Raw genomic sequence first — 60,948 nt, 5'->3', positions numbered from 1 at the left:
AGAAGGAGGACTGTTGAGCAAAGGGGTCCATACCAGGCTGGTGAAACCCACAGAAACAGCTGACCTGACAAGGGAGAGCCCTTGGTCCCCAGACTGATAGCTGGGAAACCAGCACGGGACTAATCCAGACCCCCTGAATGTAGGTGTCAGTGAGGAGATCTTGGAAATCTATGGGACCTCTTGTAGTGGATCAATACTTATCCCTAGCATAGGAATGAACTTTGGGAGCCCATCCCACATGGAGGGATACTCCCTGAGCCTAGACACAAGGCGGTTTACCTAGGCCCTATCCCAAAGAATAAGACAGATTTTGAAGACCCCCATGGAAGGCCTTACCTTCGCTGGGGAGCAGAAAGGGTATGGGATAGATAGGGTGTTAGTTGGGGGGGGGCAGGGGAGAAGGGGAGGGAGAAGGACCTGGGGTTGACATGTAAAATTTTTTTTTCTAATTAAAATAAAAAAGAATAAAATGAAAAAAGTTTTGTTTATCTTTTTAGTTAAGGTGGTTAATTTCATACAATAAATTCCATTATGAGATACAGGAATTGCACAAATTACATTACATTAAAATATGACACCTTATTATATTAAGGAATTTTCAGTTAGAGATATATTAGTATCACAAACACTAAAATATGCAACAGAAATGTAAAGTACCTGACCTGCACTATCAATGTAAGGCCAGGGTGGGTAAAATGACAAGTTCATACACAAGCTCTCTTAATCTGGTTTATATGCAATATATAAGTAAGTACTACAGAAAGCAGGTGTGTCTAGTTACTATTTGAGTTGCATTTTAAAATATAAGGTATTTATTATTTTAGAAAACAGTTCATATATCTTAATTTTTTATAAAAATGAACAATGGCAAGTAAAGAATTTTTACAAATAATGTAGTAAAACAATCTTTATCATAAAAAGGTTAGTATAAGTAAAAGTGAAGCACCTGTCATTTATTTCAAAAAGAGCTATCAGCTAAGACTCTTCTCTCAGGATAACCCAACCTAAGAACATTTAATCTTCATTAAATAAGCTCTAAAAGAATACATCCATGAAAGAACACAGTCCACGTGCCAAGATGAGAGACTCACTAATTATTATATTCACACATACACCATCCTTGGTACATACAAGTGCTCAGCTGATCCTCCATAGTGTTCGTTGACAATCTGGGGAGAATTTGAAGGCAACATATTTACTGTGTTTTCCTATTGTTTGTTTGTAAAGAGTTGTTTGACATGGAATGCAGTAAAGCAATGGTAAACAATGATAAGATTTATACATTCAGTTTTTATAAACTGTTTGTCATTATAAACATCCTGGTCATTAGACTGGTTTTGAAAAAGTGTCATGTGAGATACAAAGATACAATACATAATCCTAGACTTCTGGATAAAAATTCAGATCGAAAGTGTCTGTGATGCTAAATGTGCCAAGTAAGTAAATGTCCAAAGTTAGTACTCAAGCACCAAAGCCCTAAGATGTGAAGATCTTATTTGGTTGTGGCTCTGGCCAACTTTCCCTAGTAGCCTCATCCTGCCTTCATGAATAGTTAGCTTCAAATTATGCAGCTGAAGAGATGAAGACATACTTGTGGCAAGTAAAAACTGAAGCATAAAACACACTTTCTTTTGTAATAAAGTCAAATTCCCCACAGAGAACTTCATGAACTTTTATGAATGTTGCAGAACACACTTCTGATACATGCCCACAAGAAGTATTTTCTTTGCTTGTTAAAGCACGTTATTTCTGTGTGCCTTTTGAGTCCTAAAGACGACGATTAATTGTGAAAGTCCTGTCACCTGGAATCAAGTTTGCCCTCTTGACAAAGAAGAGAGGGACAGACAGACACAGAAGATGTGTTACTGCCTGTTAAGTTGAGAACTAAGGGCTTCATTTTTCCATAGCTCATGTGCTGTTTGTTTATTGCTTGCACTGTTTATGTTTACTTGGCTAATAGTGTCCCAAGAATCCAAATACTCGACTGGGACATGTGTCCTGACTGCATCTTTGAACTTATACCAGTGAAAGCAATGTTCAAGCCAGATAAAGATACTTGCAAATAACTGAAGGCTGGCTGTGAGCCCAACGCACATTTCTCTAATTTTGTTTTCAACTGGTTCTTTGCTTGATCCCTCTATCTTGATGAACGCCGTGTAGGAGTCCTTTCAAAGTACATGAAGTCCTGAAATTGGAAAGGGTATTATATTTAGATTGAGAAATGAATGACAGATAGAAATAATTATATTAATGCATATAATATATTTCCTTTGTAATTTATCATGAGAGCATCGTATTCCAGTAAAAAAAAATAAATCTAAAACATTCATGAGCACGACTAATGTATGAGAATGCAAGTGGATCATATGCTTTTCATAGTGAGCATTTTTATCATTAACTGAAGGAGAACCTTAGTAAAACTTAGGATGATGTAACACTAATGAGCATGATTGCAGTTGACTGGAAAGAGGAAAGGGGCAGCTGCTCTGTAGTTATTTTATTACATTAATTATCATGGGACAGCTGTTTTGAAGTAGTGAGAAAATAACTAATAGGAAATGATGATTACTGCGTCCACTGTCTGTATGACACCTTCCAGGTGTGTCCAGCAGCCTTTACCCAGTTAAGATTCGTCACTCTGCAATGCCATTATTTTTCTCCCTGCTACAAATGAGTAAATCTAGGTACCAAGTGCCAACCTGTGCCTAGAGGTGGCACAGACAGAAGCTAGCTAAGTTTCAAAATGAATTTTCTTCTAAAAAATACTGCTCATCAGAAGAAATGGGCCCACAGTGTAAGGCTTACAATGAGGAAGCAAGTGCCGAAAATCATCGCTTTCATCGTCACATCCAGGTCCAAAGGGAAGCGAATCTCAAAGTGGTCAGCATCTCCCATTGTTGATAGAAAGCCATTCCACTTTCTGATAATACTGCCGATGTTAGATGCTCCATCTAGAGAGTTGACCTGCAATGCCAAGAGTGGGACTTTAGGATGGCTGAAAAGCATAAAGGGACATGTGTATGTCTTCTTAGAAGCAGTTTGTGATATGATAATATAGAATACCGGAAAAAACACTAATGACATAATTTCAAATGAGGACCCCTAAGATTAAGTGTCCTGAAACTTTGTGTAACTGAGCTGGGATGTATCTTAAAACCCTCAGTCTTGTGACTTTTCCTCACTCTTAAATACATCTTCTGGGGACTTTGTCAGAAGGTATGGTTTGTATTGATGATTAAATTCATTTACGTAGCAGAGGGTGATAATTTGGGGATGGGAAACCATTTCCAACCAAGGAAACCTCCAAACAAAACTAAGGGGTAATACTATACAGTGAACACCACTCAAGCCCCTGTGGGCCAAATCTACCCTTCTGAGTGTATCTATGTATAAGAATGGGTTCCAACTTCTAAAAGAGGGGCCCTGACATTTGACAGTAGAAATACCTCATACATAGCTTCTAAAGTCCCTCTGTAATGAAATGATCACACACAATCTGCACTGGAAATCTGGTTTGCTGACATTTTCTATACAACTTTTTTTTTTCCAAAGAATTTTTTTTTTAGTTCAAATTAGAAACAAGCCTGTTTCACATGTTAATCCCTTCTCCCTCTCCCTCCCCTCTTCCCCCACCAGCTCCCTACACCATCCCCCCTCTGCTCCCCAGGGGGGTAAGGCCCTCCATGGGGATCCCCAAAGTCTGTCATACCATCTTGGGAGGGCCTAGGCCCTCCCCAATGTGTCCAGGCTGAGAAAGCATCCCTCCACATGGAATGGGCTCCCAAAGTCCTTTCTTCGGCCAGGGATAAATACTGATCTACTACCAGGGGCCCCATAGAGTGCTGAGGCCTCCTCATTGACATCAATGTTCAGGGGTCTGGATCAGTTCTGTGCTAGCCACCCAGACAGCAGTCTGGGGTCCATGGGCTCCCCCTTGTTCAGGTCAGCTGTTTCTGTGGGTTTCACCTGTCCAGTCTTGACTCTTAATAAGTGAGGCATGTTTCATTACATGATGACATAAAATAAAAGCTAGAAAGCTTTTTGTGTCATAGGAAGCAGGAGAGGGAATAAGTTTAGTGTATGTCAAGCCTCATCCTGTTAAAAGGCTTTGAGAAACCCTCCCAAACCTCAAGACTTTTATTTTAACAATTTCTTTGGCAGTCCCTGGGAAAAATGCAAAAGGCAAGAACAAACAAACAAACAAACAAACAAACAAACACAAAACCACTCTTTTTAATTTTTTCACATATTTTTCCTTTTATGAAAAAAATTTTAAATTGAGCTATGCATTTTCTCCATTCCCCTACCCTCCTCCTCTCTGCCCTTCCACCCTATTCCCTGCTCCCCCACATTCCCAGTTTACTCAGGAGATCTGTATTCCCCCCTTCCTAGGCAGATGTCTCTCTCAGGGTCTTCTTTGTTACCTAGGTTCTCTAGGGTTGTATCCTGTAGGCTGGTATCCCTTTTCTTTATTAGACCACTCTGTTTTGAGAAAATATTATAATACAACCCAGTCATTCATTATATCCATGCCCTTATGAATTCCTTAAGTACTGGGGTTTGCTAGATTTTTACATATAAAACCTATATTCCCATTTTAGAAATCATTGGGGAGAAATATATATATATATATATATTCAATTATTGATCCAATCAGGCTGTTTACTCCCAAAAGTTTAATGTTCTAAATTGGAAAAAAAATGTTTTAAAAAGGCAGCGCCACTCACATTGTGGAAAATATCAAGTAACCATGAGAAACCAAGTGAACACTTGCAATTAACTCTTTCTTCATACCATTTGACTCATTCATGTGAAAAACTGGTTAAGACAAGAAGAATGGTTTGAGGTCATAATGGAAAATGTAGAAGCAAAATTTCTATATATATATATATATATATATATATAGAGAGAGAGAGAGAGAGAGAGAGATAGATAGATATCTCTCTCTCTCTCTCTCTCTCTCTATATATATATATATAATATATATATATATATATTATATATATATATATATCTACCTCAAAAACGGAATCTGAACCACAGCCATAGGTTGCACATGGACCACGCACTCTCATCACATTCTCTTTCTTCTGATTTTGGATGCTGTAAGTGGCTCTGCATAAGTTCCAGTGTTCTGCAACAAATCCAATGGTGACACCAGGAGGACACTGCACTTCCAGCTGCATATGAAAAGTAACAGAAGTTATGATGTTGTATTGTACAATGCATAACTATGCCACTCATGTGCACACACCTGAACATGCTCTTGGTCATTCTAGGGCAAGGGGGAATTTATGTTAGGGACAGACTCATGTTTCCCTGGGGCCATTTGCAGGGTTGTATTTCCAAGAGGACTCTAAAGAGACGAGGTCATGTTTTACTGTGGGACAAAGAAAAGGCTTAACGAATAACTGCTCAACTGCTTGATGTAAGATTCCACCAGTGTTCCTAACAGGACATACAGCATTGTCACACAGTCAATCCTGAAGGACCTGAGGCAGAGAGGACCTTACATGAATGTACTGGCATTCATGATGCTGTGCTGTAATAAAGGCCTTTGAGCAGGCAGTAGTGGTGCCCGCCTTTAATCCCAGCTCTTAGGAGGCAAAGGCAGGTGGATCTCTGTGAGTTTGAGGTCAGCTTGGTCTACAGAGAGAGTTCCAGGACATCCAGGGCTACACAGAGAAACCCTGTCTTGAAAAAAAAGAAAACAGAAAAAATGTAATAACAGCCTTTGTTTCATTTAGGAGTTTCATGTATAATAGGAGTAGTTAACTTAATAAATCAGACCCAGCAAAACTAAATCTACATGACAACTACAACAAATAAAAAAAACAAAGGAGAAAGAAGCACTGTGAAATTTGTATGAAAGTATTCCCCATTTGATGGGAATGCATTCCAAGACATTGGTTGATGTCTTAAATAGGGATAGTTCTGAACCCAAAATATAGCATACTTTACAATAAACACATGCCTATAGTCATTAAACTCCACCTACAGCAAAGTTATTTATCATTTGGTTGCAGTACAGTACCAACAAGAACCATTAGCTATAGAATAGCTACAATACTCTGTCCTACAATAGAAATTATATGAATGTAGTCTTTCAACTGCCTCTGTGTGTATGCAGTTATACCTTGGATACTCTGCACAAAACAATAAATCAAGATCCAGAATTCACCACATTATTCAGCGTATGAATTGTTTATTTCTGGAACTTGTTATTAATATTTCAGACTATATTTGTCTATAGTAACCAAACCACAAAAAGTAAAACTGCTGATGGAAGTGGGGGAGCTGCTTGCTATAACAGTTAAAAGCTTGCATGTGGAGGTAGACAATAGCACTTTATTAAAGATTTTTAAAACATTGTACACTGTGCTGTTGTACTTAATTACCCATGCATTAAAATTTTATCAAAGCTGTCAGGACTTGCATTGCCAGAGCCATTGTTCATATATACAAATTTGTAACTATACAAAACATTGAATTTGATAGTTCCCTAGAACCAAAACTTTAAAATTGGTGACACTGTAAGACCATAAAGCAAGGCTCAACAATGACAAGAGAATTGAAACAATTCCTTATAAACAGAATTACATCAATTCCTTATATTCTGTCAGGTCACAAAAGAATAAAACTAGAACCAACAATAAGGAAAATTATAGAAATTATACAAATATTTGCACATTTTCAATGAATACTGAATCAGTGAAGAAATCAAGGGAAAAATTGAAACAGTAATAGATTCAAACTAAAACATCAACAAAGCTTCTCAGACCACCAGGACACAGACAGGGAAGTTCTAAGGGAAATATTACAGCTGGGAGAGCTTGCATTAAAAATCAAATGATCCACTCAAAATTCTAAAAAATCAACAGGAAGTCAAATCCAAAGTGAAGCAAATAGCAAGTAATCATACAGATTAATGTAGAGATTGATGAAATAGGGACTAAAAGGAGACACAGAATCAACTAAAATATTTTCTTTTTTGAAAAGAAAAGCAAGTTTGAAAAATCCCTAACTATATGAACCAAAATAAAAAGAGGTCATAAATTAATAAAATTAGAGACAAGAGAGATGTCCAAAACAAAATCCAATGTAATCCAGAAGTACACTTTGGCAATGATAGGAAAACTTTCCAAGCAGCTAAATACATGGCCTGTCAAAATTAAATCCGGAAGATATACATAATTTATGCAGACAAGCAATGAGATTAAAGCAGTCACTACTCCATCTTCTTACTAAAGAAAAGTCTAGGACTGGACAGATGCAGAGTTAAATTCTACTGAACTTTCAAGGACTAGTTAATGTCTTAAACTATTTTTCAAAATAGAGAGTAAATGAAACCATCAAATTGATTGAGCAATGGTAGTACCCTGGTACCACAACCAAATAAAGGCAGAACATAAAAGGAAACTACAGAGCAACTCTCCTGCTCAACAGACAGAAACCACCAGTAAAATATTGGAAGCTGAATTCAAGAACCTGTAAAGAAGATCATACTTTGTGATCCATTTCAGGGATCTAAATGTCCAAGACCATGAGACTAGATAGGTCATGGGCATAGAGGAAAATCTGCTATTATTGTGCTAAAAGAACATATTACAATAGCAACAGATCAGAGCATGACTTGACCCTCATCATTGAGGCTTCTCGAAGTAGATGAGAATTACCATAGACACACACAACTGGACAATATGCAGCAAGTAAGAGACTTTGGAGCACTCAGTCCTAAATGGAATGTCTTCATCAACACCCGGACCTCAAGCCTTAGGATCTATTCTGAAGAGAAGGTGAAAAACTTCTAAGAACCAGAGGTGACGAAAGACTCTCAGGAAACAGCATCTTCTTAGCACAACAGGACAAATGCACATGAACTCACAGAGTCTATGACATATGCAGTTTTCTTTTCAGTAATTTTTTTTCTGAGCCTGCATATATCAAAGGGGAGACATCAAACCACAATACAGAGCATTTGCACTGTAGGTCTAGCTTTGCTATGGGTAGAGCACTCCAGTCTGGCATTCTGTCTACTTTTAAGTCTTGTTCTGCTTTTTTTTTCTTTTTCTTTTGCACAAAGGTGTAGGCTGTGATGGGTACTACAATCAAAAGCCCTTCCCAATTTGTCATCTGGTGAATATGTTGGTACCATTACATACCATGTGACTACAGTCCATCCCTGTAAGTACCTAATCCATCGGACAGTAGCTATTCACAAGACAGACTCAAGTTGTACTTGACCCCCACCTCTCAGTTGAAGAGATAGAGGAAAACTGAAATTCTGTCCTTTGACAGCTTTCTCCCTCCCCACTGGCCAGTTTCTGTTTTGTTCTTTATTGTAGGGTCAGAAATTTCCATCCCATGTAGTATATGGAAAGGAGAAGACCAACCACACTGTAAAGGGCAGATCAGGCACAAGTGTCTATTCCACTCCTGTTCTCTGACCTCTTGCCTTGCACAGGAGCAGCAGAAGCAACAGCAGGTACATCGGAAAGGCCTCTGCATGGTCATGATCTCTCGGCCCAGGCAGTCAGTGACCCGGAGCACGAAGGGTCGGAGGTTCCGATAGGCATTCCTGGTGTAGTCATCTGTGTCTTCAGTAACAATGTATACCATCTGGTCTATGTTGTTTTTGATATCATATCTATTATTAGTTTCAAACCCTGTTATCACTAAAAGTTAGAATGACAAAAGAATTTTAGATTAGAACAAGTCAAACAGGCCTCAAGAAGCCTTTGCTATAAAAAGAAAGGAAGGAGAGAGAGAAAGAGAGAGAGAAGACGAAGACAAAGAAGAAGAAGAAGACAAAGAAGAAGAAGAAGAAGAAGAAGAAGAAGAAGAAGAAGAAGAAGAAGAAGAAGAAGAAGAAGAAGAAGAAGACCAACAACAACAACAACAACATCAACAACAGAACAACAGTTAGGACTGAAAACCAAATAGTTTTTTCTTTAAACTTTCAGATAAAATACAACCATGTGACCCATGAGGGTTGAGTGTTTTAAAAGTTTAGAACAATTGCTAAGTTTAATATTAAATTATTTTTTAAAATTTTTCCCACATAAAAGTAATAGTTAATATAACATTCCTGGAATAAAAGAATCCAGAAAATTTTCATAATAAGACCATTTTAATGAATCACACATCAGACCATGAATTAATTGGCACATGAAATTGATGAAATGACTAGGGACACACTCCTTGCAGATAAGAAAACAAATCCAGAACAACCAAAGCCCTGAGTAGTGCCCAGAGGGGCATGTCCAGCTCCTACACCAAGAAAGAACGAGTAATTCTGCAGGGAAATGGAGAACAGCAGAGCATCACCTGACTGGGATCATTTATCCAGACTTCCATAGCAACAGCCTGTAGGGGAACCTGTAGCCACGGGCGTGGTCAGGCAAACCTGTAGCCAGCCCCTAAGCAGGCATGGCTACAGGTTCCCCTACAACAGCCACAGACTAGAACTCAGGAGTCTTGGTTTGTTTTCTCTGTGCCAATGACTGTAGTGGAGCAGGGGGCTCTAGCTAGCTCAGTTCACCTCCCACCTTCTTGTTCTCATCTGAATAAGATGAACGCAGAGAAAAAAAACTGGACAAATGATACCAGGGACTAACCAGATTAGATGTCAGTCCTTTCTGGGTTTAAAACCATCAGTCTGTGGAGTACTGGTTAATAAAACTACATAGAAAATTCATTTTATTGCTTTTGTGAAGAAAAGTTAATAGAGGATAGTCTTCTGCCTTTGAATCACTAAAAGCTCATGGACATAAAATAAGGCACTAGGTATAAAATAATACAAATTTCCATCTGATTAAAATACTGGTCATTAAAACACAATGCTAGTCAAAACACAATTATACGTACATTCCAGAGGCTCAAAATGCTGAAGAACATGTATGTTGTCCAACTGTGGGAACAGAACAAAAGCAATTAGAAGAAGACAGAAAGCCAGAATTAATTTTAATTATCAAGACAAAAGAACTTGATGACACAGTATTAAAATGTATCAGTCAGGAGCTGGAGAGTTGGCTCTGCCTTAAGGACACCAGCTGCATTTCCAGAGGATGTGTGAGTGGCTCCCGGAACCACATGGTTGCTCACAACCATCTGTAACTCCAGTTCTAGGGAAACAGACATTCGCTTCTGGGTACCAGGATGGAAGTGGTACACAGATACATATGCAGGCGAAATACCCATGTGCATGAAGTAAAATAAAAATAACTAAAATGTATCAATTGATGCCAAATATCTCTTTGAAAATTGAATGGAATGTAAAAATTTAATCAGTTGAGATTATCTCATCTGCATCCAATTAGATGGATATTAGCAGAGGTGTCTAAATAAAAAAATACACTGCCAGGTAGTTCCACATTAAAGATCAGAGAGCAGACTTCATAACTATAATTTTGCTACTGTTATGAATTGTAATGTAAAAGTCTGATATGCAGGATGTATTTTCGCTGTTGTAAATTGAACACAAAACATCGTGATTAATCATAAAACAATATGTAATTATATATTGTGAAATATTTATTTCTAATTACAGATAAATGAAATTTTCTCTTGAAAAAAAAATAGAGAGATGACTGACATCAGGAAAACATCTGTTTTCTACAGTGATAATACATTGAGGAGCCCAGGTACATGTAAATGATCTTAAGTTATTGCTCTATCAGCTTCTCTGAGATGTTCACATAGAAGCAAGTCAGGATGACTTAACACAGACTAGACACAACATGCAATGCTCTTGTGGTTTAGGGAAGGTAAACAAGCCAAAGCAAGCCTGAATAGGATCTCTGCTTCACATTATTTCCTGAGAACCTCTCAAAGTGGTTAAACACATGGATTTGCATTCACTAACACCAGGTTCTTGCCCAAGTGCATACTTTAGTGTGGATGCATGGGGATAGCACCATGTAAGTAGGATCTGGAGTAAGGGGAGGAAACATTCTAAGACAACAGTTCATGAAAAGGAAGGTTAAAAACAACATTAGAGAACTTCTAATTGAACAGTATTGGAATTACTTTGAACAGTTTGATGGCTTTATTATCTGTTCCCATTCAGAGAATCCCAGAAAATATACACCATCTCCTCTGTGACAGACAGATATGAATCAACATAAATACAAATCCTTTATATCATTAGACCATTCATAATCACGATCATAGAAAGCTACCTAAAATGTTGCAATGTATCAAAATTCATTAAATAATGAAAGCTACATGAATGTAAAAAGATTAAAAACAACTGGCTATGGATGATATTGTGTGATTAGTTACAAAAAGACATAGGAGAATATCCTATATATCCATGTTTAATGTAAAACTTATAAACTAATAAGGGGTCATTTCATATAAGATATCAAAATGACTCCTACAATTGTTTGCAGCTCCTTTTGTAAAATACTAAGAAATTAAAATACAGAAATAAAAATAAAAGCTATTACTATGTGGTAAAAATGTCTACAGAAGGGCAAAATGTTCTGATTACTGCTGATGTGGAAGTTTCCTAGGCGCTGTGCCAGGAGGGACTAGACAAACACGTGGAGTCACAGGCAAATACAGGGCTCTGGAAATATTCTAAAGCTTCAGTGAATGGATAAGGGTTCTTGGAAGTCTTAACTAAGTATCACATGACCTGTACTTGCCGTCTCAAACCACCTGACAGGGAAATGATTCAAGACGGTGTAACTAAGAATGTCCAGAGCCAGCATCTGTAGGACATGCCTCTGTGTGCCAGCAGCATGATGGCCATTACAAGTTTATCCACTAAAGCTTCTCACAATGTGACAGTCTGCCCTTGATTAAACCACTTCATGGATGATGAAGACTACAAGGCTAAAGTAAGTAAAGGGCAGAGAGGAGAAAAACCAGGTTTGTTTGACACCACACTTTACTTTTTCATTTGTTTTAAACTCAAATAATTCCTGAAAGGGAAAATAGAATTCATAAAAAATAATACACACAGACTGGAGAGATAGATCAGCTGTTAAGCTGTTAATTCCCAGCACCACATGGTGGCTCACAACCATCTATAATGAGATCTGGTGCCCTCTTCTGGTGTCCAAGCATGCATACAAGCAGAAAAATGTATACATAATAAATAAATCTTTTTTTAAAAAAATACACTGATTTGCTCTCAAAGTAAAAGCAGAAATTGAGATGGCCTTTGCAAAAAATTTCGTATTTCAAAAGGCGATTTCATTAGAGAAATGGAGATTTCTAGTGTGACTCACTACAGTCACTTCTGAAAGCCTTTTAGAATAGTAAATGCATCTACCACTTCCTGTGAATGGATTTTATATTTCATCAAAAGTTTGCTCAAGAAACTTTATCAAGAAATTTCATTCATGTAAAATTCAAATGTTTTCTTATCTAACCCTGTTGATTTTCATGTATTAGCAATGCAACAGTCTATCTTTGATTTTCAACACATAAGCCTAACAAGTCCCTCCTACACAGACAACTAAAAACTGACATATGTCAACTCCAAGAGTGTTTGGTTTAACTACATCAGAACACATAAAATTGGGATGCCTTGCAAAACAGTGTATTTAAATACTTCCTTTTTCAAAAAGAAAACCAGATTTACAAGTTCAGAAGGCATTTCCACAATTAGCTTTATCTTATTTTGGCCAACAAGTTTTCTTTTGCAGATTTTAGATATCATTCGTACAAAAACTGTCTATCACATTAGCTTTTATTTCAGCTCTGTGATTTATATGTACAAGAAATTGGGGAGTCACTGTGCTGTATGAAGGGGACATGGATTTTGGCTTGAAGCAACATCTTATGCTTACTTAGATTTATGTGTTAGGGGGTTCAGGAATGTTAAAGAGTCTGAGATGTTGCAAAGAAGCCATGGGTTGAACATTTTGTGATCCCCATCTCCCCTTGTTCAGTGCTCTCTTCTTCCTTATTTTTTTTCTTGATCCTTATTCTTTTTTTTTTCTTGACATGAACACTTTACTTGTGACTCTCATTTTTATTTTTCTAATTTTCTTGAGAAAGCCATACTGAATAATTTGAAAGTCAGCTTTATTGCTTCAAAACAAACTTATGTATCTTATGAATGCATTATTGTTCTCACTGTTTACCTGTAAATCCACCATCATGGCTCTCAGCAAGCCAGACTCTCCCATCGGTGAACCATCTCCCTAGTCACCCTTGCCAGAATCTTGCTTTCTGTTTATACCCCATGGTCACTCTTCACAGGAAAATGCTTTAGATATATTAGGGTACCTGAGCTAAATATTCCAGACCAGGAGGGCAGCTGGGCATAGGAGTTGGCCCTGGCATCCACATTACCGGAGCAGGCTGATTCGTCATAGGATATTTGCCAGGCTGGTACTGGATAGGATGGGCACCACCAGTGGGATGGTACAAGGGGATAGCACCGGGATGCTGTGGAATATTGTATCCCATCGGCAAGCCTGCAGGTGTAGGGGCAGCTGGTCCACCAGGTCCTGTGTTCTCAAACAGATGAAAGTATTATGTATTATCACTTTAGTGTATTGGAAGTTGTATGATTTTTACATTAGAAAATAAAGATGCAAAATGTTCTTAAAGAAAACATGTCCTTTCATCTCCTAGTGTCTCCCATATATTAACACTGTACTAGGGGGAATATTCACATATTAGTTCTTCTGATCATCTTAAAACTTGTGACATAATTATGCCCTTTGGCACACTGAGAAACAAGGTGGCCTTTTATTGTATGAAGCTTCTCCTTTACTGAGCATAAACACTCTTGAAACCATTCTCTGTGGTTTATCTAGGATGGGTATATCACACACACAAAAGTGTACAACATATAACCTGTGTGCTAGGTTTCTCTCCATCTGTATGTTTTCATCTTCTATCCACATTATTGTACATTCATAGTGTTTTCAGTACTTTATTCTTTTATATGACTGAGCAATATCCTACAATATGGTAGATATCACACTGTATGTTTTCTTTAATTCAAGGATGCTTGGATTATATTCCTGTTGGTGATTATAGTAACACTGTTATCATTACATCCATGTATACATTTGGTATGAACATTTTTTTAAAAAGACACAGGCTTACTTTGTAATCCCAGATGGTCTAAAACTGTAGATGAGGTTGGTTTTACACTTATAGAGATCCACCTGCCTCTGTTTTCCTCCTGAGTGCTGGAATTAAAGGTAGATGCACTAGCAATTTTTCTTGGGCCAGAGATTGAATAATTTACTGAAAGAAACTAGCTGGTATGTGGCAAAAGGAGAATTCAAACATTCTGACTACTTTGGTACTCTTTTTATACCATTCTTTTAAGTTCGCATACAATGTGGTTTCATTAGGGCATTTTCACACACATGCCATTCCATTTTGTTCTTAGTCATCTTTTCCCTTCTCTATGATTCTCTGTAGATGGAGTTTCTTTCCAGCTTGATCCCACAGCTGATTAGCCACAAATAAACACATTTAAGACTGATATTAATTTATAAACTGTTAGATGATGTCTAGGCTTCTTATTGGCTAACTCTGTCTTAATTATTAACTGATTTCTCTTAATCTATATATTGCCATGAGGATGTGGCTTACCCATAATCCAGCATGTTACTCCTTGGGCAGCATGGCATCCCATCACAGCCCTCTCTGTCCTCCACCCCCAGCCTTCTCCTGGTCTGGTAGCCCTGCCTATCCTTCCTGTCTGGCCACTGGCCAATCAGTGTTTTATTCAGCAATCAATAAGAGAAACATATATACAGAAGAACATCCCCCATAACTCCCCCATCCCTTCTTCTTCCCTTACAGTAAACCCCCTCTCCAAATCATCTGCTTTTCTGTTTTTTGCATCTTATATGCATTCGATTATACTACATCAGTCCTCCTCTCCATTCATCTGTTGATGGATATCTAGGTTAGTTTCAATGTTGATGGATATCTAGGCAAGTGCCTCTGTGGCATTGTTTCTTAGAGTTCTTCAGGTACATAACCAGGAATGACATGGCAGTTCTGTTCACCTTTCTTAGAAAGTTCCATGGTGATTTCTATCATGGCTGCCTGAATTTACATGTTCGGACGACCAGCAGTAAATGAAGACTTCTCTACATTCTCTCCAACATTTGCTCTTCTCTTCTCTTCTCTTCTCTTCTCTTCTCTTCTCTTCTCTTCTCTTCTCTTCTCTTCTCTCTCACTCTCTCTCTCTGTCTCTGTCTGTCTCTCTCTCTCTCTCTCTCTCTCTCTCTCTCTCTCTTTCTCTCTCTAAAAAGTTAATGGCCATTTTGACTGGAGTAAAACAGAATACCAATGAAGTCTACATTGCATATCCCTGAACCTAAGGATGTTGAACACCTTTTGAAATATTTTTAGGGGCTACTCAGATGCCTAAGTGCATAAAACAACTTGCTGTACAAGTCTGACTCGAGTTCAATCCCAAGAACCCAGTGAAAAGAGAAACAACTTCCAAAGTTGGTCTTTGACCTCCACACTCACTCTGACCCTTGTACCCACTGCCCCCCATAAAGAAATTTTAAAAGTGTTTTGGATTGTTTGCATTTACTCTTCTGAACTGTCCACTCATGTCATTAGCTCATGCACTCACTAGGCTTTTGTTCCTTTTTAATTACTCTAGATATTAGCTCTCTGTTGGATGTGCGTATTCTGCTCTTTGTGGCCTCTGTTGTGCAGAAACTTTTCAATTTCATGTGATCCCTCCTGTCAATTCTTGGGAGTGTTTCCTGTGATAGTGAAGTCCTTCCCAGGAATGTGTTGCCCATGCCTTTTATCTTAAGTGTTTTTCTTCAGCAGTTTCACAGACAACTCTGACCCATGTGTGTGTTTGTGTGTGTGTTTGTGTGTGTGTGTGTGTGTGTGTGTGTGTGTGTGTGTGTGTGTGTGTGTGTAGGGTGAGAGATACAGATCTAATTGCATTTGTTTTCCTATCTTCATTTGTTGAAAGAGGTTGTCTCCACTCCTTCCAAACACAATGAATGATTGTGACTTTGCTATTTTAGTGGCTGTATCTTTGGATTTATCGCTAGATTCTCTTCTACTGGCTTATGTGGTGGCTAATCATTGGTTGTCTACTTGACACACTTGGTAAGAGGAAACTTTTCCTGAAGAATTGCCTCCATGAGACTGGCTTGTGGGTATCTGTGGTCCATTTTCTTGGTTGTGATGTGGAATGGCCCAGGCCATTGTGAACAGTGCCATCCTTGGGATGGTAGACCTGGGTCCTATTGGGCTTTATACATGGAAGGTAGCTTTGCGATCCAGAGGAAAAAAGTAGTATTCCCTTAATGTCTCTGTTTTAATTTCTGCCTTGAGCTCCTTCCCTGCCTTCCCATCTATAATGGAATAATGGACTGTGACCTATAAAGTGAAATAAGCCCTTTCTCTGTCCATGTTAGTTTTGGTCAGTGTTTTATCTCAGCAATACACAGAAAATAGAACCATCTGCATGACTTGTTTTTGCTATTAAAATCCAATTTTGTGACTGCAGGTCTTTAATACAATTTAAGATTATGCATTGTGATATTTCCATCATTGTTTTTTTCTGTCTTGGAAAATTTAGGCTGCTTTGAAAGTTTTGCTTCTGTGGACATTTTAGGATTATGTGTTCTAGTTTTATGAAAAATACATTGAGGTTTTGCTGGGAATTGTGTTCAATCTGAAAATCATTTTCAACAATTTAACCATATTTACAATTTCAGCTGCCAATTCATGGTCACCAGAAGTCTTGTGCCTTCTTCTGCTTCTTTCTTTAGTGTTTTCACTGTTTGTAACCTTCAAGGTCAAGGGTTTTATTCTTATGTGTTTTATTATATTGAAGCCACTGTGAATGGAATTCTCCTGGAAAGCTGTAATTGTTCTATAGTAAAGCAACTGTTTTTATGCTGTTTTTACATCCTTCTACTTTGCTGAAAATGTTTATTAGGTCTGAGTGCTTCCTGATGAAGGTCTTAGGATCTTTTAAGTATGTAATCATGTTATCTGCAAATAAGAGTAAGTAGATTTAGCCAATTTGTTTTTGTAGTCCTTGTATTTCTTTCTCTTATTTTACTACTCTAGATAAGAGTTCAAGTGCTATGCTAAGTAAGATGGAGAGAGTAGGCACCTTTGTTTCACATGAGAAAACACACTCGTTTTTTTCCTGTTTAGATTAATGTACATTTTAGAAGGGATCTATATATCCATTGTTGTATTGAGGTGTTTCTTCTATTTGTAGTTTCTTTAGGGATTTTATCAAGAAGGGATGTTGGACTGTCAAAGCCCTTTTCTGCATCTATATTTCATTATTTAACATTTGCTGTACTCTTAGCTACGTTACATCACGATCCCTACTGCATAATAAGCAACTATGGAATCATAAGCAAAATGGGAACACTCACTAGGGGATCCTGTTGAGGGCCTTGGGTCTAGCAACTCTAGTGCTAACAGCTATTTCAGTCCTTAAGTTACACCCACACACATCCTTAGTCATAGAAGCAATGTAGTCTAGGATTAACCACTGCTAAGAAAAATCAGTCAGTACAAGAAAGACACAATCTCAGAGCCTGAATAATTTTCTTTAAACAAAAAATAAAGAAAAGCTAGTATTTTTTTTTGCATAACCAGTTCTGTAGAGGCTGAAAGCCCTTGTGGTATAGACACTAAGGGAGAGTAGCTTTTTAAGCCAAAGGAATCTGTGACATTCCAATCTGTAATAAAAAGCTTATTAATAAAGTCATAAATTACAAAATCAATTCTCTAGTATTATCTCAAAAACACAGCTATGAGGTAAACATTATTTAGGAAACTTTCATCATATGAGCTTCAAAGACCAGCAGCTATGACTGAGGCTAAAAACAAATAGAGCTACACACACATTACCATCTTTGGTATTTTGGGGGCATATTCATGCTAGTAAGAAAAGCAAAGGTTATTATAAAAAAGTAAATGATGAAATCACAGAAAGATGAACAGTGTGCTAAGGTATGAGAATTGTGGCCATAAATACATGCAGACAAATGAACTATGATGTAAGTTCTGACTCATTCAACCTGATCCTGCCTGGGGAGGAAAGGTTTTATGAGAACATAGACCAGAAGAACTGTACAAAGGGAAAAAAAGAACTGTACAAAGGGGGCTTAGCTCGGCAGAAGTAAGGACTGTTTGCGGAGTGTTGGCAGACTAGGCTGGGAATAAGGTAGGTAAGAATATGGGCAAAACTTATGCTTTTCCATCTAGAGCCTGAAGTTTGTGCCAACAGAATGGAGAGTGGATGTTTCCATTTGTAAGCCTTACCATACAAGATTTCTTAAGGCAGGAGGTGCTTGCCAGAGGACAGATGTAAGGCAAGGAAGCTGAATTGTGACAAAGAGAGAATAAAACCAAGAAATCATTAAAGCTGACGTTTAAAAAGTGTGTTGACTTGGTAGTGGACTGGTTATTAAGGAAAGATTCTAAAGGTTCAGCTTTGTGCTCCCACATGCTTCCAACATGTGGAAAACAGAGTACAATTTTGAGAGTAAGGTGTCAAAGTTGGTTTGATGATTATGTTTGAGAACCTGTAGTTATGCAGAGAACATGGTCTACAGGAAGTCGCAGTTGTAAATCTAAATTATAACATGATGGCATGGATCAGAATGGGATTTACAAGTACTTTAAAGAACAAAATACTAAGCTGGAGGGAAGCAGAGGCAGGTGGATCTCTCTGAGTTCCAGGTCATTGTGGTCTACAGAGCTAGGGATGTTACACAGAGAAATCCTGTCTCAAAATAAAACAAAAAAAAAATAGAATACAAAATTAGTGGGATTGTCCAGATCACTTTATGAGTGACAGTGGAAGGCAATGAGGGGAGCCAGGAGGGACAAAAGAGAATGCCAAAGAACTCTTGGAAAAGTAACTTTTAAGGATAAAGATAAGCTCTTGGTAGACTGATAGTATAATGCTGGAGAGTGGTATTTAAAAAATGCTTTTAAATCAGAACTAAATGAGAGTAAAAGTGAGTAGCTAGAGAAGAAGAATGAGGGCCACTTTGATTCTATTATGAAGAATGAACTTTAATTCCCAAATGAACTATTGTAAGAGAACCCACCTGAACTAGAAGTCAGTGATCCTTCCTCAGATTCTCAAAACCCCCATTTAAAGAATACCGAACATTATATTATGAAAATGAGCTAACAGCCATATCTTGTACTTTTAATATAAAAGCATCTGAAGTAGTAAAATTTCAGGATCAATAGCCAGAAGAAAAGTAGAATTTATGTTAAGGACTTATTTAATATTATGATTAAATTTTATAACTGTACATTAATTTATATAAATGAGTGATTTTTATTATAAGGATATAATACTCCATGTTAAAAGTGAAGAAGAAAAAATGGTAAAATTATGTGTAAGAAACTATCATACTATGCTTCCATCCCAGTTGGAAATTGCCCTCAAGGGTTTTGACTTTTTCTGCAGGAAAACAAACTGAAACAAAACAATCTATGTTTAACTTTGTGTAACCACAAGGCCTCACATGAATTTACAGAGAACTCTAGTATGAAGCCGCCTACCAATTGCAGTGTGAGAAACTGCCTATGGCATTTTTATTCTTAATAACCCTTAATATTGCTATTGTTTTTTATTTCAAGAAATCATCCCATTTTTCTTCTCAAATGGGTGCCATATAACAATGTTTTTCTTTTCTTGGCTATTCTTTCAATAAACAATACTGAACAACATTGTTTTGGGTTGGAGAAAGCATTTGGAACTGTAATGGGAATTATAATTAAATTTGAATTTAAATAATTTCATTAAACCAAATTTTTGCAAGTATATTATTTCTGTGAGTTATAAGAACACAATTCATGTCATAAAAATGGACACTTCCCTAATTTGTTGGTCATGCGGTACCAGAGGCACCCAAAACAAGATAGGTTATTGCCATTGCTCTTGGTTCCACAACTGAACTTGATGGTGCAATCTTATTGCTCAAAATACAAACCATACACTTTGGATATAGACATAGACACAGAAATCTAGCTGGAGCTGAACTGGAAGCATCTTCCTTGATGGTTGGTGTTCATACTGCTGGTTTTCATGCTTCCCTGCTGAGACAGGGAGGCCAGCAATTGTATTACCCAGCAATGCACCCTGGAAGTGACAATACTGATTTTTCCAGGAAAAATGTGCCCACTGGTAAAACAGAGGCATGGTTATGATGAGGGATAAGGAGGCATGATGCAAAAAGGCATCTTGTTGACAGTACAGCTGTTGCATTCATGAACCAACTGCACCTGTAGCTACCTGCTCATGAGACTGCACCCTTCCCCGAGGAATTATTAGCAGCTAATGTTTGCTGGGAAAGAAGGTATCATGTTTTTTTTGTGCACACACACCATAGACAAGAGAGACAGAGACAGTGAGACAGAGACAGATGAGAGAGAGAGAGAGAAAGAGAGAGAGAGAGAGAGAGAGAGAGAGAGAGAGAGAGAGAGAGAGGAGAAAAAAGATCTAAGTAGGAGGGTACTTCCAGGGAAGAAAAAGTTTCAACAGAAGAGGAAGGGGTAAAAGAGTAACAAGGATGAAAACAAACGAGATTCACCATGTTCACCAGATTCACAGGTGTGAAATTATCAACCGGTTTTAAAGGATATGGTCTAGCCACTAGACTGCGATCCCAGTGACTCTTCAAAGGTAGTGACAATTCATTAGCAGTGTTTTTGGCAATGGATACATTTTAAACACACCTGTTTAATTTAAAGGCTGTCTCCTGGGACTGAACAGGGCCTTCATGTGCTAGACAAGACTCTATCAATGAGCTAAATTCCCAACCCCACCTATTTTTGAAATAGAGAAAAACAAGTACTTTCCATAGTGAACAGAACCCAATTTTAACAATGTTTACTTCCTGGAAATGGTGTAGTTACTTCCTAAAACGACTGAACTATCTAAAATTTACTCCACTACTGTGTGAGAACCCTTCCTCCTGAGTCTCCACCAACAGTCTTAAGACACAAACTATATATGCCACAGTGCCTTAGTCAGTGTCCACAGCTATGCCCTTCTAACTCTCTGTCACCTCCTGCCATTTACCAGAGCTTAGTAAACACTTGTGTAAGACATAGGGAATTTTTCTGCTATACCTATTTCCATTTCTCTTTAATGATCAAATTTTTATATAGCAAAGCCCGCTTTAACCAATCACAGCTCCCCTCCAACACCTAGTAGGACCAGACAGTAGCATCTTCTGTGTTCCCACAAGGTTCTCGTCATCTGTCCACTAGGAACATACAGAGTGTTATCCCCACTTTTACAACTTCCATCCTCAGTGCCCTCCAAAGCACAGCCTTGCTATGGTGTTCTGGAGGAGGATTGTTCTTGAAAGTTTACCTTACCTGGCACAAAATGAGAATTGTAGTCAGGTGGGACATCAGATACTGCAGTTGGTGATATTGTCTGATTTTCCATTTCTCCTGTAGGCTGCTCGGGGGCTGTGGGGACCACACCTTCAGAAAGAGAGGAACACGGTAAGTGATAACATGATTGCAAAATCTACTTGTCCCTCTTGTAAGCACCAGAAAATATACTCATATTTCTTATGAAGCTGCCTGTTAATAAATTTTGTGAATTTTAGATTGAACATAGTTTTGAAAATGAGACGAAGCAACATACTGTGCTTGTGCCTGCAGTAGAAGCTTTGATGGTCCTGTTTCAGCTGGCCACCTGCTGACTCTCACCTACAGAGTTAATCCCTCTTTCTTTCTCTGTTATGTGATTCTTTCTCTATTATGTGAGAAACACTGGAAATACAAAGCTGATTCTTCATAGTCTTTTGGAAGTGTGTCTAAATTCAAAACATGAAATAAATAAATTCTCACTAGCTAAAAAACTAATATAGTCAGGAACACATCTGTCTACGTTTGTAGTGACTCGAATTTTTACTGCATCTTACCTAAAAGCCGCTTGGTCACAGTGTCACGGTTGTTGCCGCAAGGGCAGTACAGAAACCACTTCATGGTGTTATACTTTATCTTGGTGACATTAAAGAGAAATTCTTACTTAACTCACTATAAGGAAGGCTCTCAATTTCTTAAACAAATGGTTGAATTGTATATCAGAGAAAACAAAAGACTATAACTATGATGTTTCCCTTCTTATTCCATTTTCTAAAAAGGCAGAGTCAACATTTCACTCTATGGCATCCAGGCCAAAGGCCACAGCTCTTTCTGTATTTGCTCTCCCATCTTCCTTTTGCTTAGGTTCTTCTCAACATTTAGAGACCTTTTAGGCCTATGTGCAAACATGAGCTGCTTTTACTCCTTTTCTTGTAGAGGGTTAATATGTACAAATGAACACACACACACACACACACACACACACACACACACACACACACACACATATATATATGCTAACTAGTCAAATATTTCAGAATAAAAATTCATCCCTCCAAAGAAAGCAATCATGTAATTCACATGTGAAGTCAAAGCATTAAAAAATAACAAATAATGGGGCTGGAGTGAGTTCTCAGCAACTAAGAGTGGCTATTTCTTTTTTCAGAGGTCCCAGGTTCAGATCCCAGCACCCCCATGAGGTTGCTCACAACTTCTTGTGCCACCGACTTCATGGGGATCAGACACATATGGCCTCCATGAGCATTAGAACCCACATGGGCAAAACAAAACACACACACACACACACACACACACACACACACACACACACACACACACTTAAAATAATAAGATAAATCTTAGGAAATTATTAAAATTGTACCTGACATTTTTATGAATTCCTGTTATACCTGAAAAAGAAAATATGTTAATGCATTTATGTAGACAAATATAATCTATGTATATAACAACAGAGATATTAGAAAGTTAACAAATTCATAGAAACCAAACAACTCACTACTGAGTAAAAAATCAAGACAAGAATCAAGGAAAAAATTTAACCCCTTTTAGAATTGAATGAAAATGAAAACACAACATATGTAAACCTATGGGACACAACAAGCAAGATTATAGTACTAAGTGGTTACATTTTTAAAAAGCCAGAAACCCTGGAAAAGTTTAATATTAATATCTTAGTGACACACCTACATGCTCTAGAAAAAAACAATAAGAAGTAGTACCCCAAAAGAGTAGAAAGCAAGAAATAATCAAACCCAGGGCTGAAATCAATGACTAGAAATAAAGAAAAAATATACAAAGAATTGATTAAGTGAAGATTTGGATTTTGGGGAAAATCAACAAGATTCACAAATCAATAGCCAAATTAATTAAAAGAAAAAGAGAGAAGTTACAAACAATCAGAGAGGAAGAGGGTTGATACAACAGAAACAGGAAATTCAGAGAATCACAAAAGACATATTTTAAAAATCCGTATTCCTTCAAACTGGAATACATCAAACTGGAATTTCTTGATATATACAACCTACCAAAGTTAAATCAAGATGAAATAAATTATTTAAACGGATCTATAACCCCTAGTGAAATAGAAGTAGCAATTAAAAATCTTCCAGATAATCCAAAACCAGCAAAAGAAGAAAAACAAAGCCAGACTGATTCAGTGCAAAATACAACCAAACTCTCAAAAAACACACTATTACAAAAAATACAAACTGATGGAAGACTTCCTAATTATTTTTATGAAGCTACTACTATCTTGATATTAAAACACAACAAGAGCTGGAAAAATAAATAAATTATAGACACAGATGTAAAAATTCCTTATAAACATAGATGTAAAAATTCTCATAAAATACTTGCATATAGAATTGAAGAAAACACCAGCAAGATTATCCACCATGACCAAATTGGCTTCAGCCCAGAGATTCAGGGAGCCTCAATAAATATAAATGAGTAAATGTAATCCACCATAATATAAAAAAATGCATGTGATAATCTCATTAGATGCAGAAAAGGTCTTTGACAAAATTCAATAATCTTTTATGATTAAATTTCTGAAAACACTGATAGGTTGGTTTCCATAAACCTCTACTCTGATTGGTTGGTTTTTATAAGTCCTTACTCTGATTGGTTGGCCATACTGATATTGATGGCCACCTAGAATAATATCAATTCAGAGCCAGTGGATAGCAATTTCTGAATGGCATGTTTATTTCCTTTTCTTTTACATATAGCTATCCTGAAATAAAAGTCACTTTAAAAGATCCTTTGCAGAAAGGGGGATGAAAAATTAATAGTGCAAATTTTAGTATTGTTCTTATAATGTGTTTCCTCAAGAAGAATTGGCTTCTTCTTCAATCAAAGAATTCTGGCTCTACAAGCTGACTACTGTACTGGCTAGTTTTATACCAAACTGACACAAGCTGGAGTTATTTGGGAAGAGGGAACCTCAAATGAGAAAATCGCCTCCACCAGGGTGGCCTATGGTGCATCTTAATTGATGATTGATGTGGAAGACCCCAGATCACTGTAGGTGGTGCCACCCCAGGCAAGAAAATTTTAGACTGAGCAAACCTTGGGAGCAAGCAAGTAAGTAACACTCTCTGTGGTCTCTACATTGGTGCTTGCCTCCAGGTCCAAGCCATGACTTCTCTCAGCCATGGACTGTGATCTGAAAATATAAGCTGATATAAACCCCTCCCAACACCATAAAACTTTAGAAATAAACTAAGATAATGAGATAAAGCAAAGTGTGCACACACATCATCTCACAGGATGTAGGTGCCCTTTCTTTTCCCTTCCCTAGCAACTAAGGCCTTTTCTCATCAACCTAGAGTCTCTTTTTTTTTCTTACAAAATTTTGCAATACTTTTTAGCCAAAATATTATGTAAGCAGATAATTTCCAGTTGGTACAAGCAAGAATTATGTCATCATAATCTTCCCTTAATAGTCAGTAAATTGTTTCAGATGTTCTGTCTGTCGGTAGCAGCGAAGCACACCATACATGGAGACTGACTTCTCTCTTCATTTTCTCTGGAAACTAGTCCTGGAAGCTGAACCACATCTCCACAGTTTAGTGCCCTAAGGTCCAGAAAATCCTTCTGAAGCCTTGGCATGTGGGAGCATATGATTCACACAGGGTATCTAGGGCTGACTGGAGCATAACAGAGAAAGAAAGGAGTCATGACACAAAGCCTGGTAGGGCAAGGATTCCCTTCCTTGCAAGGCAGCTTCTACTTCAAATAGCATCTGGCAGTAACAGAATGCCTATTAAATATCACACATTCTAACCTACCTATGCTGTCTTTCTATTCTTTTTATATAATTTATTTATTTTTATTTTATGTACATTGGTGTTTTGCCTGAATGTATGTCTGTATGTGGTGTCAGATCCCTGGAACTGGAGTTACAGTTTTGAACTACCATGTCAGCGCTGGGAGTTGAATCTGGGCCCTTTGGAGGAGCAGCCAGTGTTCTTAACCACTGAGCCATCTCTCCAGCCTCTTTCTTTCCTTATACATAAGTTTTGTGAAACTATAATGTAAGCAAGGTGAGTTTCTGTTGTAGGATATTTATACAGTATGAAATTGCATTGTTGTGACTGGTATAATAAAAAGCTAAATGACCGATAGCTAGACAGGAAGTATAGATGGGATTTCCAGGGAAAGAGAGTAAGAGTAAGAGATGATTGAGGCACAGGGAGACACCAATGAAAAATGAAGGGAGTTGGACATATAGAATGAAAGACAGGTAAAAGCCACATGGTAAAACATAGATTAATAAAAGCAGATTAAAGTCATTTAAGTTACAAGAGCTAGTGGGAAAAGCCTAAGCTAAGGCCGAGCTTTCATAATTAATAGGAAGTCTCTGTTTTATTATTTGTGAGCTAGCAGCCCAAATAAAAGTCAGATTACAATTTTCAGTTGGCACAAGCAAGAATTCTGTCTTAATCCTGGAATAGTCAGTGAATTAATAGACATATTCCTGCCACTCAGCAGCAGCTAAGCAGCCTGAGACACTGACACTGTAGCCTGCTCTTAAGTTTCACTTCTAAAAAATCTGACATAATGTGGTATCCCACAAAACCAGAAGTTCTAGCACATACATGGAGATTAGAAACTTCAGCCACAAGACCCAAGATGGTCAGAAATTCACAGTGAAGCACTGACTGGAATCTGTGCTGATCTCTGGGATGGAGGTGTTTGCTCCATAAGAATCTCCAGGCAGAGGCAGAGGCAGAGGCAGAGAGGCAGAGAGGCAGAGAGGCAGAGAGAGAGGCAGAGAGAGAGGCAGAGAGAGAGGCAGAGAGGCAGAGAGGCAGAGAGGCAGAGAGGCGGGCAGAGAGGGGGGCAGAGAGGGGCAGAGAGGGGCAGAGAGGGGCAGAGAGAGAGAGCAGAGAGGGGCAGAGAGAGGGGCAGAGAGAGAGAAGAGCAGAGAGAGCAAGAGAGAGCAGAGAGAGAGGCAGAGAGGCAGAGAGAGAGGCAGAGAGGCAGAGAGAGGCAGAGAGGCAGAGAGAGAGGCAGAGAGGCAGAGAGAGAGAGAGAGAGAGCAGAGAGAGAGAGCAGAGAGAGAGAGAGCAGAGAGAGAGAGCAGAGAGAGAGAGAGAGCAGAGAGAGAGAGGCAGAGAGAGCAGAGAGAGAGCAGAGAGGAGAGAGAGAGAGCAGAGAGGCAGAGAGAGAGGCAGAGAGAGCAGAGGCAGAGAGAGAGCAGAGAGGCAGAGAGGCAGAGAGAGGCAGAGAGGCAGAGAGGCAGAGGCAGAGGCAGAGGCTTAGAGACCGGAATATGCACTCTAAAATCCTGGCATTTGCCTGTCTCTGGAGCCTTCATTCCCAACGGGACAAAAAAGAATGAAGTAAGTCATGTGTAGACAAACAGTTCTTCCTGCTTCTCAGCAGGCCAAGAGAATAGTTAAGTTAGGAAAGAGCTGTGCCAAATACCCATGTCTCCCGTCTTTTGGTGAATCTAATGTGGAATCCCTGAGCCATGATAATGTATATCCTTTTATATCTTACTTAAAGACACCTGGAGGTGAAAAGAAGACTGGGCAGCCCCCCCCCCAGGAGTATATGCCAGCATACAACTGACAGTACACACCCAGGTCTATTTATGATGGAGGTGACCATGACCAGCTTCTTTTTCAGGTTGCCCTGTGTATCACACAAAGAGTGGAAGCTGGATCAACCTTAAAGAACTGCTGTAAAAATGGGTATTTCCATGAAGACAGAGAAACCAGAGAAAATCACCAGTAAATCTGCATTATTATCGATTCACTGGTAAATTGAGCATGGGTAGCAACACTGTTTAAAATGCTCTGTCACTCAATCACTCAGCATTTACTGCTAAACAACTGCCAGACTATGCTCGTGTTCTGGGCAGAGACTTAACCTCTCCCAGAAGCTGAAGTTCTAGCAGACAGAATTGTAAGCATACAAAGGAACGAGTTTCCTAGCCGCAGGCAAACAAGTAACAAATGTTGGCTAACAGAATTTGTTTACCAAACAGTGTATTTTACAAAGAACAAAAAGTTAGCTACAAATCAAAACAACTCTGAGATTCCATCTTGCATCTGTCAGAATGGCTAATATCAAAAACCATAAGCTGCAGCTCATGCTGGTGAGGATGTGGAGCAAGGGGAACACTCCTCCATTGTTGGTGGGAGTGCAAAGTTGTACAGCTACTCTAGAAGTCAGTGTGGCAGTTTCTCAGAAAACTGGGACTCAATCTACTCCAAGATCCTGTTATACCACTCTTGGGCATATACTAGAAGGATGCCCAATCATACCACAAGGACACTTGCTCAACTTTGTTCATCACAACTTTGTAATAGCCAGAACCCTGAAATAATCTAGATGCTCTTCAACCAAAGAGTGGATAAAGAAAATGTGGTACATTTACACAATGGAGTATTACTCAGCAGTTAGAAGCAAGGACACCAAGAAATTTGAAGGAAAATAGGAACTAGAAAAAAATCATCCTGAGTGAGGTAATTCAGACTGAGAAAGATGAACACGATATGCTTATATAATAGCTGTAAAATAAAGGACAACCATGCTGCATTCCACAGCCTTAGAGAGGCTAGGTAACAAGGAGGGTTCACAGGGGACATCCAGTCCTCCCTGGGAAGGGAAACAGAAGAGATTTTGTGAGTTGACTGAAGGTGGGCTGGGATGTGAATGTGAGCGATAAGGTTGGGGAAGTGGGGAGTACTGGAAGATACTACTGAAAAAGGGGGTGCATTTCTGGGTCAGATAAAACTTGACACAAGGCAATTTCCCTGGACTCTACAAAGACCCCAGCTTAGACTCCTAGCAATAGCAGATACCAGAATGGTACCAAGCCAAATCATCATCCAAGAGGTGTCATCCAGCAACTGATGGAAACAGACTCACAGCCCGACGTATTCAGAGTTTGGGGGAATTCTCCAGAAGGGAAGGAGAAAGGATTATAGAAGCCAGAGGGGTCAAGGACACCACAGGAAAACTCATAGAAGCAACTAACCTGGGTTCATAGGGGCTCACAGAGACTGAACCGACAACCAGGGAGTCTGCATGGGATGGACCTAGGCACTCTGCATATGTTACCATTGTGTAGCTTGGTCCTTTTGTGGGACTGCTAACATTGGGAACAGGGAATGCCTCCAACCCCGTTTACAGGCCTTTGAAACCCTACTCTTTCTGGACCACTTGCCCTTAACACATGGGAAGGTGCTTAGTCTTACTACAACTTGATATGCCATGTTTTGTTGATACTCATGGGAGACCTGCTCTTTTAAAAACAGAAATGGAGGAGGAATAGATTGTGGGTGGGAAAAGAGGGGGGTTGGCGGGGAGGGACAGGGAGGAGTGGAGGGAGGAGTAACTGTGGCCAGAACGTAAAATAAATAAATAAATAAATAAATAATTTTTTTTTGAAAAAAACGTTCCGTACATTAAAGATGTTTTTTGAGATAAGGTCTCACTAGGTAGCCTAGGCTAGCCTAGAATTCACAGTGTATCCCAAGTTGTCCTTGAACTCTCAGAGACCTCTTGTCTTTGTTTCCCAAATTCTGGTATTACAGTCCTGAGTCACCATATCAAGATCATTATATTTTCTTTTCTTTTTTCTTTTTTTATAATTGCAATTAGACCAATTTTAAATTAGAAACAAGCCTCTTTCACATGTCAATCCCAGTTCCCTCTCCTTCCCCTCCTCTCCTGCCCCCCACCACCTATCCCAACCCTTTTCTGCTCACCAGGGATGATAAGGCCTTCCATGGGGGAATCTTCAAATTCTGTCATATCATTTGGAGCAGGGCCTAGACCCTCCCCTGTGTGTTTAGGCTGAGAGAGTATCTGTCTCAACATCAATGTTCTTAGACTACAGAATTCACTATGTAACTTAGCATAGTCCTCATAGTTGAAAACTTAAGTGTTGTAGGCAACTAAGTGATACTGTATTTGTTTGGGATTCATATTAGATTTGGTAAATGTGAAAAGCTCAAATAAAATATTGTGTTCTTTTCAAATGTTCACATTTAGCCTCATATGTCACAAGGATCCAAGTCAGGTGGATATGCTTGTTTGAATAGTTCTCAGGAAGTGCACAGGCCTTGTTTAATGAAGGAAACTCTACTAGGCTTTAACTCAAGAGTATTTACTAGGTCTTTAAAAATATGTACCTACTAGGCCTTAAAAAGGGGAAGTCTGCTAGGTCTTACTACTGTCTGAATCATTATTTTCTTCCACCTCCATTGAAAGTTAGCTATTAAATATTTGTTTAGATAGATAGATGATTGATAGATAGATGATAGAAAGATAGATCATTTATTGCTAGGTAATAACAAAACAGCATTGCTGGTCTTGTCTCAGTGACAGGATTATTCTTTTTCTGCATGGTGACTCCTCAGATCACCATGGAGGTTATATAGAGAACATGACTCAAGATATAGACTGATCATGCCATAAAGACACATCACGTGTTTAGAGGGTTAGAATGTTCTTATCTGCCTGACTTCTAGGGAGGTGGGGGACTAGAGACATTCCAATCTCATAACCAAGGATTTTAGCAGCCATGTCTAAGTACTGAAACCCGAATATAAACTGAACACTGAGGCTCAAGTCAGCTTTGGAGCTAGTAAACCCCAAAGTGTCAGGAAAGCAATCATTGCAACCCACCAGGGTGAAGGGATGGATGGACAACTCAAGCATTATAGATACCCCATGTGTGCAGTTGAAGGCCATGCAAGAGGCATGGAGGGTGTGTGGACATCAGAGAACAACCTTCCAAAGTCAGTGTCTTCTGCAGTGTTGGTTCTGGGGATTGAACTCAGGTCCTCAGCATCCCAACATACTGAACCATTTGCCAGCCCCTCCCCCATGTATGTTTTTATTTGTCTAATTTTTAAAAGATTTTATTTATTTATTATATATACATTCTTCTGCCTTCATGCCAGCAGAGGGCACCAGATTGCATTCCAGGTGGTTGTGAGCCACCATGTGGTTGCCGGGAATTGAACTCAGGACCTCTGGAAGAGCAGTCAGTGCTCTTAACCACTGAGCCATCTCTCCAGCCCTTATTTGTCTAATTTTGATTCGTATTTCTTATAATAAAGTTTTACTCACCTGTAGAGCCCTGTCATGAGTCCTGTGAGTTGTTGCAGAAAATGATCACACCTGAAGGGGTGAGGGAACTCATTAGACTGTCAGGGTGTATGTGATCTGGAAACTTCAAACTTGTGTCAAATGCCTGATGTGAGGAAAGTCTTGTTGGAAGCAGTATTGACTCTAGGTACTTAATGTCAGAACTAAATTGAAATATGTACCCAGATAACTGAAAAAGTTACTAACCCATTTTGATTATAGAAATATAGTCAGGTACTCTTGGTCTCATACCATTTCAGAATAGCCTGAAATACAGGGGGAGGCCCTTGGTAACATCAGGACTTGCATGCCTTGTGGTTCTGGCTTGGGCAGGCAAGGGCTACTCTAAAGAGTTCCCAGTAACGTCTCCCAGAACCTAACAAAGATCTAGAGAATTAAACAAGGTAGAACAGTGCCCAGTGTGAGACTGAGTGCTGGGTTATGTCTACTTAAGAGCTACTTGAATGTCACAGAAAATAAAGCTGGCATTGAAGTCACACACTCAGAAACTGGCCAGGGAGGGAGGCCTCAAACCAAGTGCATGAAATACCTGACAAAACAGTGAGACGGTCAGCCTTCTCCATGGAGTTTAGTAAGACTCTGGTTCCACTAATTAATACTGAAAATGTCCAGGAAACAATACAAAATTATAACACACAAAGAGACTTAAAAAGGTCAACTTCTGGAAAATAATATCCAAATATGTTAATGCTAGGGTGATAGCAATGTAGACTTACCTGACAAATAATACAGGTAGTTAAAAGTGCTCCAGGGCCTAGAGAAGGCTCACTGGGTAGAGCAGCTTGCCACACAGCATGGTGGCCTGAGTTAGAGCTCCAGAACCCACACAGAGGTAGAAGAAGAAACTGACTCCACAAAGTTGTCCTTTGATCTCCACATGTGTGCCCTGGACACAGAAACACTCACACAACACACACACACACACACACACACACACACACACACACACACACACACACACATATACATAGATAATAAAACACATGTGTGCCCTGGGCACAGGAACCTCCCCCCCACACACACACATCATATGGTAGATAATAAAACACATGTGTGCTCTGGACACAGGAAATCCCCATCACCACACACACACATTATATACATAGATAATAAAACACATGTGTGCCATGTACACAAGAACCCACCCACACACATCATATACATAGATAAAACACATGTGTGCCCTGCACACAGGAACCCCCCCCAACACACACATCATACACCCAGATACCAAAACAAAATAAAACATTACAAAATGTTCCACAAAGTCTGGAAAGACTGAAAGTCTCGGCAAAGAAATAGAAGATATAAAAGAACAGATATAAGTTTTAGAACTGAGATAATACATAAAAACGAAGAAATCTAAACATCACTGGATGAAATCAATAATTAAATGGAGACTATGCACAAAAGCTACTAACTTAATAGCAGATAAGTGAAAATTATCCAGCCAGACAGAGAAATTATAAAAAATAAAAATAGAAACAATTATAGAAAAATGAAAGAACATGACACAAGTGAAAATTATGCAGCCAGACATAGAAATTATAAAAAAAAAAACAAGGATTTTTTTTTGGGGGGGGGTTCGAGACAGGGTTTCTCTGTGTAGCTTTGGAGCCTATATTGGCACTCGCTCTGGAGACCAGGCTGGCCTCGAACTCACAGAGATCTGCCTGCCTCTGCCTCCCAAGTGCTGGAATTAAAGGTGTGCGCCACCAACGCCCGGCAACAAAACAAGAGACGAATTATAGAAAAATGAAAGAACATGACCAAGGATGCAACTCAATGGTAGAATGAATGAATTCTCAAGATGGATGAGGTTCTGAGTTTGAGCACTGCATGTATCATGTCAAGTTTTGCTTCTGTTTGTTGGTTTTTAAAGGTGACTTTATAATATACTTACTTCAGAGAACACACACACACACACACACACACACACACACACACAGTTTAGCTCAACTAAATGACACAGGCCTTCCTAGAAAGACACACACTAATGGTGACTTGGTAAGAAACAGAAAACCTAAACAGAATCACGGGAAGACATTGAGTCAGTATTGAAGAATCATCCCATACAGGGAAACTAAGAACACAGGACTTCTCTGACAAACTACAAAGTTCCTTAAAAAGAATGAATGCCAAGCGTTAATAAATCTCCCAGAAGAGTGAATGCATCCCAATTAATTTTGTCAGCTCAAAGTGACCCTGATATGGCCAGACTCAGAAACTATGAAAAGAGAGATATAGTAACACTGCTTAAGAACTTAGAGCCCCAATTTCAACAAAACATTACAGAACAAACTCTAGCCACATCACTCTATGTACAGTATAACAACATGGGATTTATCTCACTAACAATACAGTGTGTTTATTTACTTGAGTGTATTTCTTACATTTTCATAAAGATTTTAGTAACGTGTTATTTTTATAACCAGCAATAGAATTTTATTATAAAAATCAACCAATATAACATACTACCAAAATGGAAAGCAAAACTTCACTTAATCACAATACACCCCAGAAAAACCTCTAAGGAATCCAATTTCCTTTATTGGATAAAAATATAAAGTCAAGCATTCACTAGCCTAGAAACAGAATGGAACTTCTGTAATCTGGTCAAGAGTTCATGAAGCATTTCCTAACCAGTTACAAAAGAACCAAGAAAGTCTGATTCCTCTAAGCCCCAAACCATAAGGGTGTTCAGTCCCCTCTCAATTTAGTGGTACACTGGGGAGTCCAGCTAGACCATTTATATTAGAAAAAAGAAACGAGGAAAGCAGATTAAAAATAAAAATGTATTACCTTGATCAGAATGGTTTCTTCTAGTTCCATCCATTTTCCTGCAAATTTCAAGATTCCATTGTTTTGTTTTGTTTTGTTTTGTTTTTTCTGCTGAGTAGTACTCCATTGTGTAAATGTACCACATTTTCTCTATCCATTCTTTGGTTGAGGGGCATCTAGGCTGCTTCCAGTTTCTGGCTACTACAAATAATGCTGCAATGAGCATACTTGAACAGATGTCCTTGTTGTATGAATGTGCTTCTTTTGGGTGTATGCCTAAGAGTGGAATTGCTGGATCTTGTGGTAGACAGATTCCCATTTTCTTGAGGAGTTGCCATACTGATTTCCAAAGTGGCTGTACAAGTTGGCACTCCCACCAGCAGTGGAGGAGTGTTCCCCTTTCTCCACATCCTCTCCAGCATAAACTGTCATTGTTGTTTTTTATTTTGGCCATTCTGATAGAAGTAAGATGGTATCTCATTGATTTGCATTTCCCTAAGAAACCATTCTGAGCAAGGTAACCCAGTCACAAAAAGACAAACATGAAATGTACTCACTCATATGTGGATTTTAGACATAGAGTAAAGGATTACCAGCCTACAATCCACACTGCCAGAGAAGCTAGCAAACAAGGAGGACCCTAAGAAAGACATACATGGTCCCTTGGAGAAGGGGAAAGGATCAAGATCCCCTGAGCAAATTGAGAGCACGGGAAGAGTGGGGAGGGAGCTAGGAGAATGAGAAGGGGAGAAGAGGAGGGATGCAGAGGACATGAGGGAGTACAAAGGTTTGAATCAGGGGAAGAAAATAAGATAACAAGAATGGAGATACCATAATAGAGGGAGACATTTTAGGTTTACAAAGAAATCAGGAACTAGAGAAATGTCTGGAAATCTACAAAGATGACACCAGCTAACAATCTAAGCAACAGAGGAGAGGCTACCTCAAATGCCCTCCCCTGATAATGAGATTGTTGACTGACTTATACACCATCCTATAGCCTTCATCCAGCAGCTGGTGGAAGTAGAAGCAGACTCCCACAACTAATCACTGAACTGAACTGGAATCCAGATGCAGAGGACTAATGAAGAGAAATGGGGTCTAGGCCAGGCTGGTGAAACCCACAGAAACAACTGACCTGAACATAGGGGGACTCTTGCTCCCCAGACTGATAGCTGGGATACTAGCATGGGACTGATCCAGACCCCAGGAACATGGGTTTCATTGAGGAAACCTCTGAAATCTACAGGACCTCCTGTAGTAGTTCAGTCCTTATCCCTAGCATAGGTGTGGACCTTGGGAGCCCATTCCACAGAGAGGAATACTCCCTGAGCCCAGACACACGGGGATGGGCCTAGGCCCTATCCCAAAGTATGATAGACTCTGATGACACACTATGGAAGGCCTCACCATCCAGGGGAGCAGAAAGGATATGTGATAAGTAGGGTTTTAGTTTGGGGGTGGTAGGGGAGGGTGGGAGGGAGAAGGGAACTGGGATTGTCATGTAAAACAATCTTGTTTCTAATTCAAATTTAAAAAGATGAAAAAAAATGTGTAGCCGAGTGGTGGTGGTGGTTCACACCTTTAATCCCAGTACTTGGGAGGCAGAGGCAGGTGGATCTCTGGGTTTGAAACAAGCCTGCTCTCCATAGAGCCAAGACAGCCAGGGCTACACAGAGAAATCCTGTTTCAAACACACAAATTAAATAAGTAAAAATGTGAAATTTCTACATTTCTTCTGTATAGAGGTTTCTGGGGAAGTCACTAAGAACCGTTCAGAAAATGGAAAATCTGTGTAATGTGATCAGACAGAGAAGCAACAAGCAATAGAAAGAGAAAGGGAGGGAGAGGAAGAGAGAGGGAAAAAAGGAAAGAGGGAGGAGACAAACGGGGAGGGAAGAGAGCAGCTATCAAGACAGTAACGATGTCATGTTCTCTACAATCACCTTTTTAAACATAAGCACTTTTCCTCTATTTAAAATCTCAGAGATTCTCTAATGGTTTTGCTTTAAGTGGCATCCTTATTTTCCAACAAAGCATCCAGACTGGAAACAAGCAGCGGCAGCTATAAACTGAGTGACAACATAGCATGCTGACTAGGAAAATACCTCACAAGGAAACATCATAAACTAATAATCCAGAAATATAGACACAAATGGTTTTGCAAGGACAGTGAAATATTCACAGGGCAATCTGTGATGTTTAAATGTAGTTTGTCAAAATCCCAAAGAGAGAAAATATGTTTAAAATAAACCCTATTTCTTCTTTACACATTCTATAATAGGTATGTTATATTCTGAACTTTTAAAAAAAAGTCAAATGGAAAACAAAGCTGGCAATGCATTCCTTCAGTGAGTCCACAATGAAACTGTCCTTAGAGTTTACCAGACATGCAAGCTGAATGCACACCTCATCATATAACTCTCCTAATAGATCTTAAGCAGCTTCGTGGCATCTTCGTGACATGAAGTGTTAGACGTTTTATGGGGTTCTTTGTGAAGAGAGAGCTAGCAGTGGAGGGGCTAAATATTGAGTATATTAAGGGTCACTAAAGGACTCAGTCAGTCATATTCCACAGTTCTGCAATGGAAGAGGTGCTGCTGTGTGGGCAGGAGTTGAGAAAGTGCCAAATGCAGGAAGTGTAGATAGGGTTTTTTATTGTTAAGATAAAGGTGACAGTAAAGAAAAAAAATGCCATGCATATAAACCCATCGGAAATATGTGCATAACAGATATACATAAAACTTCACTGCATCAACTCAACCCTACAAGGAACTGGAGAAGCCACTTTTTCAATGAACGAATGAAAACGTTGAAAAAAAATACCAATCAAACTTTGGTGTTACATTTATAACTTAAAATATTCCTTATTGACTCAGATTAAAGTAAGTGTAACTTAAATATATCAAAACATGCAGAGATAGTCTCTTTCCTTTTATTCTCAAATTATATATACTGTATAACAAGAAAAATGTTGAATATTTATTGTATTTGTAGGATTCTAACTCATATTAATAAAATATGCTGAGGCTGTTAAAAATATTCCTTATTTTACTCACAGCATGAACCCTCCCAAAGAAAAAGTGCATAGGTGACTATTTCCCTCTCTTTACCAAATGTTAAGGATCTTGTGGGCTGTATGGGGGGAATGTATTCCAGAATAAAGGCTGTATTAAAATGGAAGCACAATAAGTGCAAATTCTTTGAAACGTTGATTTGTTCTTTTCATTTTAGCTTTCAAAAAGGAAATGTTTTCATTATAGAGTATACAAAAACATTCTCACTACATTTATACAGAGCATTATATTTGAACTATCTATATAAGGATCATTACCAAGCCTAGTTTACTACCAGGAATGTTTCCAAGTCAAGACTGTATTATCTTTTGGTTATATACACAGAAAGGCATGTATGGCTTACTTTAGATAACCTTGAACAGTTATGCACATTAAAGAGATTTCTTAACGTACACATGATCTGAAAGCAGTCACTCAAGCAGTTAAGTAGTTGCATAAAACGAACTCATTCCCCATTTCTCATCTATATATTGTACTTTCTGTGTTCCAACTATACATTATCTGTGTAGTTTTGTGTATGTAATATGTATATTGGGTGTGTGTGTTATCTTTTCATAGAGACAGGCATCTTCCATATTTTATCTTATTAAAATGTCTATTCTCATTTAATAGAACTATTCTTATTTAATGACTGGATATATTTGACTGCTTAACAGTGGAATTTTAAATTATTCCATAATTTATGCTATCAAAAACAATTGTGAAACAAACATGTAGAAAACTCTGTATATCAATATCTTAAATTCCAGAAGAAGAGTAAGTGGGTAAAATATTTGTGTACTTTAAACACTGTTGAATTGATATCCAAAGACTTTAAACCAATTCACATACTGGACAAAAGAATGAATGGCATCGTGGTTTTTTACAGTTTTTGTTATTGTCGATCTTTCAGGAAAAGAAAATTTGGCTTGATTTCCCAGATACCTTGTAATGGAGGGGGGTTAGTAGCTTTAATTGCATCTGGAAGTCATTTCCATCTCCACTGCAGGAAATGTCTCATTTGTCATTTGCTCATTTTCTGTTTATTAGTTTTCATTTCTTTGACATTTATAGGAAGAGCATTAAAATTTTATGTTAAGACTTTTTCCAAATGTTTTCATTTTTCTCATTCAGTGCTTTGATTTTTTGTTTTTCAGGATAGCTGTTTTCTTCTTAAATAATACTAAATACTATGTATTTAGTGTAGAAAACTATGTACTGTTAAGGTTTAGCACGATGCTAGTGAAATATAGAATAAATATGACCTCACCTTTATTTTTCTATTTTTGACAGCGTTAATGATTATATTATGATGCTTAGTACACAAAAATTTTGTTCTTTTTCTCTATAATAAACATCATAACCATTAATATTCTTGAAAAAGAAAATGGGGTTTCCCAAGGAAGTATCTCAAAGGGATCTTTGAAAAAAATAAAGTGAAGTGCTAGACAGATAGCTCATCTGTTAAAGGCTAGGCTCACAATCAAAAAAAAAAAAAATCCTCAGGAAAGATAACACAGTTTTTCTCTATAGAAAATGATAGCTACTCAATCCAGAAAGGAAATATATACATGAATTACATACCACAGGTATTCTCTGAAACTTTATTACTTTTCTTATTATAACATCGGTTTTATAAACACCTGTACATAAATATATAAGAGGATATGAACATGCAAAGTGACAACAATTCATTCTGTATTCCAAGTGTTCTCAAAGGCTAAGTCATACACACAGGCTGTAAGTGTGTATTCATTGACTCACATTCTTTTGCTTATGTTTATATTTTAACTAGTACTTTGCCATACTTCTATGTTAGAACATTTAGCCTTCCCAAAGTCTCGTGCTTTAGACTATATATCTTCTGTCTCCTGGTGCACCATAAAATAAGATTTTAAAAGATTAAGAAGTTTTGTTTTGTTTTGTTTTGTTTTGTTTTGAATTTTGTACTATTCTATACTAAGTTATTCTGTTTTGGTTGTGCTTCCCCGGGTACCTGTAGTTGAGCCTCAAATGACTGAATAAAAAGTGATGGAACTAAACTTTCTAGCTGTTTCTAAATCAGCTGCTTCTTGTGGACATTCAAAGAATGTACTTACATTATGCATAAAGTGACAGCTTTGTGTCCCCTGTTCTGGTGAAGTCATTAGCCCATACAAATGTCACAGTGTGGCTAATTTAATGGCAACGCCGTTGCTTCCTTATTTCCCATGACAAGGGGCAGAAAGGTGGATGTTGTGTGCTTACTTCTGCAGTATCATCTGGTTCCCTGAACTAACGACCATGGAAATCAACCTAACTGCACAATGTCTTCATTTGTACATACGTTGTTGCTGGCTCCACATAAAATATTCCACACAAAATAAAAACACAGCAAACTGAGGATCTTAAGAGTATATACATTCACACAATAAATACAATATTGTACTCTGATAACAGGAGAAAACAGGCTCTATCTTGCCACACCGTTGGATGGTCTGCCCATCCAACACCGTTATCTAAACCTATCTGAGGCCTAAGGAGCAGCAAGGAGGGGGACTGGCTGCCACAGGAGCCAGAGGGAAACGCCTAGAGAGCATTGCCTGAGTAGGGCCTGCACCCTCAGGAGTTCATGTCACCAGAGCCCAATGACTCTCCCATAGAGCCTTCACCTGGCCCCCCATTGCTGTGTCAGAACCAGGGTGCAGATAGGACCCCAAGGCAGGAAATCCCGCCCCACACCACCAGGCCAAAGTTGCGCAAGCACCTGCGGCTGAGCTCCAGCCTGGGGCGCTGCCCCGCCTCCATCTCTGCCAGGGACCCCGCGGCCTCCCGCATCCCGCAAACTTCCCGGGACCCCCGCTCCCCGACGGCCCCGCTCACCGCCCGCATCTGCAGGCGCCTCCGGCCGCGCTCCACTATCCTGCCCGGGGAGGGCGGGAGGCGCAGAGGAGGTGGGGCCATCGACGGCGGGCAGCTGGGCAAGGCTCCTAGGGAGGGCTTCCTGCAGGGTGGGGCGCCGGCGTCCTGAACCCCAGCCAAGACAGTGGAAAACAAGTTGCGGGCGCCAGCGGAGCCCGCGGGGCAGCGCTTGGATTTGGCTCCTCTGCTTTCGGGCGGGCCTAGCTTCTCAGACTCACCGCTCTGATCTGGGTGGGAGAGGGACAGCTAGGCAAAATGGGGTGCTGGTGGGGACAAGAGCAGGCCTGCTCTTGGTTTCTCATTCCAGTAAGAGGACATTGGTTAATTAACGCTCTGGAGCACAAATACTGTACCACACTAAAGCGGTTCAACCCTGCCCAGGAAGATGGAAGGAAGAGGGCAAAATGTCCATTGACCTCACACAAAATCACAACTGGACACAAACAGATCTGAGAACTTGGCTTTGCTGTGCTCTGGGAGGAGTTTACATGGGGCAGGCACTTGGGAGTGAAGTTCTGGGATTTTCCATTTTGCTTCGCACGTGATTCCTCAGAATAGATTTATGTTCTTGTCAGCAATAACTGCAAAAAAAAAAAAAGAAAAAAAGAAACACTTCTGAAATGAAGAAATAGTGTATTGAAAACATAAAACAGAGACCCTGACATCAAAGTTAGCAAAATTTAATGTTTAGCTTTGTTTTCAACTTGTTGAAGGGACCAAGAAATTGAGCTTGTGAATGTAAATATCTACAGTGGCCACATGAGAGATACCAAAAATTCAAGATCAAAACGTGTTTGTGAAACATTGTTGGAGAGACAAAATATGTGAGAGCAACCACACACCCCTCTCAAAGGCTGTGAGCCATGCCAAAATGACCAGAAATCTGCATTTTCAGAGCAGGGACCCTCCAACATGAACCCTTCAGTGGGGGGTGGGGTTGACTGATGCCTTCTGTCTGCCGCCTTCTTCTGCTTCCTACTCATGTCCCTTTGAAATTCGTTCCTTGGGTTGTTTTTGTGTCAGATTTACAACAGTCTAAATAAATGTGATACTTTTTATGAATTGGTCCCCATAAGCTCATCGGGAGTGGCACTATTAGGAGGTGTGTGGCTTTGATGGAGCAAGTGTACCACTGTGGGGGGTGGGCTTGGAGGTCTCCTCTGCCTAAGTTTTGCTCAGTGCAACACTCAGACAACTTCCTGCTGCCTGAGATGAAGATGTAGAACTCATAGCTACATCTCCAGCACCATGTGTGCTGCAGGATGCCTTTTCTCACCATGATGATAATAGACTAAGTCTCTGAACTGCAAGCCAATTGAATGTTTTCCTTTATAAGAGTTTTCATGATCATGGTGTCTCTTCACAGCAATAGATACCCTAAGCAAGACAGTTGCTATTGGAGTAGTCCAGTAAAATTAAAGTTTTCATAATGGCGCTTTACATTTTCTCAATCCTATGTTTCTGCTGTATGTTTACATACGCACATGTTATAAACTGTGACGAGGTTTTCTTCAGCAATCACTTATCTTTTGCCAAAACTTAAGAGAAAAAAAATAAGATTGCATATGTAACTGTCAGCGCCAGCTGACCAGTCAACCTGGATATTTAAATAGGGGTGCGAGGATTATACAAAACAAAGACAGAACAGAATCAGGATAACTGTCAGTCAATACTGAAGCCCTGAGTTTATTTCTCAGCCTGCTTATATACAAACTAAAAGACAGAAGGAGAACAATGCTGACACAGTATAGGCAAATATACTGTCTTAAGAAAATCATATCCCAATCCTGTCATTGAGTCAAGGAGCAAGCAAATCTCCCACAATGTACCTCCTGAAAGCTGTACAAGATCAACCTGCCTCTGCCTCTGCTTCCCAAGTACTGGTGCCACCACCTGGTGACAAGTAGGAACTTTAAAGCAGCTTTAATTTGCATCTCCCTAATAACTAAGGTTGTCAAACATTCATTCAAATATTCATTGACCATTTATATTTCTTCCATTCATTAGACCATTTACTGATTAGATTTTTTGTTTGGCAATTATTTATTGTAGTATTGTAGTATTATAAATACTAACCCCTTTTCTGATAAAGAGTTGGCAAATATTTTTTCTCATTTTGTAGACTGTCTCAGATTGTTTCTTTGGCTCTACATAATCTTTTAGCATCTCATAGTCCCATTTGTCAAATCTGAGGATTATTTCCTGTGATACTCATTTTCTCATCAGAAAGTCCTTTCTTGTACCTGTATCTGGAAGTCACAACCTACCTATATGTTAGTCTATCTACTTTGAAGTCCAGTCTTATATTAAAGTCTTGGATTAATTTTGAATTGATATTTGTATTGGTGAGATATATGGATCTTATTATCTGAGCCCACCCTCTCTCCCAGTGTTAGTTTTTGGCATTTTTTTGGGGGGGGTTCAAGACAGAGTTTTTCTGTGTAGCTTTGGAGCCTATCCTAGTACTCACCCTGTAGACCAGGCTGGCCTCCAACTCACAAAGATCTGCCTGCCTCTGCCTCCCAAGTGCTGGGATTAAAGGCACCACCAATGCCTGGCTAGTTTTTGGCAATTTTGCAAACAGAAAAAAATATTAAGTGACCATAGCTCTGTGGACTTATTTTTGGGTTGTCTCTATGCTGTGTCTGTTTGGGAACAGTGCCATGTTATTTTTATTACTGTGGTTCTTATATAATTTGAGATCAGACACTGTGTGTGATATTCCAGCCTTGATTTTTCTGATCAGAATTGCTTTGGCCATTTGAGTCTTTTTGTGCTTCCAATATAAACTTAAATTTTTTGTTGTTGTTGTTCTTTGGAAAATGCCATTGAAATTTGGTGGAGAATGTGTTGAGTCTGTAGTTTTACTTCTGTTCCATAGTTGTTTTCACAGTATTCATTTCATCAATCTATGCTCATGGAATATCACTCCATCTTCTAGGGTATTCTTCAACTTCTTTCTCTTGTGCTTTAACATTTTATTACCAAGTTTTTAACCTCCTTCTTTCTTGTATTTAAAATATTTTAAGCTACTATGAATAAGACTCCCCCTTATGTTTTTATAGAAAGAGAAGTGACTTTTGTAGATTGATTTTATAATTTACTTCTCTGCTGAAAGAGTTTATCAAGCCTAAAACTGTCCTAGTTTAATTTCTGCTGCTATGATAAAACAGCCCAGTGAAAAACAAGTTAAGGAAGGAAGGGATTATTTGACTTACAGTTCTAGGTTATATAGTCAGCATAGTAGGGAAGCCAAGGCAGGAACTTAAAACATCACACAGTCAAGGACAGAAAAAGATTAAAAGCATAGATCTTGGTTGCTTGTTCTCAGTTAGCCTTCTCTTCTCTTATATTATTCAGGACCCCTTCCTCGGGAATGGTACCATTCACAAAGGGCGTGGTCTTCTCAGATCAATTAAGAATTCAACAGATATAGATACTCCCAAGAGCCTACTTAACCTGGAAATTTCCCTATTAAGGTTCCCAGACCCCAAGTGATTCTAGATTGTCTTGATAGTTAAAACTAACCAGCACAAAGTGCTCAGAAGTGTTCCTGTCTTTTAAGTAGCATATCACTAGATCCACCAAAGGGATACTTAGACTTCTTCCTTTCCTATTTTTGCTCATTTATTTCTTCCTCTGGTCTTATTGCTGAATAAAACTAACAGCACTGTTCTGAGTAAGAATGATAATAAGATTATGTTTTAGCTTTTCCTATTTAGTATAATGTTGACCCTTGGTTTGTCACATCTTAGCCTTTGTTATATTGAGATGCATTTCTATGGTTTTTTTTTTTTTTTCTGGGGCTTCATCATGAATGGATGCTGAAATTTGTCCAAGAGCTTATCTGCATCTATTGAGATTATCATGTCATTTCTGTCCTCAAGTCTTTTTATGTGTTAAATATGGGAATTGAGTTGTGTATGTTTCACTAACCCTGCCATGGGATGAAGAAATCTTAGTCATGGCATATGATAGTCTAATAATATGTTCTTGAATTTGGTTTGCATGTATGCATTTAAAAACACTTGTGTCCATGTTCATAAGGGCAGTCAATCATAATTTGTTTTGTTATTTTTTTCTTGTATTCTCAGCCAGTTTTGTTGCAAGGGTTGTTGTTCTTTTGTTTAAGCTGCAGCTGCTAATAAGGAAAGGAACAACGAATAATCAACCCACGTGGAGTTTATTTATCAGAGAGGGGGGAAAGAGGGGATGGACAGTCAGCCAACCCTAGGGAAGTCGAGAGAAAGAGAAAGAGGGGTGTGGGGCAGGACCTTTTAAAGGGAAGATTGCATATGCACAGTAGGGCAAAGGTCGAAAGGCATGGCGGGTGAGTGAGTACCCGCTTGTTAGGGGGCGGGGTTAGGGTCATCCAGGTGTTTTGTTCTTACAAGGGTAATGGTGCCTTCTTAAAATGAATTTAGTAGTGTTCCTTCCATTTCCATTTCATGGAACAAACAAAAAAATATAGGTATTGTCTTTTCCTTAAAGGTTTGGTAAAATTTGACAGTAAGTTTTTCTAATCATTGGCTCTTCTTTTCAGGAGGATTTTTTTTATTAGTGTTTCAAAGTCATTACTTGTTATGAATCTATTTTGTTTCTAATGTCATTGATTTAATTGTGGAAAGTCATGTGTGTGTTGAAATTTTTCCATTTCTTCTAGGTTTTTTAATTTCTTAAATTATAAATATTCAAATATTCTTTAATGGATCTTCTGTTGTAACACATCTCTTTCATCTCTAATTTTATTAATTCATCTCTTCTCTCTGTTTTTGTTAGTGTGGGTAGAGGTTTTGTAATCACACTTATTTTTTCCAAAGAACAAACTTTTCATTGACTTATCCTATGTGTTTTTCTTTTCATACCCATTTCTTTAGTTTCTGCCCTTATCTTTATTATTTCTTGCCATCTATTATTTAGGAGTTTGGCTTGCTTTTGTTTGCCTGAGACCTTGAAGTACACCATTAGACCATTTATTTGCCGTCCTTCTTATGCTTTATACTTTTTTTGTATTCATTGTGTAGGTAGGGGTGGGACATGGGCTTGCCTTGGCTTGTGTGTAGAAGTCAGAGGATGACTTTTGGGGCTTGGTAAGTTACCTTCCTGTTAGGGACCAAAAAAGTTTCATTATGGAATGTCTTAAGGTCCAGCCTCCAGTTTCAGTAAACAGGAGCACCCAGGAGCTCTGGCCTACAATTGTATTGCTAATGCAAGCAAGTCTGCTGTTGTCTAGCAAAGCCTCAGTGTAGAATGCCTCCTAGTTTGCATCTCTACAGGACTAAGCATTTGAGGCCTGCACCTGGGCAGGAGGTGAGGTGTGTGAGTAACAAGTAAGGAGAGAGTGAGGAGCTATAGAGCAGAGAGGAGTCACCTGAAGGAGACAGAAATGGCCTTGTGGCCTTGGAAGCATGGTTAGAAAACAGCCAGGAAGATACTCAATTTTGCAGCATGGAACTGAGAGCTCTCTAAAGATGACAAGATGCCTGTGTTTGGTCTTTATCGCTGTTGGGTTGCTAGGAGTTTCCAAGTCACCCTCCCCCACTCAGGCTGAACCTCATGGCTTTCATGGCTTAGGGCTGAGACATGCCAGGCCATGACACCTTCGTTTTGAAAGACCCTCGGACCGAGGAGTCTCTACAAATTGGACGATCCCCCCAAAAACACTCAATGTCCAGTCCAGCTGATGCAAAAAACAAGAGGTAAGTTTATTATGGGACGTTTGCGCAAACGGGCTTCCCAGTCCGACAGACAAAGAAGAAGCCCTGTTCCTCTAAAGCAGGCTCCTTTTATAAGAGAAAAAACCATAGGATTTTAGGGGTTTGGGTACGTGACCAGAGTCACAGATCCTTTGGAGATCTCTTATCTTTGGGGCCGGATGGTCTCCTGGCTCAGTGGGATAGTCTGTTTCTATCTTCATGACCCTAGGGCAGGGTGGCCCTCTAGGAATTCTTGGTATTCAGTTAGGTTGTCTTGTGGCCTTGTAAGGGAGTTATATCTGCCAGCTAAGAAATTCCAGGGGCTTGGGTCATTGTGACCTTGGTTAGGTTTTAAGTCAGGTCTCCCTGTTCTTAGGGTGAGAGGATTGTTTTTCTTCTTAGTTATTTCTTTGTTAATTCTAAAGTCCTTCATTTCCCCCTTTTTTTTTTTTTAGGTAACCCATTCTTGGGTTATTAGTGGACAATTTTATATAGCATTTTGACCAGGTAAATGGGCGGCGTCTGTCTCATACTACTTCCTGCTGACTTTGGGGCGTCGTTAGGGGTCTAAAAAATGAAATGTTAGTCAAAAGAAAAGGGGATTTAGGCAGTGGAGAGGCAGCTGGTTGAAGAGTCGGGAGTGTCCGCAGCAGCACGACTGGTTTATAGTCTGGGCCTCATGGTCCTTAGGAGCAGGCTGTAGTCAGTGGCTGATACTTAAATGCGTTCTTGAGTCCTAAAAAAAACTCACAGATTTAGGTTAGAAGAAACATCAGGGACCTCAGCGCTTGGCACAGCGTGGTACTGTTGAGTTAGGACGAGGGCTTGAGTGATGGATAACCTTTCACGTATAAACTGTAGGAGCCTAGTGAGGAGACAAGGGCCAAGTGTCAGGAGTAAGAGGAGAATGAACAGGGGTCCTACCAGGGTGGAAATTAGGGTAGTCAACCATGGGGTCTTATTGAACCATCCTTCGAACCATCCTTGTTGAGCTTCGGCCTCCCTCTGTCTTTTAGCTAATCTCTCTCTGAGTTTTGTCATGGAGTCCCTAATTACTCCTGAGTGGTTTACATAGAAGCAGCATTCCTCTCTGAGGGCAACGCAGAGTCCTCCTTCTTTTAGAAACAATAGGTCTAGTCCTCTCCGGTTTTGGAGGGCTACCTCTGCCAGGGAGGCCAGTGATTCCTCCAGCCTGGTTATTGACTTTTCTAATTCCTTTAAATCTGCCGTCATGGCATTTTTGAGCTCGCTGTACTGTTGCGGTCCTTGGACCAGGGCCGTGGTCCCTGTACCAATCCCTGCGGTGACCCCAATCCCTAACAGAACAGCTAGGGTTATGGATACTGGCTCCCTTCGATATCGGGTCCGATGAGAACCATACATGTCCTCCAGATAGCCCGCTGGATGGTACAATACACGGGGCATCAGTTGGACCAGCACACAGAAGTCTTTGGTTTGGTTGAGGGCTCCTGTATGTATGCAAGGGGTGAGCCCAGTATTGCAGGCCCACCATAGGCCTGGACTAGGTATCAGGTAGGTGGGTTTCACAGGCTGTGGGAGGGTATGGTTACAAAGGTCTTGGTGAGACTGGGGAACAGGCCCTAGGCAGGTACCCATTCCTGAGACTTGAGTAAGAGTTAGTCTATGGTGTGCTCCCCAATCACACTGAGATGAATCAGTGGTGCTATTAAACGTCCCTAGGGTGGCTATGCCTTCATAGTAGGGGGGTGTAGAAGCAAGGCATAGCCAGCAAGGGTTAGTCATCTCTGGCCTGGTTTGGTTAAGGGCAGAGAAGGCTCCCCTGACCAGATTAAAAATTCGCTGTCTAGTAGATGGAATATTTTCTACTTGGGAGGCAGTGGCGAGGGAATGGCTGGTGGCGGTTGGAACCGGGGTAATGGCCCGAGCCAGAGCTCTAGGTTGGGGGAGCTTTGGGGTTCCTAGGTTTCTAAGGACTGGATTAGGCCCTATCGTCCGTGGAGTAGGGCTCTGTATCAGCAACCGGACCTTGAATATGACTCCTCTATCTGTTCCTGTCATGTGCCATCTTAAACCCCAAGTTTTCCCGGTTAGCCAGGCCGTATAGGTTGCCTTCCCTCGGTTAGTGAAGTTAATTCTTAAAGGGAGGCAAAGAGTTCCTTTGCAAGTTTGCTCCCAGTCCCCAAAACTATGGGGACTACATTGGAGGGGTTGCGAGTAGTTCCGCTTGACAGTTATCAGATCCCAGGAGGAGCTGGGTTTCCAATAAGCATCCCCGGTAGTTTCGCAACCCCACTTAGCACAGAAATACTCAGTATATCCCCCGCACCCAGAGCCCCGGGGCTGCCCCTCCCGGGGACATACATAGAAATCAAGTCTGGCTAGCTCACACTGGGTTATCTTATTACTACAGCCAAATCGGCGGTTTCCTCTACCCCTGTAGGTTGTCATCTCATCTGCTCCTATAGTCAGGATATCCCAGGTTTCTAGACCTGCGGCTAAATGGCAAAAATCAGGGGTGAGTGTAGGCCACCAGGTACCGGGTGGCTGAAGGCTAGTGACTGACCAGACGACCTCCTCTGTCTGGGATATCACCTGCCAAGTTAGCTGCTGGGGGGCATGTGGGGCTCCTTTAACTAGGGCTGAGAAATGGAAAAGCATCGAGCATAGTGAAATGATTAAACATCGCGTAAAAGTCTTATCTTGAGTGGGTTTTGAGTGCGCTGTAGTTTCCATTTTGGGGTCTCGTTCGTCACCCAATTCTCGCTGGTGTTGGCCTTCTTGGCATGTGAGGCGTGGACCCATGCTGTGATCCCGTCCACCTTTAGTGCCGTGGGGGTGGTCAGAAGCACGGTGTAGGGGCCTTTCCAGCGAGGCTCAAGAGTCTTAGACTGGTGGCGTCTGATGTATACGGAGTCCCCAATCTGGAAGGGGTGAGGTACAGCAGGGTTTCTGGCCTGGTACACTGCAGCCAATGGTTTCCAGATCTGGTTTTGAATAATCTGGAGTGCTCGTAGTCGGGCCTGAAGGGATGGGGGGTTAACGGAGTGGTTAGGATCAGCAGGGAACACATCCATAATAGGTGGGGGTCCTCCGAACAAAATCTCAAAAGGTGTGAGCCCATGTACCGAGGGGGTATTCCGAACCCTAAATAGGGCCATGGGCAGGAGCTGTACCCAGTCCTTAGCGCCAGTCTCTAAGGCTAATTTGGTCAGGGTCTCTTTAATTGTTCGGTTTGCCCGTTCTACCTGACCTGAACTTTGGGGGCGATATGCACAATGTAATTTCCAATTGATCCCCAATGTTTTGGCCACCATCTGACTTACCTGGGAGACAAAGGCAGGTCCGTTGTCGGACCCTATTACCTTAGGCAGTCCGAACCTCGGAAAGATCTCTTCAAGAATCTTCTTGACCACCACCTGGGCGGTCTCATGCTTAGTAGGAAAAGCCTCAGTCCATCCTGAAAAGGTGTCTATAAAAACCAGGAGGTACCTATTCCCAAAGCTACCGGGTCTGATTTCGGTGAAATCCACTTCCCAGTTGGTCCCTGGACGTTCTCCTCTTACCCTGGTTCCCTCAGGCAACTTGAACCGTCCTGTATTCACCTTTGCACAGGGGGTACAGGTGCTAGTGATCTGTTGGATGAGAGCATTGAGGTTGTGGATATAGTAGGTTTGTTCTTCTCGTTGTAGAAGGGCTTTTAGCTTTTTGTGCCCGAGGTGGGTCCATCGATGTAGTTGTGACAAAAGTTCCTTAGCAGCCCCCTGTGGCAACAGAATTTTTCCTTGGTAGCGCCAGACGTTTGCCTCCTGATCATAGTTGGCCCCCAGATTTTGAACTGTTTCTAAGTCGCTGTCCGTGTATTCGAATCCTTGGCATGAGGTTGGATCAGAGGTCTTTAGGGAGAGGACTTGTGGCCCCAAGGCTGCTTTTCTGGCCTCTTCATCGGCCATTCGGTTCCCTCTAGCCACTGGGTCATTTCCCTTCTGGTGTCCGGGGCAGTGTATAATGCTCAATCTTCGTGGCAGAAAAAGAGCCTGCAAGAGCTCTAGGATCTCAGTCTTATTTTTAATGTCTTTTCCTGCTGAAGTTAAAAGTCCCCGTCTCCGATAAATTTCTCCATGTACATGGGCTGTAGCGAAGGCATAGCGGCTGTCTGTATAGATATTGACTCTACGACCTTCAGCCATTTTGAGTGCTTGGGTCAGGGCAATCAGCTCTGCTCTCTGGGCTGAGGTTCCTGGCGGCAAGGCACTGGCCCATATTGTAGTCTGCCCGTCCACCACCGCCGCCCCTGCCTTTCGTATACCGTCTTGCAGAAAACTGCTCCCGTCTGTGAACCAGGTATGCTCGGCTCCTTGTAGTGGTTGATCCATCAGGTCTTCTCGGGCTCCGCAGGTCTCGGCCAGGATTAGGCGGCAGTCATGGGGCAGAGCAGTTTCGGCATCCGCATCCGGAAGGAGGGTGGCTGGGTTTAAGGATGTTGCTGCCCCGAATCGCAGTCTGTCTGGGTTGAGGAGCAGAGCCTGGTAATGTGTCATTCGTGCATTCGAAAGCCATCGATCGGGGGGTTGTCGGATCACTGCCTCAATCGCATGTGGGGCTATCACTGTGAGTTGCTGACCCAGAGTCAATCTGTCCGCGTCCTTGGTCAGAACCGCCACAGCAGCCACCATCCGGAGGCAGGGGGGCCAGCCCATGGCCACATTGTCCAATTTCTTAGAGAAGTATGCTACAGGTCTTTTCCAGGGTCCGAGCTGTTGTGTTAAGACCCCTTTTGCCATCCCAGCCTTTTCGTCCACATAAAGGGTGAAAGGCTTGTTTATGTTGGGGAGGCTTAGTGCAGGGGCAGACAGTAAGGCCTTTTTGATGCCATCAAAGGCCTTCTGATGCTCCTCTGTCCATGAAAAAGGGGTGTTAGCCTTAGTCAGAGGATACAGTGGGGCTGCCAGCTCCGCGAAACCTGGGATCCAGAGACGGCAGAACCCTGCGCTGCCCAGGAATTCCCGAACTTCCCGGGAGCTCTTGGGTGCTGGAATCAGGGCTACAGCTTGCTTACGGCTCTCTGTTAGCCATCTCTGGCCACCCTGGAGCCGGTATCCTAAGTAGGTGACCTGTTCCCTGCAAAGTTGAGCTTTCTTTGCTGAAGCTCTGTACCCCAATTCCCCCAGCTTTTGCAGTAAGGCCCCGGTACCTTGGAGGCAGTCTTTTTCAGATTCCGCTGCCAGGAGGAGGTCATCTACGTATTGAAGCAGGATCAGGTTAGGGTTATGGATCCGGAAGTCTGCTAGGTCTTGGTGTAAGGCCTCATCGAAGAGAGTTGGAGAGTTTTTGAACCCCTGGGGGAGCCGTGTCCAAGTGAGCTGGCCAGAAAACCCAGTCTCCGGGTCCTTCCATTCAAACGCGAACATGGGCTGGCTCTGGGGACTCAGTCTGAGGCAAAAGAATGCATCCTTAAGATCTAGCACCGTGTACCAGATGTGGCTCGGAGGCAACATGCTCAGCAAGTTATAAGGATTGGGCACTGTCGGATGGATGTCCTCAGTTCTCCGGTTGACCTCCCGAAGGTCTTGAACGGGCCTGTACTCTCCCGTACCTGGTTTCTTTATGGGGAGAAGGGGGGTATTCCAAGGGCTGTGACAGGGCCTAAGGATGCCTTGTTGTAATAGTCTATTAATGTGTGGCCTGATTCCTTCCCGGGCCTCTTGGCTCAAAGGATATTGTTTAATGGCCGCTGGAGTGGCTGAGGGCTTGAGGTTGATAATTAAAGGAGGCTGTTTTTTTGCCAACCCCATGCCTGCTGTTTCTGCCCAGGCTTGGGGATATTTTTCTAACCAGCTAGACTCCATGGTTGGCGAGGGGGGTAAGGGATCCTCTAGAAGTCTATATTCATCCTCGAGCCTTAAGGTCAGTACCTGGAGGGGTTGTCCCCCCTCTCCTGTGATGGTGGCACCCTTCTGATGGAAGTGAATGTGGGCTCCCACTTTAGAGAGGAGGTCTCTCCCTAATAAGGGGTAAGGACATTCGGGCACCAGCAAGAAGGAGTGAGTCACGTGTCCAGTGCTCAGGTGGACCTTACGTTCAGTTGTCCATCGATGTAGCTTTCCTCCGGTGGCACCCTGGACCCAGGCTGTCCGGGTGCTCAGGGGTCCCTGGGTCTGAGTCAGGACTGAGTGCTGAGCTCCCGTGTCTACCAAGAAAGTTACTGGTTGCCCCCCGACGTTAAGAGTTACCCGGGGCTCAGGGGGAGGCACCTGGCCCTGACTGTCCTAATCTCCCTTTTCCAGAGGGAGAATGGGGGTGGGCTTCCGCCTTGGATTCTTCGGGCAATGTTTGACCCAATGTCCTTTTTCCTTGCAATAAGCACACTGGTTTCTCTCCACTCTTGTTCTCCTTTTGTCTCCCAGGTTCCCTGTCTGACCTGGTCTATGTTCTGATCCTTGAACTACAGTGGCCAAAATTTTAGCTAGCTCTTGGTTTTGCTTTTTGTCTCTTACATTCTCCCTGTCCTCCTGTAACTTTCGTAATCTTTCTTCCTTTTCTTCGGGAGTCTCTCTCTTATTGAAAATCTTTTCTGCTTCCTTTACTAAGTCTCGAAGGGTGTACCCCTGTAGCCCCTCAAGGCGCTGTAGCTTTGTGCGTATGTCAGGCGCCGATTGTCCAATGAATGACATGATTATATCTGCTTCCCTATCCTGAGCCTGGGGGTCAAAGGGTGTATACATTCTGTAGGCTTCCATCAAACGCTCTAGAAACCCTGCGGGGGTCTCTTCCAAGCCCTGAACTACCGCACGTACCTTGGCCAAATTTGTGGGGCGCCTTCCTGCCCCTTTGAGACCCGCCAACAGAGTCTGGCGATAAAGACGGTGACGCTCCCTACCGGCTGCTGTGTTGATGTCCCAGTCTGTCGGTCTGATCAAGGGAAAGACTTCATCTATTTCATTTGGGAGCTGGGTGGGTCTGCCATCTGGCCCCGGGACGTTCTTCCGGGCTTCTAGGAGTACCCGTTGTCTCTCCTCGGTTGTGAGGAGAATTCCTAATAACTGTTGACAATCATCCCAGGTGGGCTGGTGGGTGATGAGGATAGATTCAATAAGACCTGTCAAGGCCTGGGGGTCCTGTGAAAAGGGGGGGTTATGTGCCTTCCAATTATAAAGGTCCGCAGAGGAGAAAGGCCAGTATTGGTAACGCCCCTCCCCCATCGACCGGAGGGGAAAAGCCTGGGAGATTCCAGAGCTGTCAGGCCCCTCCAGTGTTTTGTCTCTTCGAGATCGAAGTCGGGTGGACGGTGGCGACGGGTCCCCAGGGTCTCCGGTAGTAGAGCTCGGTGGTGGGGGGCTCTGGTCAGCTGCTGGGAGCTGGGATGCTGCCTGCTCAGCATTAGGGTAAGGAGGAGGGGAGTCCAGGAGGAGGAGATCCTCCTGTGTATTGGGCAAGACGGCAGGGGCTTTGGGCCTAGGGTTGGGAGATCGGGGCTCTGTCAAGGGGAGCAGGGAAGAAGTCGAAGGGGGTGCAGAAGGAGTAGGAATAAGTGGAGCAGGCAAAGGCAGAGGTGTCGGGCAGGGGCCCGAAAGACGGGGTGGGAGGAAGGGCCTGACCCAGGGAGGAGGATCACGGCTCAGGCTCTCCCAGGTGACAATATAGGGTACCTGGTCGGGGTAGCCCCAAGGTCCTGGCTGGAAAACACGAGTTTTGACCTGTAAGATAGTAGTGAGGTCAAAGGTACCGTCTCTCGGCCAGCCTGTATTGAGAGCAGGCCATTCCGAGAAACAGAGAGTCCGCCACTTTTTCTTCCGGATCTCTACTGATTCCTTGCGTGCTCGGCTCAAAACATCCTGCCAGTGACCTAAAGTCAAACTTAAGGGGGTAGTTAGTTGCTGACCCATGGGGAGAAGCAGAGATTGACACGAATAACAAGCACAGTGGAACGAAATACAACAGACAGGACGGACCGCGGTAGACAGTTGGCGCCAAACAAGTTACAAAGCGGGAGGGAGGCCAAGTCCGGGGCGGCCGCTTCCCCAGAGAAATGAGACTTCGTCTCTTCTCCCTCCTCCAAATGGCCCTCAGACTCTCGTCTGGGCCGAACCAAAAGCTTACAAAGCGGGAGGGAAGCAAAGTCCGGGGCGGCCGCTTCCCCAGAGAAATGAGACTTCGTCTCTTCTCCCTCCTCCAAATGGCCCTCAGACTCTCGTCTGGGCCGAACCAAAAGCTAATCAACCAAAAAACAAGTTACAAAGCGGGAGGGAAGCAAAGTCTGGGGCGGCCGCTTCCCCAGAGAAATGAGACTTCGTCTCTTCTCCCTCCTCCAAATGGCCCTCAGACTCTCGTCTGGGCCGAACCAAAACTCCTTACAAGACACAAAGACACAGAGACACAGAGACACATACACACAAATACATAGACTGTCTTACCTCCAACTGGCTGTGAAATTGAGTCTGGGGGGTGTCCTGATCTCGGTGGGACCTCCAAATGAAAGACCCTCGGACCGAGGAGTCTCTACAAATTGGACGATCCCCCCAAAAACACTCAATGTCCAGTCCAGCTGATGCAAAAAACAAGAGGTAAGTTTATTATGGGACGTTTGCGCAAACGGGCTTCCCAGTCCGACAGACAAAGAAGAAGCCCTGTTCCTCTAAAGCAGGCTCCTTTTATAAGAGAAAAAACCATAGGATTTTAGGGGTTTGGGTACGTGACCAGAGTCACAGATCCTTTGGAGATCTCTTATCTTTGGGGCCGGATGGTCTCCTGGCTCAGTGGGATAGTCTGTTTCTATCTTCATGACCCTAGGGCAGGGTGGCCCTCTAGGAATTCTTGGTATTCAGTTAGGTTGTCTTGTGGCCTTGTAAGGGAGTTATATCTGCCAGCTAAGAAATTCCAGGGGCTTGGGTCATTGTGACCTTGGTTAGGTTTTAAGTCAGGTCTCCCTGTTCTTAGGGTGAGAGGATTGTTTTTCTTCTTAGTTATTTCTTTGTTAATTCTAAAGTCCTTCAGTTTGGACTTATGTTTCCCATTTCTATTTAGGAGGAAAGCTCCTGAAGTAATGGAGACAACAATCCTGGTATGTCTATAGAGTGAAGGCTCTTGTGAACTTCACATAAATTCCTGATAATGTTCAGAGGCAGAGTTACCTCTGTTCTGTGGCAGGGAGTGAGAGGAGAAAATAAGGCTTAATTAATAGTCCTACCCAGATGTAAGGTCTAGGAATGATTAATTTGAAGGCAAGCAAGAGATGTTTGGATCTAAGGTCCATTCAATATGAGGTAATTCATGCCTAAGACTGTGTACCTAGCTAACTACCCATGGCTGATTAGGCCATGTTCTCCAGAGGATAACCTACAACTACCACTTTTCCAAATGACTATAATTCCTGACTGCATTCTAAATACTGACCCTTATACACAGAGACAAGTGAGGCTCAAAGAAGCTCATTTTTTAAGGCAGATGGAGACCGCCACAGAAAACCACAATGATCAAAAAGTAGAGAACAACTGTTCGATTGTGAGGTACCTATCTCTAGTTGGCACATCTACAATAAAACCCTGTACACCTAAGGCTGGGGGACAATCAGGAAATAGAAGCAATGCACATGTAAGAGTCAGAGTATCCAGGGATCTGTTGTGAGGCATGACACAGAAATTACAACCATGAAATCTCAACGTTATGGTCACAAACAAGACCTTCACAATGACAGCATTGTGAATTGGCATGTCCATGTGGACAGAGGAAATCCTACAAGGCCCTGCATCTAGATGAAGATCTACAGCCAATTAATGACTTCTGAGGGGAGAATTGATCTTTCCCAGGGATGAGTCCTCAATAATTTATCTAATCCCATAGGTCAGCCTTAAATGCATACATATGTAAACAACACTAAACAAACTGAAGGAACCGGCTTCCCTTTTGGCAACCATAATGGTCGAACATGTGCTTCTATGACCTTGTCCTAGAAACCAGAAAGTCAGATGCCTGTCTCGTGACAAGGAACCAATCAGAAGTTAGCTGGTGGCGCTATGCTTTATGGCTCTGGGTGTGCTTTACGGACAAGCGCACAGCAATGACGTAGAGAGCATAGCAACCACCCTGGGAGGGCCTATGAGCCATAACAACCAGTTGACCAATCAACACAGGGCAAGCCCTCCAAGCCTGGAGGCACACCAATCGTAAGCCTGTGCGTACCCCTAGACACTCCCCTTACGCTGCCCTATAAGATCTTTGGGGAGACCTTAGGAGCCGTCTTTTCTAGCCGTCAGCCATGGCGGGTGGATGAAAGACCCGAGCTAACATGGGGTTAGTTCGTTAAATTACAATAAAGCCTCGTGCAGTTTGCAGCAAGCTCTCGAATCCGCCTGGTGATTGGGGTGACCGCGAACCTGGCCTGAGACCCCGGATACTTGAGTTTTCGGGGGTCTAACATTTTGGGGGCTCGTCCGCGATTTGCGACCACCCTTCACCTGAGTGGATTCGATCTTGGAGGTAAGATGATTCGAGCTCGAAACTTATATATGTTCAATGTTCTATGTTTCTTGTTTTGTCTCTTGCTGTTTTGTTTGGTGCCATGATTTGTATTTGATCTGCGCAGAATTTGTATTTGTAATTCGGACTTCTGGGGAAGACCCTGAAGTCCTGCCCTGGATGAAAGTCCGAGGGTTGCTTGATTTGATCTGCGCAGAATTTGTAATTTGTATTTGATCTGCGCAGAATTTGTAATTGAACCATAGGGTAAGCAGACTTGCGAGAACCTTGGTTCCACCCTGGATGAAAGTCCAAGGTTTGGTTGTAATTTTGGTTTGGGGCACCATTTCTTTGCCGCGGTTTGTCCTGTCTAATGTTTGTGCTGTCTAATGTGCTGTCATTTGTGTTATGTGTTTCTTAAGCATCTCTTTCTGTCCCACATTGCCCATGCACGTGGCATGCATGGGTCAGGGGGTCAGGGGTCTTTTCTTCTCTGAGCACATGGCGCCACCTCAACTGTTATCGGCAGATGCGCCGGAGGACAGACTGCCACTCTGAGGACACCCAGGACCCAAGAGGTATGGACGCGGGCCAAGGACACTTGGACCCGCCTCAGTTAGCCGCCAGGTTCTGCCGCCTGGCTTCCCGCGCCATTGCCTTATGAGCAGCGTGGGCGGATTGGGTTGGCGTCTATTCTTTCCTGTCTATTCAGGATCCACCACAACACCCCCTTTCTATTCCCACCTGAGGGTCTATGAGGCATGCCCAGTAGGGCTGTTTCTGCCCCAGCGGCTGTCTCGGGTGTTTCCCTGCTCTGAGGGAACATAGCTACAAGGCCACCATCTGCTACCCGTCTTTCTGTGCTCCACACACATGGTATGCAGGGGGGGCCGCAGGAGTCTTTCCCACCCCTGGATTGGCCAAGGGTCTGGGGTTACCAGCAGCACCCCCACCCCAGGTCTCTCTGCCTTGAGCACATGGAGCTTGAGCGTATGAACTTATCTGGCCTGATCCGGACATCTAAATGGCCTTAAAGTTATTAAGGACTATAAAAGGGACTTTGACAAAATTTTTATGTTAACTAAAAAATAAAAAAAAATGTAAAAGACAAGTAATAAAAAGAAAAAAAAATTATCTAAGAATGTCTAAGAAAGTCAAAGAAATAAAATAAAAGATTATAGAGAGTTAAAACAAATGGTAAAAGTTATAGAGGGTTAAAGCAAGTTGTTGGAGGTCAGAGAAAAAGATTGTTACAAAAAGTTATAGAGGGTTAAAGTAAGTTATAAAAGGTCAGAGGAAAGTTGTCAAAGGTCAGGGAAAAGGTTGTTACAAATGAAAAAAAAAATGTAAACTGTGCTATGGTTTCTCATGTCTACAAACAGTAAATTTTAAAAATAATAATATAAGTTAAAATTTCAATCATATTAAGCTGATTTTGTTTTTTAAAAAAGTCCTGTTTATTTCTCAAGTAATTTATATATATTTGTTTTAAAATGTTCTGTTTCCTGGTTTAGCCAGCACATGGCCAACTGGTCACATGACTTGACTGGTCGCCATTTTGCTAAAGTTAAAAAAAAAATACTTAAGCCGCCATCTTGACTAAAGGTGACCCCATGGAAATTAGAGGTACCATCTTAGAAACAAGTTTTTCAGTTAAGATTTAAAATGTTAATGCTTCTATATATATTACAAAAAGACCTTAAGGGAATTTAAATTTCTTTTTAAAACCAGTTTTTCAAATGTTTGTTTTTATTAAAGTTTGTACTTAAAGAGCTTCAATTTAGAATTATTTTTAAGCAAAACCTGACAATGTAAAGTTCTTGTTTTATGATGTTTTTAGAAGTTAAGTTTAAGATGTTGGTAACACACACCTTTAAGCTTAGGATGTTGATGGCACACGACTTTAAGTTGAGGGCGTTGGTGGCATACGCCTTTAATCCCACCACTCGGGAATAAGAGGCAGATGGATCTTTATAAGTTCAAGGCCTGCCTGATCCGGCAGATCGAATTCCAGGACAGGCTCCAAAGTCACAGAAAAACCCTGCCTCAAAAAAAAGTTAAGCTACTGTTTAAGGAATATAAGGTAGCTCTATACAGTTTTAAGTTCAGCTGTGCTGTTTCAAACATTTTACTAAGTTAAAACCAGTTACAGTCAGACTAAATCATTTACAGAAATAAGACCTTACCTAGCCACCTGTATGCTTAATGTGTGCTTAAGAAAAGTAACTAAAACAGACAAACAGACCTCTAATGCTTCAGAGATCTTCAGAATATGGCATTTAAATTGTTATCTTTAAAGTTTATAATGTCAGACAGACTGCCAGATCCGGACAGTGACCCAAAGTCTCCAAAGATTATGAGGCAACCCAGTTCCTGCACCTGGACCAGTGAGCAAGATGCTCAGATGTGAAACCTGCCGCCTGCCAGAACCTGGCCGAGACTGTGGACAAAGCTACTGGACACTGGAAAATTGATTGCACCCCTTTGCCTAGACAAAACAAGGTCAGTCTTTTCCATGTCCCTCTTCCACAGAGAGGAAAAAAACTCTCACAGTATAGGCCTGGCGAAGATTGCTGGTCTTTGAGACACCTGCCTCCAGCGGTAATGGAGAAACTTGGGTTTGGCTAACTGTATATAGACTGGCTTCTGTCACTTTTTAGTAGATTCGGATAAAATATACCCTTCTCAGATCTCTGAAATATTACTGGTTGTCAGCTTGACAGCATCAGGCAGTCAGATCCACTATAGACTAGTCAGTATGTTAGCTGATAAAATAGTAACTATCTACTGTTCAGGCACAAGCTCAAGATTTTTAAGTTTATTTTGGTTGTCATCTAAGTACAAACTTAAAGGGCTTTTCATCAGGCCAAAGGCACCTCTGTCCAATCCATACCTGGCTCTCTGGACAGAAGAAAAATGTACATGCTTATAGCCCAAATCTGTAGTTTTTGCTAAATATGTTCCTGCTGTTTAAACAGATATCCAGATATCTGCTTTTTCTACACTGTGGGCTTCAGTAAATAAGTTTTAACCTCTGTTCCTAGTTTAAACATGTCTTAAACAGGTTTCTGCTTCTGGCAGACATCTGAATATCAGTTGCTGACTACAGACTGTTCTAAGACTGCGAGCCCTAGACTTGCTGTGAATGTGAACCAGTTCAGCTGATGTGGACACCCCCTGTCTCTGCAACAGTGTCTGCTAACCAGAAGCCCCTGATGGATTCCCCATTGCCTAAATTCCTTTTTGCTTTTGACTAGCATTTCAACCTTCTGGGGTCCCTAACTTCGTCCCAAAGTCAGCAGGAAGCAGTTTGGAAAAGAATTTCGCCGTCCATTTTCCCTGGTTAAAATGCTAAGTCAAAGGGAACTCCCTTGCATGGGGATGCCAGTATCTATCACTCCCTGATGGGGATGCTAGAGAGACAGCAATTCCATGATTGGAATTTACAAAAAAGAAAATGGGGGAATGAAGGAACCGGCTTCCCTTTTGGCAACCATAATGGTCGAACATGTGCTTCTATGACCTTGTCCTAGAAACCAGAAAGTCAGATGCCTGTCTCGTGACAAGGAACCAATCAGAAGTTAGCTGGTGGCGCTATGCTTTATGGCTCTGGGTGTGCTTTACGGACAAGCGCACAGCAATGACGTAGAGAGCATAGCAACCACCCTGGGAGGGCCTATGAGCCATAACAACCAGTTGACCAATCAACACAGGGCAAGCCCTCCAAGCCTGGAGGCACACCAATCGTAAGCCTGTGCGTACCCCTAGACACTCCCCTTACGCTGCCCTATAAGATCTTTGGGGAGACCTTAGGAGCCGTCTTTTCTAGCCGTCAGCCATGGCGGGTGGATGAAAGACCCGAGCTAACATGGGGTTAGTTCGTTAAATTACAATAAAGCCTCGTGCAGTTTGCAGCAAGCTCTCGAATCCGCCTGGTGATTGGGGTGACCGCGAACCTGGCCTGAGACCCCGGATACTTGAGTTTTCGGGGGTCTAACAAAACTTATCAGACTGTATTTCTATACACATATGTATATGTGAGTATGTGTGTTTTGTATAGCACACATACACATCACAAAAAGTGAAGAATAAGTTATAATCATGAGTTTGAGAGAAAAGGAGGGGTAGACACAGGAGGAGGTGAGGGGAGAAGGAGTTGAAATAATGTAAATATAGTATTCCTATATAAAATTCTCAAAACATTGCTAAATGAAAAACATATAGTCTTTTGGACCTTTTGGATCTCAACGTCTTAATGAATAAGGCCTAAAAAGAGAAGAGAATGGGAACAAATGAAAAGAGCAAGTAAAATTGGAATAAAGGGGGAAACGTTTGTATGAAAAATAATAGATAAAAAATTACAGAATGAGTTCAGAAAAAAAAGAGTCATAAAAACCTAGCTGAGGAAGATACAAACAAAAACAAAGCAAATGAAAGACTTAAATACAAAAGCATACTTTAAAAATGGTAAGTTAAATTAAATATAACAATATTGTCATACCAGTCAATGTTTTTCCTAGCTAGAAGTAATGTGGTTCTCTCCAACTCCTTTGGTTTTGACTTTTCTGCAAGTGGCAAGGGGACCTTCTAGTCTCGGTAATTCAAGGTTGATGGACAGTCCTACCTAGTTACTGAAATTTCCACGTTAGGCTCAGCCTTCTGTAAGAGAGTCCCAGTCTATGACTTGCTTGCCAGCCAGACTGTCTTTCTGATGTTCATGGCATCTTACTTTCCAGGGAGCTTTTCTGTGTTCCAGACTCTGGAACATCTGTTTAACCTTTGTCCCTGGGTTTTCCTTTCCTGCTGGGATCCTGGCTATTTTATTAACCAATGTCCCACAGGTTTTCCCAGAGATACTTGTGTTGGTACACATCTCAGGATCCCTAGGCAATTATGCATGGGTGCTGCCTTCTACATATCCTATATATTCTTCAGGTCTGTCACTGCGTTTCTTGTGAAGACTATGATCTTTAGACCACCATGACACACTTCTGCCACACTTTCCAGAGTCAGTCTGTCTCGGATAGCTCTGTGCCCAGGCTGTAGTCAACTTCTATGCCCTGGTCTTGTCTCTGCAACAATTCCCGATGTCTTTACAGCTTGCCACTCCTATGGTGCTCAAACTCAGAAGGGGCCAGAACCTCTCTGCCCTTCACTGCCACACAGTCCAGTGTGCACAGTGTGATTCCTTGAGGGCACTCAATTGGTGGCTGCTCCTTCCTGCTTGTTCCACAAAGGGTTTCGTAGCTCCCCCCCTTGCCTATTTCTTCTCTCTGCAGTACCCACCAAACACCATCTTAACTCTTCTTCTACTCTTCGCTATTCTCCTGCTTTGTTTCTATTTTTCCTACACTCCTTTCTATTCTGCCCTTTCTCCTTGACAGAAGAAACAGCTCAATACCAGCGTGTCTAGAGTATCGCTCGTTTTAAAGAGTATTTTCATTGAATATGGAATTCTGTGTGCACAGATTTTTCTTTATTTCCTCAACTGTTTTTTCACTTCCTTTTATCTGTTGGGACTTACAGTCATGGTTCTAATATTAGTATTTTAATATTTACCATTGTACAATGAATCTGCA

General features: G+C 41.2%; 2 protein-coding genes across 6 annotated transcripts in view; both read right to left on the bottom strand.

Moving 5' to 3' along the window:
* Positions 1-465: 465 nt before the first annotated feature.
* Plscr4 (phospholipid scramblase 4) lies at positions 466-39,333 on the bottom strand. 5 transcript variants are annotated; one of them, XM_027410948.2, is made up of 11 exons: positions 39,201-39,269; positions 33,304-33,341; positions 30,463-30,513; positions 22,727-22,754; positions 21,346-21,456; positions 13,246-13,469; positions 9,868-9,910; positions 8,449-8,675; positions 5,019-5,180; positions 2,806-2,964; positions 466-2,185 (listed from the first exon to the last, which is right to left on the bottom strand). In XM_027410948.2, exons 4-11 carry the CDS (start codon positions 22,731-22,733, stop codon positions 2,138-2,140), a joined length of 981 nt encoding a protein of 326 aa, XP_027266749.1. In that variant the 5' UTR covers positions 22,734-22,754; positions 30,463-30,513; positions 33,304-33,341; positions 39,201-39,269; the 3' UTR covers positions 466-2,137. The 5 variants fall into 5 exon arrangements, with proteins under 5 accessions (XP_027266749.1, XP_027266752.1, XP_027266748.1 ...); XM_027410951.2 differs by lacking the exons at positions 30,463-30,513; positions 33,304-33,341 and having other exon boundaries at positions 466-1,169; positions 2,095-2,185; positions 39,201-39,333; XM_027410947.2 differs by lacking the exon at positions 33,304-33,341 and having other exon boundaries at positions 39,201-39,309.
* An 11,811-nt stretch (positions 39,334-51,144) lies between these two features.
* LOC118238745 overlaps positions 51,145-60,948 on the bottom strand; it is a 22,361-nt gene continuing 12,557 nt past the window's right edge. Inside the window, exons 2-3 of the mRNA XM_035444229.1 lie at positions 53,329-53,541; positions 51,145-52,771 (exon numbers count right to left, since the gene is read on the bottom strand). Coding sequence (XP_035300120.1) covers positions 51,184-52,771; positions 53,329-53,541 — 1,801 coding nt within the window. The 3' untranslated portion in view covers positions 51,145-51,183. The remainder of the gene's footprint in view (positions 52,772-53,328; positions 53,542-60,948) is intronic.

The sequence above is a fragment of the Cricetulus griseus genome, chromosome 4 (genome assembly GCF_003668045.3).
Source record: "Cricetulus griseus strain 17A/GY chromosome 4, alternate assembly CriGri-PICRH-1.0, whole genome shotgun sequence".
Classification (NCBI taxonomy): Eukaryota; Metazoa; Chordata; class Mammalia; order Rodentia; family Cricetidae; genus Cricetulus; species Cricetulus griseus.
This window is presented reverse-complemented; position numbering and strand designations above follow the sequence as displayed.

Bases quoted from the DNA above. Each gene is read 5' to 3' on its own strand.
- Plscr4 (XM_027410946.2), bottom strand. The intron at 13,470-21,345 runs GTAAGGTAAACT...TTGAGAACACAG, and splicing joins CAATTCTCATTTTGTGCCAG to GACCTGGTGGACCAGCTGCC. The intron at 5,181-8,448 runs GTCAGAGAACAG...TTTCATATGCAG, and splicing joins GCTCCTGTGCAAGGCAAGAG to CTGGAAGTGCAGTGTCCTCC.